Genomic DNA, 72,089 nt, shown 5'->3' on the forward strand with positions numbered 1-72,089 from the left:
TATAAAATGTAGTTCTGTAGCTTATATCAACTTCACCAATTAATAAAAATGAATTGTACTTGTAAATAACTATAAGCAAGGATAATACTTTGACTTAACAAATTGTTTTTATTTTTTTACAACTAAAGAAAGTATCAACACTTCAGACACTTCTTGATTTCTTGGTTGGTTATCAGGAGTTCCAATAGTGTAAACAATAGCATCCTATACTTTCCAACTTTAGTATCAGCTAATATCACTGTACAGGCTATTGGTATCTTACCCCAAAAGTAGACTTTGAAATGGATATAAACTTGCCATATTCAAATAAGTTGTTCTAATGAAATGTCACAAAGAAACCTCAGTTTACAGTAATTTAAAATTTTTAATTGTTAGCAAATTAGGTTATTACTAGGACATTGCATGACTTTGTCATATTGTGATAGAATTGAGGCAGAGCTGGAAAAAATTGATCCCTGCACTTGTTATGCACAGAAGAGGCAATGTTTGTACCTGACAGATGCAGATAGGTGAACTTTGCACTTCCGCCACAAAAGAGACTATTCTTATACCTGCCAGCCATGTGAAGACATGATCCTTGCACTGGCCAGGTACAGCGAGATGGTCCTTGCACTTGCTGACATGGAGAGGTGATCCAAGAACAAAGCAATTGCCATTGATTGCTTTGTTCTTTTGTTTTGTTCATTTTTTGCATCTATTTTCCATTAAATGCAGGCAATATTTTTATTTTTGTTTTATTTATTTTTGACTCCTAGGCCTAAACTTCATTAGGTATACTCAGTCACATCAGAGAGCACAGATATTGTCACTTTAATATCTTTTTATATCGAAAACAAAGTCATGAACTCCTATTTTTACTTTCTGGTTCTGTTATATATAACAGAGGGAAAGTATGGCAATCAGTCAAAAAATGACCACCCCAAGATTTTTACATTTTTCGACTGATGATTATTAAATTTATTAAGAGATGGCACCTAATGTCTCCCTCTAGTATCAAATTGTTTTATAATTTATTAGTATTATAGCCATTATCTAGTCCAATGACATATGGCATTGGTTGGCTTGTAGACATCTTCAAAAGTTGAAAAATGCAAAAACATATAGGGGATTTTTCTGTATGTATGGATGCTAATGTATGTGTGGGAACACAAATTTGTTCACCTTCTTTGAGGCTTAATAACTCCTACGCTTTTTGTCAAAAATTTCTGTAATTTTGCAAGGAAGTTTGTTTATTAGGAGGATTAATGCTATTAAATTTTGGTGGTTAAAGGTCAATGCAGTGGAAAGATAAAAAGAGGTCGTGTGTCTTATCTCCAGTAGGGTCAGACTTAATGACAATTTTACTTGTTATTTGCACTTACAATTTTTATAAAACCCATCCCTAGCTCAAAATTAAGCTTTTTGCCATTTTATAATAATTCATAACACATATATATTGTAACAGATGATGCCACACCTGCAGTTCTAAATGTTGTTGGGAAAGTTAAGCAACTTGTTGCTGGATTTTTTACATTTAAATGGACCCATATTATATTTCTGAATTCCTTGTCTCAATTAATGGAAAATGGCAAAGTTTTATCAAAATCGATCAAACAGATTTTGAGAACAAACACAATTCTGCAAGCCACATATAAGAAGTTTCAGTATTGCTCTGCTTCAAATATTTGAATAGAAAAATTATCAGTCTTAGAATTTATTGTAGAATGTAAACAAAATATGATGATAATCTAGCATTAGTATTCTTATTCATTTAAATATAATTTTAATAAATTCATTATTTGGCTTTTACAAGAAAAACATNGATCTATGTTCTGTGTATAATATTCTAATATATTACAGAAATTATATTAGAACAGACTACACACTTAAAATATAATGAGCTCTGTTAGATTTACAAGTATATAGTTACATAGAATAAAACTTAGAACTGAAAATTAAAGCAACACACAAAAAAATTTATTATTGGGCTGCAATTTGAAAAAATTGTAGACAAATTTCCATTATCATCTGTCTTTCCTTAATCTCGAGTACAGGGTTAGATAGATGAAAGTCAAGACCAGATAGGGAAAGCTTAGGGACAGGAGGCCCTGATTAACTATATATGAACTTCGAATTTGCATTGGAAGTGACGCAAACTCAATTCAAAACTTTACCTATGAAAACAGTTAATAGAAGATTGGCATGACTTTATTGTTAAAGGAAAAGTATGATGTACAGGGGCAAGATACTACTAATTTGGGGTGGAGAGCATATATTTTAAATTAAATAAATATGATTAAAAATTGCAGCAGTATTGTGACAATGTCACAGTAAATAATTGCCTATTATTATTATTATTATTATTATTATTATTATTATTATTGTTAACTTAAAAATAGCAATAATTTATATTCCCAGAATTTTAAAGAAATTATTTACATTTTAAGAACATTCAAATTAGAATTTTTCTGGATCATATTATCTAATCAATTTTTCTTTTGTTTATAGATTAAATGAAAATATAATCTTTGCTCTTTCAGCAATATTTTTATTCAAATTAAGTGATGAAAAACTAATGNCCTACCCTCCGCTAGGATTAGTTTGATCGAGATCCAGTTGATCCTAGATGGCGTTTGTATACGCAAATAGAGATCGATCGGATCACAGTAGTTCGTTTGTATACACGATTTGTACGATCGAAGTGATCTTGGATCAGTTTGATCCCAAAAGTATATGCACCCCTGTATTACTAAAATTCCATCAAGAAATACAAATGGGCGTTGTTAGCAGCTCGCTAGTACAAGTTTAGTAATATTGACTTGGTGGCGTAAAAAAGAATATACAGTATAAATTTTTTCTGAAAGATTTTTTTGAAAATCTAATAACAAAAAAGTTATTTTTATTGGGCTTCAATTTAAAAAAATTGTAAACCTATAAATTCCCACTGTCGTCCGCTCGTTGTCTTTTCTTAATCTCTAGAACGGAGTTAAATAGATAAAAGACAAGACCAAATATGAAAACCTTAGGAACAGGAAGCCCCGATTAACTATATACGAACGTCCGATGAAAAGCGGAAGTCACGTTATTTCTATTCAAATATTTTCCACTGAAAGGTGTTGGATAGATGACCGGCACGACTCCATTGTTAAAGGAAAAGTATGATGTACAGGGGTAAGCTACTACTAATTTCAGGTAGAGAGCATATATTTTAAGTCAAATAAATTAAAAACATGGTTAAAAATTGCAGCCCGGCATTGTGACTCTATCACAATTGCTCGTTTTGTTTAATAAATTCTGGTCACTTGCAATTTTATTATAAAACTTATCGTATAGTAAGAATAATTTTGATTTATAATTAGCATAATTGTAATGGCTTCAATAATTAATCTCGAATTCTCTTTTGACCATAGGAAATTCAGGAGTAAAAATATTCTTCCTACAGAAACAATAATTCCTTAATTAAAAGCAAAGAACTGCGGTGAAGCGTCCAAAATCCGAATTCGGCCATCGAAAAACGAACATTAATTTCAAATGATAACTTCATTGTTCATGTTCTTTGGACCTTTCGTTGCTGATGTTCTAACATTCATTCAGAATTTGAAATTTTTAAGATTTGAAAATATAACTACCTTGTATTTTTGTTGAAATATAGTAAATATGTAAATTATACAAATATTTGGAATATAGTAAATATTCCTATATTCCTTGTAAAATACTGGCTTGAAATTAGAAGACCTAAACTTGAATTACAGTGTGTTTAGAATTTATAGTACTTAAAATGTTAATTTAATATTTGTAAATTCGGATGTGGTCTGGCCCTAACTAGTCCGGATTTTCGACGCTACGCTATAATTCTATCAGATTATTAAAAACTTGTAATTCAAGATCCTTTTCATGCATTATATTATGTTTTGCCATTTCTAATTTACGTTGATATTTTTTCTTCATTCCACTTTTTCCATTTTCCATTATTGTCTTCATTGGCGCCATTGATCGAATAATTGAATTTCATGTTTCTGTTCGTGTAATATGTTTCTTAAATTCACGAAACTATTCTATATTTCATGCCATTCAGATATCTTCTTCGGAGATATCCATTCAAGATTATGAACTTTGTCAACGCAGAATGAGCATATTCTAATAACTCACAAGTTCAGAATATAGCATAATAAACAAATGCGTTGATTTTTGTGACTACTAGAGATACAAACTAGAGATGTTTTAATTTCAAAAAGCGAGAAAAAAAAGTAAAAATCTTACTGAATTTTCAATTTTGACCAGGACAGAACAAAATACCCGTACTGTCCCGTTCAAAATAATACGTATGGCCAGTCTGTAAAGAAAGCATTTTCGTAACAAATTAGTACCAAAACTCACCATTAAGGCACTTTTAGCGATGAGTAACATAAAAGCAATTTCTTTTGCATATACACACGTGTTACAGTTAAATTCTAAATATAAAAATGCTGTTTTATGTCATTAATGTTAGCAGCTGTTTAATGTCATTTTTTTCAGATAAGTAAAACTATCACTTCACAAGTTGTTGAAGATGTTACCACCGCTTCGCTGTGTAACATCTTCAACGACTTGTGAAGTAATAGATTTGCACCCTCGATCAGTTTGAACTGCCAGTCATCCAATTTCCTTGAATTGAGTGATCATTCTCCTGAGATCTTGTGGAGTCAATGGACTTCGGCACAGATTCTTACGACGACGAAATTCCCGAAGTTCAGTAATAGCATTATAGTTGTTTTCATACAACAGTTTACAAGAAATGTAAGTGATAGCCAAAAAACTTTCTAAACTTCGGAAATTTGTCGTCTTAAGAATCTATGCCGTTGAGATCACTCAATTCAAGGAAACTGGATGTTCTCTACTTCTGCTAGATGGACATCCAGCAGAGGTAGAGGACGCAAATCTATTAATTACTTCACAAGTCGTTGAAGACGTTATCACACCTATTGTTGAACAGTTAATGAATAATGTTGTATGCTCAAGTAATGCGCAGGAACAGTATCCCAGCAATTGTGTATATCTTACGGTACAGTGTGGAAAATACGGAGAACTTTGTGCATTGTTAACCATATAAGTTCGGTTATATCCAGCAGTTGCTTTCCAGTGACATAGAAACTCGACTGACCTTTACATTGACCTTTCTTGCCAGAATAGATGTGTGGTGGCAACGAGGCACATTTTTACCTTTCACATTTGTTACTACTAATCACTCTGAAAACAGAATGATTAGCTATGCGTTTCCTAGCATCTGATCCCTTCGTTTTCTGGATCTCAATCCGTGCGCTTTTTGGCTGTGAGGATACTTAAGAAGTATGGTTTATTATGTTGCACATGTAACGTACATGCTAATGTTTAACATGTTGCATATTTTGCAGCCTTGACAGACAGTGCCACACTGCATGTGAGAAGAATTATAAATGATCAATTACGGATTACGGTCGGTCGTTAAACAGGCTGTTCATCGCCTTTAAGCTTTACATCTTCCAAATGGGCCTACATTGAGCAATATTCTCTGCATCTTCTGAATATTGCTTCTCCGTGTTTTCGATTAATTTAAATAAATTTTTGTTGCTTTTCCTCTAACGGGGACAAAATTACAAACCGGCTGGGACGCTGAGACATCACCAACGACCTATAAGTAATCGAATGGCAAAGGTACTGATTACAGTACCATTTGAAGCCAACTTATTGCTGTGACAAGCAAAAAAAGTGCATTATTGTCATTAGTCCCGTGTTTTTCTTAAGCAAATTGTGTTTTTGTCAGCATTTTCCTTAGAAATTACAAGCATATTTTATAGGCGAGTTTCACTAGACATTAAACTGATGTTTAATTGACTGTAGCTGATAATACTATGTGAAAAATTAGTTCTTTTTTTTATTTTAATATTTTTAGCAATTTTTACTGACATATATCGTGTTGCACAGATTTTCACAAAACGGATTTTATTTAAAGGCCAATGAAAATTAAATTATATTATTTTCTTACATTGTACAGAAAGTGTTAGTGTATTTAATTATATTTATTTGTATTTCAATGTATTGTTGCTATTATGGCTTCTGTTACTAAAAGCTGTTTACGCCAAATTGTCAGAATGATTTGTTAATCCCTGTCCCAAGGTTTTTTAAGGATTATGAATTATCATCTTCAGAATAAACATATACAAGCTTGTATGTGAGTGAGTTTTAGATTCATCTTCTAACTCCATGTTACAATTAATATATTGTGTTGTTATTTTTATTATTTCTTAGTTGCAGCGTTTTCTTAATTATAAACAGCTTAAATACAATATTTATTTCTTTAAAATCTTTCATTTAAAAAAGAATCACCAATTATTTTATCTTAAAAACACTTAAAATCGTGTCTATTAATCTAATCTGTGAACTTGTGTTTAGTGGGAACATTTTAAAGAAATAAAAATTCTCCTCACAGTAATATTGTGTTGTTCTCACATTTTTTATTATTAAAATGGGGCTATTTAATCCAGCACTAACAGCTATTACTGTTGTAAGCGAATTCTTCAAAGCGAAAACGAGCAGAGACAGAGTGATGTCATTAAGAACAGTAAGTCTACTAAATATAGTCTGAGTAAATGAGTAAGAATTTTTACAGTAGGCGGAGTCAGAACTACTATATAACTAAGAATATCGTTAAATATCGGCACGAAGTCAGAATTCTGAGTTCTGAGTTACTGAACACGGCCCAGGATTGTCCCAGTCAAACCGCGAAATCTGGCAAAGAGGATTCAAACAAAATCCTTACAAGACGTTGTTGTTATTGTTTGTATAAGGTAATGTGGTTCGCAGATCAGTCGAGAGAGATGCCTTCGGGGAAAACTTTCTATGGGAAATTGGCTCCTGTTTAGGTGTTTGTTACAAACGTAAAGAAAACCGGAAAATTCGTGACCAGCCCGTTGGCGAGATGCGAGCCCACAACCAACTACTAATATTCTGAGATTTTATCCATTCGGCCAATCGTGGGTCCAGGACATTGTTCTTAAATATTTTTGACCCAATAAAAATTTTGAAAGGAAAATGTTTATAAATAAATTTTTGGAGATCTCAAGGGACTTTCTATTGCCAGTTTTGTATAATTTAAGCAAAAAAACATAAAAGAATGAAGTTTAAAATTAGTAAAAGTAAAAAAAAAATCGAACTGCTGTAGCTTAAAATAGAATAACTACTGATGCAAAACCTGTTCAGAAAAAGACAAAAAACAAAAAATAAAACATGGTCTTTACTTTGATTTTAATGTGTAGTAGTTGAATGTTTGTAAAAATAGTTAAAATACCTGAGTTTCCTTGATTACGTATGGAATTTGACTAGCATCAATTTCTACCAAAATATCCTTGCTTAGAAGATTTAGAACATAAAAATCTCACAGAATTTGAGTTTGAGCAACAGAAATTAATGTTTTTACTATTCTCTTTCCTTTAAATTCAACATTTGCGTCGTGTGAATAAGCTTATTCAATGGAATTATTCATACGAAGGACCCGTGATTTTTTCCACTTTTTCCCAGTATAGCCTATTTATAATAAAAATTTCGTGATAATTCTTCGATTGTCGGTATTGCCGTTTCTATTTTCTGTTTTCACAACGGAAAAAGTGTCATAACAGTTTTAAAGCTAAATATTTACGTAAAAGAGTAGATACATTTTTAACAATGTTAATTTCATATAGAAATCCTATCTTATCCATACAATTTTTTAAAATTTGCAGATTCACATAGAATATGTTTTATCGAGAATAAATTGCCATAAAATTTACAAGTTCAATAAATACTTTTTAATATACCAAAAGTTTAACAAATATAACGTTTTTTCAAAATCGCGAAAATGTGTAGTTTCTGTTTAAAAACAAAATAATTATAGGAATAAAACGATAACTGATTAAAGCTTAACCTTGATAGCTATCTTAGAATCAAACAAAAAGAAATGGGCAATAAAAATAAATCAGATGAAACAAGGAAGATTAATAATACAGCAGAACGTTTTTACGACCCGATTGATTGCTGGAAAATAGCTCTTCTAGTTTACGTTATTTATTTTCAGGAACGCAATTTTACGTTCCTGAAAATAAGTAACTACAAAATACTATAGGAAAATGATTACTGTACAAGAAACATGACATTTCGTACAGTCATAATAGAGAATTTATATCAGTCGTAAAAATAGGAATTTTAAAGCATCAGTTGTAAAGTGGGGTCTACTATAAGTTATTCGTTCTATGATCATCGTCTATAGCAGATTCAGTGATATTGTTATACTTTTTTGAAAGTAAAATTTGGTCAACATATTTTCAAGATATTTCGCCCTATACTTGTTATTTTATATTAGTTTCGACATTTAAGAACTTGTTTTATGACTTCCTTACAACATAAAATTAAGTTTTCGGCACAATATATTTTATTGCTTAGGTTTTAGATTAAAGTTACTTAATAAATAAAAACGTTTACAGTCTTTATTAAATATAGATTTCATGTAATAAAGGAAAATTGATAACCTAAAATGTCAAATGTATTATGTTCATAATGTAACATCTGATATGATTCATTTATGTTAACTTAATACATCAATGTATAGGTATTAACAGCAGCTCTTTTATCCATTTTCCTCTCGTTTTTCTGAATACTTTATTTCATATTTTTTTTTTCTTAAATAGACTAAAATCTTTATGATTTAGATAATTGACTACATTTTTAAATTCATTATATAGTCAGTTACGAAAATTGTATGTTTTGAGAATGTAAATACATCAATTAACTTATCTAGACACCGATGTCACGTAGATTTGTCTTAAACAGGGATAGAGTGTGAAGAGGGGACGGAAGTCTTCCATAAGGAGAAAATTTTAATTGTTTTATAAACTGTATAACATTGATTCCCTAATGGACCTAAACATTCTACTGCAGGTTCTATTGATATATAAAAGTTACACGAATGGGTTTATCAAGAATTTATAGACGGTTTTACTAATATTTTATTTTATTGTCGTATATGATATTTGTATGTTTTAATGTAGAGTAAACATTGAAAACAGAAACTGTAGTGTTTGTTTGTTAGACAAATAAAATTCTATATAAAATTTAGCTGTAGTACTTGCTTAGAATTATGTTTGTATTGGCATCCGAATTTTCCTTGGACGCATGTTGTAGGAATGCTTTTAGCCCCCTTGGCAATGCATTGGATTTTTAGTTCAAGGCGCATAAATGTTTGCGAGGCATGAGGACTTCCAAGTGTCTCTCACGCCTCGCGCCCTTGGCACTTGCTCGATTGCCAATGCATTGTTACAGCACTGGTTGTACCATACGTACTGTAAAGTACATAATTTCTAAAGTCTCGGCATCACTCAGCTTAGCAGAACCTTCTGTACTTGTGACTTCATTCACTTAATTTTACAGTTCATTTCATTTTTCAAGCATAGATTTTACGAGTGCTTGCTTGGACTGCTTTTGGTGGATTTCTAGCCTTTTGTGCTAAAAACTCTCCACAAGATGCCCTAGATAAAATGGTGAACGAATAGGTATTTCTGTGTATTTGATAGAATTATTCATATCGTATGCATTAATTTACATGAAAAATGTAATAATACTTTAAAAGTTTATCCACAAACAATTCCCACAAAATTAAACTTTTATATTTTTCGACGTTTTCATAAAAAATTCCGAGAATTTAAAAACCAATTATCAAGTTATTTTAATAAAAATCAAAGTTGAAAAATTATTTTCTCGGGAATTTGTTTAAAATATGTTAGCTTTATTAGTATTGGAAGAGAGAAAAAACATTGTTTTAGATTTCATTAATCTTATTATTTCAACGAATCAGTTTAAACAGAAAATTTCCAGTCAAAGAAATTTTGTAACAAATATTTTTCGTTTAAAAATATGTCTGCAAAAACAGTAGACTATATTTTTTGTTTTCTGAGTGTATTTCGACATTAAAGTTCAAAAATATTATAAATACCATGATATGAGACTGTAGAAATTGCAAAAATTATTTGATGAAATCAGAAAATTTTGATAAAAATAGACTTTTTCTAATAAACAGACATGTTTATTACTAATGTTAAGCTTTCGGCTATAAGTTCGGCTTAAGCAAGCGACACTGATACACACAAACAATATTTCTGTAAAAGTGTAGGTTACTCGAATACTATTTGCATTTATTATTATATCAATATATATTGAATCACTTACATATTTCAGAAGTGCTATTTTTGATTTTATTTGATATATCACTGATATATATTATAATTTTTTAGTACAAAAAATCAAAAAATTTGTAATAATTCTATCATATGGCATGGTTACATGTTTACGATATTTTTTTCAATAAAATAAAAATCAAATTTTTTTTTTATCAGTATTTAATATCATCATCCTTCTCAATTAACAGTGGTGAAATAGACTAAATAAAAATTTGGATACTATATCTTCATGCAATTTTAAAAATAAGATTTATTTATTTAATTATTTTTAAGTTGAAATATTAATAGTAAATTATATCATTTTTAATATTAAAACTTGTTTTTACTATATTTAATAATTTAATATTCTTGAATTATTATTTATTTATTTATTCACTCTTCTATTAAATTGTCGTTTTTCTTTAAGTTGCCCTACAAAAAACATTGATAACAATTTACAATAATTTTTGATAATGAAAAAAATTATTTAAAAGTAAAATATTAATAGGTTTTATATTATTATTAACTTCGAATATAATTTAAGTTAATAAAAATGACTTATAATCGAATACTGTAAACGATAATGTATTTTGTAAACCAGCTTTTAGGTTAATTTGACGTCATTCCTAAATTTCTGTAGTAAGAAAATGCAAAAAATGACGTCAAATTGACGTAAAACACCGTTCAAATAAAATGAACATGCCTAAAGCAAGTATCGTATAACATACATTTCTATCTCATAAAAAAAAACTATCAAATATACTAACAGTATGTTATGACGTTTTAGAACAATTTTGAGAACTGGATATTAAAAACTGTATTTTGTAATAAGTAGATCAATATTTAGAAATTAAATACAGAGAAATTAATCATTTAATTTGGTCAATTAATACAAACATTACCAGATGACATATTAACATGTTAAGCTGCAGTATCTTTCACTCGTCACAGATGGGTTGCTATGTGGAAGTTTTATTGTTGTTGATAAAACAAGCAATCTTCTATATTTATTCAAAGTTTATGAAAGTAAGTCTGGGTAGGCTGTTATAAAAACTTCTGTCTGGAAAATTATTTATAATACATTTAGAAGGAGTCACGAAATATCAGGACTGTGGCTGATATTTTAATAAGGAAAAAGGTAGTCGTGTATATGTGAAAAAAATGAGACGTTCCATATTAGATAGGACCAAGATATAGTACTGTCATTTACGGCACTATAGGTGTTCCTAATAAGTTCATAGCAATAATAGTGGAGGTTATTAGGAACAGTGTAAAATTTAAGAAGCTAATTTGTATTTCCGGAGTTAATTATGTCTGCTACAGGGGAAAAAAACAAAAAGAAAAGAAAGCTGGACTCCTGAGAATATGGCCAAGGCTCTGGATTCTGTGAAAAAAGGGTAATATCAGAGGAATGTAGCCAACAAGTTTAACATTCTTATAGAACTTTAGGGAACCATTTAAAAATAGGTAGAACGGATATGAAAATGAAGAAACAGTCATTGCTGTAGGAAGTACAGGAACAGGAGTTGGTACAACGAATTCTGCGTTTTTAAAAATTGTATTTTTTCTGATCTCCAAAAGACTTAGACATTGTGTTTCCGAAATCAACAATATACAAACTCCTTTTAATGAAAATCAAGAGTGGGTTCATGCTGAATGCATTGGCGCCAATACACTCAGCAATGATCATGAGAATGTGGATGTATTAATATTTATTTACTCAAAGTGCAACGAAAATTAATAAGCCATTGACTTTCAATAATGGGCCTTATTTGGAACAACGTTCCTAAAAAGCCCAATGTAAAGATTTTTTTAAAAGTAATACTTTCAGTCATTTGCTGAACAATACACTAATCACTGATTGATATATATTTATATGTTTACACATGATTCAATAAATAACTATTTCAATACCTGCTTTTATGCCACATTATTTTCCTTTATATCTTTAAACTTTCGAATGACTCTCTCAAATGAGCCTTATTTGGTCAACATATCAATACCTTATAAAAAGTATCTAAATATATCTAAAACCTGTAGAAAGATAACAAGAAACTTTTCAGAAAAATAGAATTAAACATTCTCGATTATTATCGCGCATTAGGCTAAACGTAAAATAAACAAATAAATTACAGTATAAAATTATCACAGATATAAATTTGATTAAATTTTACATCGTTGATTTGTAAACGAATTTTAAAAATGGAATTAATTTATAACTTATATTTTTATTAATAACTTATACTTTATCTTGTAAAATTGTCGTAATAACAGAATATTATTACAATGTTTTGTTCTTACCAAGGCCGTGCACACGGGTTTATGAGGATTTAACTTTTCCTGTTTGGCAATTCAAACAGAAAAATGTTACTATATTTTACTGTACGTGACTTATATTTTGTACCCGTTTAGTATACTGTATTGCTTTACTCTAAACTTGTACTGTAAAAATTTATAAACTACTTTATAAAAAATAATGTTTTTTTTTTTTTTTAAATCCCACCCTTTTAAAAATCTCGGTTCTTACAAAACTGGGTGTATTATAGGCTATCTCACTCAGTTCATAACGAATGTCATCATAAAAGTTAATTTACTTTCACTCCATAGGAAAAGTGGAAAACGAGAAACATAATCTACTTCCGCATTTCACCAATTATCATTCTTCAACTATTTCTACCAGTTAAATGGCATTTTGTTTTTTCATTATTTCTAAATCAACAAATATGTTGTTAGACATAACAAACATTATTTTCACCTTTATTTACGATTTCAGACACAATGACCACTTCAACTTTTTAACTGTATTATTTTACTTTACTGTTTTTATATTTATAAATAAAATTCAGCTATAGAATTTCAATTTTCTAAAATTTCACAATGGAATACAACCAGATGAGACTATTAAATATTTTAAAGAAATCCTTGAAAACTAAGTGTAATAAACTATAGATTTAAATTCTATTTAAACCAAATATGGCAAAATATAAATATCACTTTTCTCTTTCTAATTTATTAAAATATATTTANTCTTTTCTTCTGGTGTAGAATTTGCATATTGATAAGCCAAACCAAAGCAGGCGTGCGCTTAACTGTGTAAATTACAAATAAACTATTTAATTTTGACCTCTGAACAGTTATCCAGACAGAAAAATAACGATTTTAATGATCTTTGGGTTTTACTGTATGTTTACACTTATCACAATATAAACGATTATTTTGCATAATTTATCTTAGAAACAAGAAGTAAATACAAATAAAGATGTCTTTAGGTTTATAATATTTTAAATTTTATTACAAATTATATAATTTATAAAAAAAAAAAAAAACTAAAAATTTTTGGTATGAAAATGAATAAAAGAATTATAAATTTTTACTTGTTAGTAATCATTGTGTTATAATTAAATTACAAACGATTATAATAATTAGGTAAAATTCCAAAGAGGAGATAAAAGATTATTTTAAATTTCTACGTAAAAATTACACACTAAATTATTGGTAACAAAATTCACATTAAAATTTTATTTAGTGAAGTAAATTAAATATATTTCACTAAATAATTTGAAATAAATAAAATGAATAATATAAAATATAATCACAATATTTACTTGATTTTATTTAATAAATTTCTATCTGAAAAAACTACAAATTTTAGAAACTTTTATGTAAAATAAAACACCGTTCTTATTCATTTTAGATTTTAAAATAATTATGGCATAAGTTGAATAACTTATGCCATTATTATTTTAAATCGTAAAATAATAATTTAAGTTATTTTACTTTTTAAGGAAAACTATCTCTTCTTTAAAATAACAATTGAAAATAGACAAAATAAATAAAAGCCTATTAATTATTTATGTCATTTCTTATATAAATTTCATTGTATATAGGAATAATATACAATGAAATTTTTATTTTGAAACATTCTGAACGTAATTTTTGCATTTATGACAAGATATTTTCAAACTTAATTAAACTGCCAATTTAATACATTAAAAAAAAACAGTGTTATACTAATGTAATAAGATCAAGTAATCGATTTTGAGATCATTTAATATCAATAAGCTACTAATAATTATATAATTCAATAGCACGCAATGTTTCTAAAAGGTCTTATTGCTTTTGCTCAATTCTAAAGAAAATAACGCAATGACCAAGCTAAATTTTCTATTAAAATTTCAAATTTAATTTAAATTTAAAAATTAATGAATTTATTAAATAGAATAAAATTTTCAAGTGCTGTTTTATTCTATCCAAGAACAATGATAAATTACTCTGCAAGTAAATTAAGGATTTGCGGACACAGGATGTTTTAAATAGTAATAACCTATTAAATTCCATTTATAAAATAACAATAATCTTATCCGATTAACTCGAAATGAAAGTTAAAGCTCAAATTATTAATGCAATGCACGTACTATGAACTGATTCAGTGAATGGTCATATGAAAAGTTCGTATTGTCATTCACATAACTCGATCCAGCTGTATTAATTTGCCATTATCGAGAAAACAAGGTGCAATAATCATCTCACTTATGAGTATTTGATGCAATTCATGTTAAGTGCGCTCTACTTTAAACAGCTTTCACGCGTATTATGACTAACTCCATTAAATTTACCTAAATCTATTTAATGTTAATTTGTAGAAATATTATTGAACATAACATTTATTTAATCATAATTAATTTCATTAATCTTTATTGATCGTAAAGCAAATCGAGTTTTGAGAAAGTAGGAGTTTATGTTTAGAGTATTATGAAAGCCGCCAATAACTTCGATATGAAATTAAAGTAGATAATAAATGACTCCAGATTATTTTTTGAATCATAAAGGGTCAGAGACCACCTTCAGTATTTTTAAGTATTTTGAAAATATCGGAAAGATAAGATGTCTTTTTTGGTAGAGGACAAATTTTTTTACTTTGTTCGATAACTCGTTACCACGTGGAAACTAAATTTTTGTAAATATATTTATAAAAATAAGCTGTAAACATAAGTATAAATTATAGATACTTTATATTTAATTAGGAATTATAAACATCGTGGTTATTTAGGGAAAAAAAGCTAGGTCTACTTTAATTTTTACTTTTTTATGAATGTAAAAGTTATATAAAATCCGCATTCATTTATATTCTGTTTAATTATATAATTAAACAGTATATATATACTGTTTAATAAAACTATACATGATCGATATATAGGCCTATATATATATATATATATGTGTGTGTGTGTGTGTATAAAGTATTCAAAATTGAGTTTGTTAATATAATCTTTGTAGTTATGTGCATATATAATGATAATAATGTTTTAAAAATTTAGTTTGTGAATATGTGTGTGTATATATATATATATTAAAATTTTTTTATTTATTTGCCAATATATTTATATATTTTAACAATGAGTATATATGAAATATATTTATATATTGCAAATGAGTTAATTAAAAATACCGACGGAATCCTTATTTAATAAATTCATCTTTATTCATACTGATTTTCAATATATTATAAAACGATTTATTCAGAAACCTTGAATTTTATTTTATTTTATTTCATTTTTACTAGTTCTCTCCATCAGATTCAGAATTCAGAGTTACAAGATAATTGCTCTTATACAAAGAATTTAATAGAACAGAACTAAATTTAATAATACTGAAGCATCATATATGATTATTATATTTCATACATTAAACGTATCATTAGAGATCAAAATAATAATTATGTGGTTTATAAATAGAGACTACCCCTTTTCACATATTTTTTATTGACTCAGTGCATGTAAGAAGTTTCCTACCTATCAAAATATACAGATTTATACGATTAAACTATCAAATCTTTCATAATAACAATAAATATCGAACCTTAATTATGCTTGAAATAGTTTCGATAGAAAATGCTAACATTCTAAATGACATTAAATACTAGAATATATCTAAATTGGAAAATATGAAGCGCACTTTCAAGAAATACAAGTGAATCATTGAACACGTTACATTTAATTAAAAAAAATAATTAATAAGTCAATACAACGGTAAATTAAAACTGTAAATTATATATTACAATAATGCTTATAAACTATTTAAAAATTAATTTACTGTAGGAGCAGTTTTGATTACTTAAGAAATTTCTAACATTTTTTAAGATCCACGAAACAGACTCTTAGTTTTAATTCCGCATGTTTGAAAAGAAGATGCAAAACGAGCGAAATGAATTAAAAACAAGTATTGTTTAACTCATATTTTGCTGAAGTTGATTATTAAAAAGTTCTGAAACGGATATAAACACTAATTAAAATAATGGTCTTAATCCTTGTTTTCTGAAGATCAAGCAAATATTTTTAATTAGTTTAATGAACCCAAAGATTTGACGTCAAATATTGAAATCGAACCCACTTAAAATAGATACGTATTAGAGATTCACATGAAAAGTCTAAGTACGATAGCGATAATTATTTTTGAGCAGGTCAATATTCCAATAACTTTTTCCATGTATTTTTTCTTCTTTTATCTAGTAAGACGATCAAAGTTCACAACAGTCATTTCCCTAAATGATCATCGTCCATTCAAAATCTAATCAATGTCTTTAAATATCCCGTTAGAATTACGTATTAACTAACTAAATCATTTTAAAAATTTTAAATAAAAATCAGCTTTAAGACAAAATTATAGCATAACAAAAAGATCGATCTGACGTTACTCGTATTAAAATTTAAAAAACAAATTTTTTGTTATGTAATTTTTAAACTTAATTTTGAAGTATAAACCGAGATTATCATTCGGAGCAACAGCGAAAAATAGTAGAAAAAAATAAACAATTAAGATCGAGAGCTTGCATGGACACGAACAGTGGTGCATTATAGCTTTACGGATGGGTCCCAGGCGAATTTGAATTAGGGAGCCTCAGGTACAGTGTTGACTTCAGACATTTTTCTTCGGGAAATTTTTTAGGGAAATATTTTCTTAGGTTTCGAGCCCCCAGTTATTGGAGGTCCCAGGCAATTACCCTTTTCGCCCATAGGATGGACTCGGAGGTAGAGCGAGCTCCTTTCACCTTTTTTTTTTTTTTTTTTTGAACAAATGAAATACGTAGAATGTTTCCTTATTATTAAAAAGCAATCTTGAATATTTTATTTCCTGTTAATTATATAGGACTCTTAAGTTTTCGTCGGGCCGAGGAAAAATCCCCAGCTCCCCTCTCGCCCTGTTTTTCGATATGTAAATAGATACTAAGCATGTTTTTTAAAGACCTCCTGGACACATTTCAATTTTCTGCTAATACTATGTCAGTGGGACGAGAAATTCAAGGTGCTCTTTTTTTAATAGTTTCGCATTATCTAAAACAATTTGAAATTTTCATGTTTGTTTTTTCTATTTATTTATTAAATATTAATTTAATTTATATTTGTACTCGTTTAATTTTCAGTTACTATTATTAGAGAAATATCATAGTAAATTTTATACTTGAAATAGACCTAAATATAGCAATACATTATAAAAAGTCCACATCAAGGAGTGTATCCAGTATGCATATTAAAGAAATAAAATAATTTATTTTATAAATTTTTCACATTTAAAAATAATTATAAATAATCTTAGTAATGGCTACAAAAACTATTTGATAAAATATTAATTAAAAATTTCCATTAATAGATGCGATGAATGAAAATATTTACATATAGGCCTACCTCTTATCATTTGAAAAACAAACAAATAAATAAATGATAAGACTTATTTCTAAATTAGACCAAACCGTAACTCATGCAGAAGGTCCTAAACTTGTCAACATTTCTTATTAAATTAGGTCTAGAAGTATTAGTTACATAATATCGATCGTTATATCATACGATACAGTATCCTTATCTATAATTAGGCTAAAATTGAGGGTCAAGAGAACACACGTCGTTTGTAGAACTTTTATTTCAAACATCTTGTCTTTCTATCTGTAAAGTTGCGTTCTCATTTCCATGATTATAAAACCAGGTTGTCCTATATTACATCATATCTATAAGGTTTCAACAACACTTATAAAAACGGGGCAAGATTAACTTTTTAAATGTAATTTATTTACAAATATAAATAAAGATATTATTTATAAACATAAATGAAACGAGTTATGCAAAATATGAAGTCTAAATTCTGAAAACTCTTATTGAGAACGAACACGTTCAAGATATTTTCATTTAGCCTATTAGAAGTTGATTTTAAAATCCTGTTACCGCTAATATTTATTCAATGTCATAATTTGTTAATGAAAATGTAAATATTATTGAGTCTATAAAGCAAAATATCGCTTAGATTTTCCAGATTTTAATGAACTTAAATGACATATTACTGATTAATTGGCTGTCTGGCACGAAATACCGATCAATCTTTTACATTTTTTAACAATTAAATTGCACGATTTATTTTGTTACAAATTATTTAGAAATCAATAAAAGTATTTAAAAACAAATAAAATTGGTTTACATCTGCTCCTGTTGCAATGGTGTCAGGTCAATATCGCATTATTATTCATTTTGTTGGTACGCTATGTCAAAAGTGTTTCTAAATATTATGTAACAGTATTTGACAATCGAACAAATCCTTTTGCACAAAGTGGGTCAAGTTATGTAAATAACTTTCATTAATACTACGTTTAATGCGAATATTATCATTATAATTACTCTTCCTGCTTTCTTCATAGATATCGAGACAAACCACAGAAATTTCCAAAAAGGAGATTTTACTCAAAATATTACTCAATAACGGCACTTACTCAATGACATTTGTTGTATGACCCGAACAAGTTTGATATGATTTGTTCATAAGTGTTCATGAATTAAATACATTTCCATTTTACTATTTTTGGTATAGCCTATGAAGTTCTCTAAAATATTTTTTAATTCAATAAATTTAGTTATTCTTACCCTTTAAAATAATAATAATTTTGAAAATTACGTTTACAGATTTTGTTATTTTAATACATTTAAATTATGATTATGGTAACACCTTTGATAATTACGTTTATGTTTTGTCGTGCAATAATACTTAAATTCCGGATGTGTATAATGTAACTTCGATAATTTCATCTATTTCCTTTCTTATCCCGAATTTATAACAATAATTAAATAAAATTTGTACTATTTTAATATCATCATTAATTATCAAAATATTTAATTAATTAAGTAAAAAATTAATTAAAATTTCAATATGAAATTAATTAAATTGTATTTAATAATGATATAAAAATTGATTAAATGTTTAAAAATTTATTAAAATATTTTATTGAACATCTTCACAAATGACAATGAGATAAATGACAATGATTGAACAGAAAGAATGATAATGCTTATCATTCGTATTTGAGAGGGAAAAAATGATAACTGATTAGATATAATGAGTAACATAAAAGACAGAAATTCACTTGGACGTATGAAGCTTTGCAGTTTGTTTCATCGAACCAGGTGACTAGAAATTATTGGCAGGTTCCGTCACACCATTAAGAAGAGAAAACGGGATGCATGCATTGAGGACGGAATGTGAGATTCTTTTGCGAAGACAATTCCCTGAGATAGTTACACCCTTGAAGATGTTTGGCACTTGGTTCCGATTCGTCATCGAAAAGACGTAAAACAATGAATTCGTATAAATTTAAATAAAAATCCTTCCTCACTAATGTCTCCTCTTACATTTCCAATTGAAGTCGCTATTCTGTAATCAAACTTAAGTGCAATAACTTACTTCTAAAGTATCGTTTTCTGAGTTATGCTAAGCAATTCACTCTTTCTGTAAAACTGTACAGAATTCCAACCAATGGAAAGTTTTCTTTTTCTTATTTATATGTTCGATTTTCATAATTTTCTGTAGGGTTCTTCACTTTTGGAATTACTGCAAGCCGAACGAACTATAAACGCTACAATAACTATTAAAAATATGATTACGCCTACAAGAACGAATATTAAACATTCGACTGTCCTTGTGTTCAGTTTTAAGTCTAAAAAGTAAACTCTTCCATCCTCTACAGGTGTCAAAGTATTTTTGCAATGTTCTAAAGCTTGCACGACATTCTCCCAAAAAGAAATGATTGGATCGTTACATCCGGAAACTGTAGAATTCTCATTCATATTAACGTTGAAATGAAGAATTGTTTTGTTGACGTAAGTGTATCTGGGCCACGTTAAATGTGGGTAATTTTCAAATTCAGGATGCCTACAGAAAACAAATAAAACATTTATAAATGTCAAAATATATGAAAGCTTCATTAATTTTAAAATTTTAAATTAGAATATATACGAGTATATTTATATAATAAAAACTTCAACCTACCCATTTTTTGCAAAATTACTAAAAGCAGCGACTGTTTTCAGACTGAGTTTCTTTTCTTCTGGTGTAGAATTTGCATATTGATAAGCCAAACCAAAAGTAAACAGAACATCATCGCCATGAGCAGCAGAAATAAATGGAGGCTGAATTGAAAACGACGGTCTGTGATCGAACTGATAGACGTAAACACGATTTCTGACCGAAGCCAATCTTGCTAACTTCTCCATGTTGTTTTTAATATATAAATCTCCACAAAATTGAATATATTTGTCTCTCAAGTTTTTCCTAGAATCATCCATATATCTGTATTTATCATATGCTACTTCTTCTAAAATAGAATTTTCAGTCTTGTAATAGTCGAGAAGATTGTCTTTTAAGAGTTCTTTAAATCTGTAACTTTGTAAGGTGTTTCCAATGATATCTTGATAAGCGGGAGAATTCAAAAAATACAAAGTCAGCAAACAAATAGAACCTTCGTCCTTATTGGTGCCAAGGAGGAGATCCGTACTTGTTTGGATGCCTCGTTCGAACGTTGTCATCGGATCTTCAGTCAAGAAATGTCCGTCTATAACGGGTCGCCATCTGTCAGAAAGAGGTAATGCGGCCTTCAGTAATTCATCTGCTGGCATTAGTTGTAAACATTCGATTGAATTTATCGCTTTATCACATCCAGTTAATTTGGTTAATTGTTCCAAGGCTTCTTTCGGTTTATCTTCGAAAATATAATTGCCAGTAGCTATACCACTTTGGATAATAGCTCTTTTAAAAAGTCTTTCGTTATAATGGAGAGGTGATGCCAAATGCATAGAAACTGCCATAGCTCCTGTAAATCTGCCAAACAGCGTTACTCTGTCGGGATCTCCCCCAAATTTTCTGATATTGTCGTGAACCCACTGTAGTGCCATTCTCTGATCGAGAAGACCAATATTTCCAGGAGCATTTGCAGTTAAAGAGGATAAGAAACCAAATACAGAAACTCTATAACTCACGGTAACGACGATAACTTTACCAAGAGCAGCCAGTTGGGTTCCATCGAATTGTGTCGGATCTGCGTAACTAAATCCTTCTCCAGCTAACCAAACCATTATCGGCATAACTTCTCTGCTTTCTGGGACATAAATGTTTAAATGCAGACAATCTTCGCTCCAGTTTGACATATTTCCATAGAATAAGAGAGGACTCATAACTTCTTTCAGATGAGGAGGCTGAGGACATTGCAGTCCCGATCGTGTGGCATCACCTTCTTGGAGTGCGGAATTCAATGCAATAGGAGGACGAAATCTGAGGTTCCCTAAAGGAGGTTGTGCATACGGAATGCCAAGATACTTGGTCACAGAACCTCGTTCGGTTTNTTTTTTTTTTTTTTTAACAGTTACCAAGATTTTTCAAACAGGAAATGTAGAAAACATTTACCAAAGAATAGGGCTTATTTATAGGGCAAACAATAGGGCAAAACAAAAAATATTTATTATTATTTATCACCGTTATGCATTTTAATTAATTAATAGAAAACTTTAATATAGTAATACTTACTAACAGTTAGATGCAAGTTACGAACTTCTCATCAAGAAATCTTTAAAATTCAACTACTTAAACTTAACTACGTTACAAGGAGTTACAAATGACGCGAATGTAAGCAGATTTAATGTAATAGTAAAGCGTAAACAAAAGTGTTTACGTTCTAATGCATATTCAATTTTGAAATTCAGCAAATATTTTAATTATAGTTTATTTTATATTTAATTATTAAAAAGTCAAAATGTGTAGCTTTATTTACTTAAATTCATTGAATTCTTGTATGTATATATTTTTTTATCTATTTAAAATTGAAAACTTTTTTTATCGCTGGTTACGGAATGTATGAACTTGACCTAAATCGCTATCATCATCTTAACTTCGCATTAATTCTGTTAAATTTGTTTAAAAACAATGGAAATATAACACTGGATTCCACGCGAAAGCGGCTAATTAATAAGCCAATAATTATGAACATCTTCAAATTAAACAGTTTTATCGTCAAAAGTTTATGAAGAAATATTTAACATCATAACTGTAGAGAAAAAAAATTGATGAATTAACTATATACGTCTAATAATAGGAAGTTAGCAAGGTCAATATGACGGATGGATTTCTCTTCCTATCGTTTCTTATTCAGCTAAACGCCCACAATCTTTTTTCACTTCTATAAAACACTTTTTATATTTATTTCAATTTATTTTCAATTAAAGAATCTTTGTTGCAGATATTATTCAAGAATGGGCGATTATTTTGGAAAAGAGAATTTTAAATTAAAGAAAAATTTTTTCATTGTAAATTTATTTAGTATTCTATTAATGAAGATGTAGCCAAGTCCGTCGAAAGCTTGAATAGAGGCCCGGGGATAAAGCGGGTCTTTTTTATCCCGTAGCGGGCCCCTTTTGCCTTGTTTTGAACAAATGAAATACATAGAATTAAGCTTTATTTACAAAAAGCAGACTTAAAGTATTTAAGTTTTTTAGTAAAAATAACACTAATTCATAGAAGTAGGAATAACTTCAGGCCCCAATTTTCCTGGGCTCGGAGAAGAATTGGGGCCTGTAGTGATTTTACTCGGGAAAAATCCCCCAATATCCCTCTCGAAAGCTCTGTATCAGATAGACTACTAGAATAATTCCTATTGTAATAATTAATTACGTCCAATAGAAGAAAATAATAATATAGTAAATCGAATTAAGTATTAAAGTTTTTAAAAATCATTTTAAAGAGCAATTTTTTCCTGATACTTTCGAAATAGCCTATTTTATGATATAGGCTACCTTTCGAAACAACTATGTAAAAGATTGACATCTAATATAAAACTATTTTAGAAATAGAAGAAAAGTTTCAAAATTGGAAAAAAAACTTATTTCAAAACAAATAGGTTAAAAGTAAAAATCATGCTCATATATTTACTTTGATTTTATAGTAACGATGCAGAAAATTTAACTTTAATTAACGTAAGTCTATTATAAAAATATTAATATTGCAACAAATAATATTTAAATTAATATAATATAAACACGAATTTCGGTCGATCCTGTTCCGTAATNATTAATTAAAAATTTCCATTAATAGATGCGATGAATGAAAATATTTACATATAGGCCTACCTCTTATCATTTGAAAAACAAACAAATAAATAAATGATAAGACTTATTTCTAAATTAGACCAAACCGTAACTCATGCAGAAGGTCCTAAACTTGTCAACATTTCTTATTAAATTAGGTCTAGAAGTATTAGTTACATAATATCGATCGTTATATCATACGATACAGTATCCTTATCTATAATTAGGCTAAAATTGAGGGTCAAGAGAACACACGTCGTTTGTAGAACTTTTATTTCAAACATCTTGTCTTTCTATCTGTAAAGTTGCGTTCTCATTTCCATGATTATAAAACCAGGTTGTCCTATATTACATCATATCTATAAGGTTTCAACAACACTTATAAAAACGGGGCAAGATTAACTTTTTAAATGTAATTTATTTACAAATATAAATAAAGATATTATTTATAAACATAAATGAAACGAGTTATGCAAAATATGAAGTCTAAATTCTGAAAACTCTTATTGAGAACGAACACGTTCAAGATATTTTCATTTAGCCTATTAGAAGTTGATTTTAAAATCCTGTTACCGCTAATATTTATTCAATGTCATAATTTGTTAATGAAAATGTAAATATTATTGAGTCTATAAAGCAAAATATCGCTTAGATTTTCCAGATTTTAATGAACTTAAATGACATATTACTGATTAATTGGCTGTCTGGCACGAAATACCGATCAATCTTTTACATTTTTTAACAATTAAATTGCACGATTTATTTTGTTACAAATTATTTAGAAATCAATAAAAGTATTTAAAAACAAATAAAATTGGTTTACATCTGCTCCTGTTGCAATGGTGTCAGGTCAATATCGCATTATTATTCATTTTGTTGGTACGCTATGTCAAAAGTGTTTCTAAATATTATGTAACAGTATTTGACAATCGAACAAATCCTTTTGCACAAAGTGGGTCAAGTTATGTAAATAACTTTCATTAATACTACGTTTAATGCGAATATTATCATTATAATTACTCTTCCTGCTTTCTTCATAGATATCGAGACAAACCACAGAAATTTCCAAAAAGGAGATTTTACTCAAAATATTACTCAATAACGGCACTTACTCAATGACATTTGTTGTATGACCCGAACAAGTTTGATATGATTTGTTCATAAGTGTTCATGAATTAAATACATTTCCATTTTACTATTTTTGGTATAGCCTATGAAGTTCTCTAAAATATTTTTTAATTCAATAAATTTAGTTATTCTTACCCTTTAAAATAATAATAATTTTGAAAATTACGTTTACAGATTTTGTTATTTTAATACATTTAAATTATGATTATGGTAACACCTTTGATAATTACGTTTATGTTTTGTCGTGCAATAATACTTAAATTCCGGATGTGTATAATGTAACTTCGATAATTTCATCTATTTCCTTTCTTATCCCGAATTTATAACAATAATTAAATAAAATTTGTACTATTTTAATATCATCATTAATTATCAAAATATTTAATTAATTAAGTAAAAAATTAATTAAAATTTCAATATGAAATTAATTAAATTGTATTTAATAATGATATAAAAATTGATTAAATGTTTAAAAATTTATTAAAATATTTTATTGAACATCTTCACAAATGACAATGAGATAAATGACAATGATTGAACAGAAAGAATGATAATGCTTATCATTCGTATTTGAGAGGGAAAAAATGATAACTGATTAGATATAATGAGTAACATAAAAGACAGAAATTCACTTGGACGTATGAAGCTTTGCAGTTTGTTTCATCGAACCAGGTGACTAGAAATTATTGGCAGGTTCCGTCACACCATTAAGAAGAGAAAACGGGATGCATGCATTGAGGACGGAATGTGAGATTCTTTTGCGAAGACAATTCCCTGAGATAGTTACACCCTTGAAGATGTTTGGCACTTGGTTCCGATTCGTCATCGAAAAGACGTAAAACAATGAATTCGTATAAATTTAAATAAAAATCCTTCCTCACTAATGTCTCCTCTTACATTTCCAATTGAAGTCGCTATTCTGTAATCAAACTTAAGTGCAATAACTTACTTCTAAAGTATCGTTTTCTGAGTTATGCTAAGCAATTCACTCTTTCTGTAAAACTGTACAGAATTCCAACCAATGGAAAGTTTTCTTTTTCTTATTTATATGTTCGATTTTCATAATTTTCTGTAGGGTTCTTCACTTTTGGAATTACTGCAAGCCGAACGAACTATAAACGCTACAATAACTATTAAAAATATGATTACGCCTACAAGAACGAATATTAAACATTCGACTGTCCTTGTGTTCAGTTTTAAGTCTAAAAAGTAAACTCTTCCATCCTCTACAGGTGTCAAAGTATTTTTGCAATGTTCTAAAGCTTGCACGACATTCTCCCAAAAAGAAATGATTGGATCGTTACATCCGGAAACTGTAGAATTCTCATTCATATTAACGTTGAAATGAAGAATTGTTTTGTTGACGTAAGTGTATCTGGGCCACGTTAAATGTGGGTAATTTTCAAATTCAGGATGCCTACAGAAAACAAATAAAACATTTATAAATGTCAAAATATATGAAAGCTTCATTAATTTTAAAATTTTAAATTAGAATATATACGAGTATATTTATATAATAAAAACTTCAACCTACCCATTTTTTGCAAAATTACTAAAAGCAGCGACTGTTTTCAGACTGAGTTTCTTTTCTTCTGGTGTAGAATTTGCATATTGATAAGCCAAACCAAAAGTAAACAGAACATCATCGCCATGAGCAGCAGAAATAAATGGAGGCTGAATTGAAAACGACGGTCTGTGATCGAACTGATAGACGTAAACACGATTTCTGACCGAAGCCAATCTTGCTAACTTCTCCATGTTGTTTTTAATATATAAATCTCCACAAAATTGAATATATTTGTCTCTCAAGTTTTTCCTAGAATCATCCATATATCTGTATTTATCATATGCTACTTCTTCTAAAATAGAATTTTCAGTCTTGTAATAGTCGAGAAGATTGTCTTTTAAGAGTTCTTTAAATCTGTAACTTTGTAAGGTGTTTCCAATGATATCTTGATAAGCGGGAGAATTCAAAAAATACAAAGTCAGCAAACAAATAGAACCTTCGTCCTTATTGGTGCCAAGGAGGAGATCCGTACTTGTTTGGATGCCTCGTTCGAACGTTGTCATCGGATCTTCAGTCAAGAAATGTCCGTCTATAACGGGTCGCCATCTGTCAGAAAGAGGTAATGCGGCCTTCAGTAATTCATCTGCTGGCATTAGTTGTAAACATTCGATTGAATTTATCGCTTTATCACATCCAGTTAATTTGGTTAATTGTTCCAAGGCTTCTTTCGGTTTATCTTCGAAAATATAATTGCCAGTAGCTATACCACTTTGGATAATAGCTCTTTTAAAAAGTCTTTCGTTATAATGGAGAGGTGATGCCAAATGCATAGAAACTGCCATAGCTCCTGTAAATCTGCCAAACAGCGTTACTCTGTCGGGATCTCCCCCAAATTTTCTGATATTGTCGTGAACCCACTGTAGTGCCATTCTCTGATCGAGAAGACCAATATTTCCAGGAGCATTTGCAGTTAAAGAGGATAAGAAACCAAATACAGAAACTCTATAACTCACGGTAACGACGATAACTTTACCAAGAGCAGCCAGTTGGGTTCCATCGAATTGTGTCGGATCTGCGTAACTAAATCCTTCTCCAGCTAACCAAACCATTATCGGCATAACTTCTCTGCTTTCTGGGACATAAATGTTTAAATGCAGACAATCTTCGCTCCAGTTTGACATATTTCCATAGAATAAGAGAGGACTCATAACTTCTTTCAGATGAGGAGGCTGAGGACATTGCAGTCCCGATCGTGTGGCATCACCTTCTTGGAGTGCGGAATTCAATGCAATAGGAGGACGAAATCTGAGGTTCCCTAAAGGAGGTTGTGCATACGGAATGCCAAGATACTTGGTCACAGAACCTCGTTCGGTTTCTACTCTAAGTCCTCTCAACATTCCATTAGTAGCGCTAACGTCGGCCCGTACCACAGCGCCAAACGCAAAAGCTAGCAGGTAGAGAAACATCTTTTGAGTTTGGCTATTTGTGAGCTTGTGTGTGAAGCGCATGTGTCTACCTCTCTATATAGTCGGTAGTCACGTGAATGGAGGATGTCATCGACCTTACAGTCACGTGTTCTATCTGGGGGCGATCGAAGGTCGAGTGTGGAGTTCCCGCAATAGTTTTCAACTGGCTGGCATCTACAGCCACTTGGATTTGTCAAGAGCTCTCTCTGCCAGCGGTTGATTCGACGCATTATTGTCCTTTCGCTTTGTGCGTATAACTTATCGCTGTATTTGTTAAAAAACTGTATGTTACACATATATATATGCATGTATTTCTTTTTTTTATTTCGCTCTATTTCGTATCTTATTGCAACATTGTATTTTTACTAATGACGATGATGTCACTTTATTTCAAATGTTTTTAAATTTTAAAAATTATTTTATATGTAACTATTTTCGTTATTTCTTCCACATTAACTTTAACGCTGTTTAAAATTATTTCTAATAGTTAAATAGAGGTCAAAGATAAATTTTAACCAAATTAAGTGGCGTAGATATAAAATTTTACAATTATTGTCGTTCTATTAGATATAAGACTCCATCCACTACTAAATATTTTCTATCTCGCATCGTTATTTTTATCAAAGTATAAATTTAAACCGCTTGAACTTTAATCTTTTAAAAGGCATAGACCTGTAAAAAAATCATTTCCAGAAATTCTAGAATCATAACTAAAAAAAATCCTATTAATCAAAATATTTATTTAACCGATTTTAACATCTTAACCTCCATTAAATTTACAGACCGCAAGTTAAAATGACAAACTTTCGATAATCCGACTAACCGGAAATATTTGCGACAATATCAGACATCTGCTAGCTTCTATTATTGATGTTATTAAAAATAAATATTAAATAATTCTTTTTGTAGTAGACAATAATTTGCTTAATAGAAGTCGTTTACCTTTGAATTCATCTCATACTTTGTACCCTTGGGGATATAAATTATCTTTTCGAGGGAAAAGATGAGAATAAATTTAAAAAAAAGCACAGTAATATAAACGACACGGGTTTATCATTTTGGTTTGCTATAATTATGGAAGTTTAATGAACTTGGGAATTCTATGAAGTCAACGGAATTTGACATGACTAAAAACTGTTGATAAAAGAAAATTAGGAAATGTTCCTCTAAAGTCAGCAGTTATGATATATCATTTTTAAAATCGGGTTTTTAACCCTACGCTTCTTAGAAGTAGTCAAATTATTATTATATTTTTGAGTAAAAAATTTATTTTTGTAGACTATAAACTATTCCTCAATAAATTCTATACGTTAATTAACGCAAACAATCGCGAGTTATTTATATTTAAACAAGTAACAATTAATTAATATACGAAAAACATACAAACACATTAAGTTTTTTTAAAAAAAGAAAGTTAACATAAAATTAAATGAATGAATGTAGACCCTATAAATAAATAAATCCAATTTAAATTACTGCGTGTTTTATTATTAATGCCATATAGATTAAGGTACTGGATATAAATCTATAAATTTGTTAGACATAAGAATAAGAATATATGTTTAATATACATAAACATAAATTACATATCCAAGACTGTTAAAAAAATAAAACTAATCAGTTTTCCCGGTAGTAGAAAGAAAGAGTGTCTACTTGTATGATGCTATTCCGCCTTGACGTCACTAACCAGTCGCTTTTTTTTTTTAAAATAGTGGTAAGAGAAAAAAGAAAAAAATATTTTATGACATCATCTCAGGATGCAAGACTTGTGAAGGGGAATGACCAGATGTTAGCGAGAATATTTTTCGTCTTTTCTTAAAAATTTCTATAAAGACCGCAATCAAATTTCCCAATATTTTTACTTAATAAGCTTATTGAATCACAAATACTAATTCGAGAGTTGGCTCGAATTACTATTAGTTCGACAACTTCAATAAAAATTTCAGTGTCAGTAGAAAAATTCAATATTATTTTTTAATTTGCTTGTTATGCATTATTTAGGGCGTTTAACTCGTATTTTTGTTTTAATATGTTATTTGTTATCGTCAATTTACCATAATTTTTATAGTATATTTTACAACTTTGCAAAATAATTTAAGAAGTAATAATTAATTGTCTGTAAGTAGGCGGTTTTTTTAGAGAGAATATGATAATAATCCTCCAACTATTATCATATTATAATTGGATTACCGGAGGATTATTATCATATTCTCTAATAAAATATTTTATGAAAATAAGTTTCTAATAAAAGATTTTTTTATAAAAATAGAAAATGAAGAATGATATTTTTAATCGGTTCTGATAAGATTTTTTTGACTTAAGCTTACAGAATCTAGAAAACTTTTTTTTTTTCCTGTTTATAAAACTTTGATGCAATTCTTGAAATAAAAATAAAATTTAATAAAAAGACGTCTTCTGAAAGTCCTAAACTAATAGCTTTTTCTTGAATTTATTTATCGAATATTTAAGAGGCAAAAACAAAGTTAATCGCTACTGATTCAACAGAAATATAAGCGTCAAATTATAAAACAATTCTTAAAATGAGTTATTATGAGTTAAAAAGATTATTAAAGCACTATCAATTTTCAGATATTTTAAAGAGAATTTTAACTACTTTATATTCATCCGTAATTCAAATTACAATACTTATTATTGGTACAGTACTGTACAGTACATGTACTATGCGTTGCTCTATTAAATATTCCTTAAGACGGCCGAAAACTTGCATAACGTCATTAATATTAATATAACGTAAAAATTGAATTAACATTCTCAACGTTTAATTTTGTAATTTTATTAATAATTAGTTAATTGGTTTATAAATTTCGCCAGTTTTTACAAAAGCAAAAAAACGTTAAAACAACATTCAAATAATCCAATCGCGATCGGCAATTTGGAAATTTAATTCTATAAATATTTTAATTAAAAAAGACGGTAGAAATCAAATAAAAATTAACTATCAGGCTCTTTTATTTAATTATTTGTAAAATTAAGACTTATTTATTTATTTATATATTTATAAATGGGAAGATTCGAATCAACAGTAGGCTATACTGTACTTACCAAGAAAAAATCCAGACACAATTTTAAAATAAAAAAAAAATAGATTTCTATATCGAAAGTAAACAGAGATAAGTAATTTAAAAAAAAATTAGATTTAATTTTATTATGTAAAAACTTTAATCAAGAAGACTGTGATGTAATAAATCAAATTTTTCAGAAAAGTAGAAATATTTGGACATAGTTATTTCTAAATAAAAAGGGAAACTGTGTTGAAATATACAGATATAAATTTCTTACAAATTTAGAAAAGACTACGTGCTTTTCCGATTCCAAAAGTTCAAGGTTATAATAAAGAAACTCGGGCAAATTAGAAAAACAATCTTTATTTTACTAATAGGTGATTGATCTTAAATAATACGAATAGCGATTGGCTACGCTCCCGGTACCAGTTTGACTTCGTTTATATTGGATTTAAATCGAAATAAACTGCTAATTGATGAAAATAAATAGCGTAGAAGAGTCAAGGATGGAGTGACGTAGATGCTCGAGTTGTTTCAGCAATTATTCATTATCGCATCTGTTTATTATATTAGTATTAAAAAAAAAAAAGCTCTTTACCTATCATCTTTGATCTATTATCTATAACACGCGAAACGTTGAACGAATTTTATTGGATACAACAAATCCAGCACAGAGAAAAATAACCAAACTTTCAAAAATATTATTTCAACATTTTTAAGATTGACTTAAAAACATTATTTATAGCGATATTGATCGAAGAGATTTTATTAACTTGTAAATATTATCATCTAAATATATATTAAAAAATCTATAAATTTGTTATTTTTCAAATTACCTTTATTTTTTCTCACTTTAAACCTCTAATGATGGAAAAGTTTTAGGCCTATATTGTAGATAGGAAATAAACACGAGATAAATATCAATCAATGGAAGATTTCACCTTAACTCTAAGACTTTAATTGTGTATATTTGTGTCAAATTTTATAAACATCGTTAATGAAAAATTAATCAGATATAATAGAGATTTCATAATCAAATAAATATACTTTACATGTTAGTAACACATTTATTTTTCTTGTCTTTTAATATTTCAATTCATTTTGTTTACAAATAAAATAATAGTTAATTTTTTATATTATTATCGATTATATAAATATTACTTGTTATGTAAATCTGTTTATATTTTAATAATTTAAACAGACAGCTTCAACTTAGAATTATTCATAGTCAACTTTTGTCTCTTCTCCATTAGTATTTATTAGAAATAATATTGCTTTATTACATTGTACTTTAGTATAAAAAACAAAATTTTTAACTAGAATAATTGTATTGACATTATAAGAACGGACTTTATCCTCAATTTATTTAAAAGCTGTTTCATGATAATTTAATGGAAATTTAACAATTGCCATTATGAAAACACCACGTCTTCCCTTTTTTATTAAATAAAATTTAAAGAATAAAATTTTTAAAATTCCATTAGATTTAACTTATATACATTAGAATATTATAAATCTAGAAGTGTTAAGTGTATTCTTTTATATTTTTCGCTGTTACTCGTTTCATATTATATCTGTTTAAATTTTACTATAATAACTGATTTATGAATTATGCTAAAATATTTATAATTTACTTAAATTTTTAATAATTTAATGCGATTAAAATTTAAAAAAGTTTACATTATAGCAGTGTAGAATATCATAAATAATTCGCATCATAACTGTAGAGAAAAAAAATTGATGAATTAACTATATACGTCTAATAATAGGAAGTTAGCAAGGTCAATATGACGGATGGATTTCTCTTCCTATCGTTTCTTATTCAGCTAAACGCCCACAATCTTTTTTCACTTCTATAAAACACTTTTTATATTTATTTCAATTTATTTTCAATTAAAGAATCTTTGTTGCAGATATTATTCAAGAATGGGCGATTATTTTGGAAAAGAGAATTTTAAATTAAAGAAAAATTTTTTCATTGTAAATTTATTTAGTATTCTATTAATGAAGATGTAGCCAAGTCCGTCGAAAGCTTGAATAGAGGCCCGGGGATAAAGCGGGTCTTTTTTATCCCGTAGCGGGCCCCTTTTGCCTTGTTTTGAACAAATGAAATACATAGAATTAAGCTTTATTTACAAAAAGCAGACTTAAAGTATTTAAGTTTTTTAGTAAAAATAACACTAATTCATAGAAGTAGGAATAACTTCAGGCCCCAATTTTCCTGGGCTCGGAGAAGAATTGGGGCCTGTAGTGATTTTACTCGGGAAAAATCCCCCAATATCCCTCTCGAAAGCTCTGTATCAGATAGACTACTAGAATAATTCCTATTGTAATAATTAATTACGTCCAATAGAAGAAAATAATAATATAGTAAATCGAATTAAGTATTAAAGTTTTTAAAAATCATTTTAAAGAGCAATTTTTTCCTGATACTTTCGAAATAGCCTATTTTATGATATAGGCTACCTTTCGAAACAACTATGTAAAAGATTGACATCTAATATAAAACTATTTTAGAAATAGAAGAAAAGTTTCAAAATTGGAAAAAAAACTTATTTCAAAACAAATAGGTTAAAAGTAAAAATCATGCTCATATATTTACTTTGATTTTATAGTAACGATGCAGAAAATTTAACTTTAATTAACGTAAGTCTATTATAAAAATATTAATATTGCAACAAATAATATTTAAATTAATATAATATAAACACGAATTTCGGTCGATCCTGTTCCGTAATTTAAAACGAAAGTAGAATATATCAAATATAATTTACAAAGTAGTAACTATTTAAAAATAATAACAGAGTTTAACTGATTAAAACAGTGAGAGTAAATATCTCTTATGAAATCTATCATAAAATAAAACAATATATAAATTATAAGAAAATTACGATTTTATAATTATTATATTGATATTTATCAGAGAAAATGAGTAAAGATAAAAATTACAAGCATCATCCCATATCATCCGACACCATCCCATTTTAAAGAGATATCATCCGATTCAAAATCAATATTTTATTGGCGTTTAAGTTGAAGATAATAACAAGATTACTACACTTACATAATTTATATCTAGAATTATAATACCATTATAATATAAGATTAATTAATCCATAAATATATAGGATGTACGATTTGACAAATCATATTATAATAACCTAAAAAATAAATCAAATGAATTTACTTTTAGGATTTTGGGGGAGTGATTTAAAGCTCGATAAAATCTATAAATTACAATTATCTGATGGCACGTATATTCTTCCAACAATAGAATTTTATGCTGTAGAATATTATTTTAATTTATAGTCTTTATCAAACCATGAAATCAAAATATTTTAAAATTACGAAAGTAAGATTGGCATCGTATTATTTTTATCCCTTCAAGTAATAAATAATAGATTAGGTAACTATTAGCTTCTGAAATTACATTTTATTCAAAATTTTAACTTATTTAGCATTTTTTTTTTTTTTTAACAGTTACCAAGATTTTTCAAACAGGAAATGTAGAAAACATTTACCAAAGAATAGGGCTTATTTATAGGGCAAACAATAGGGCAAAACAAAAAATATTTATTATTATTTATCACCGTTATGCATTTTAATTAATTAATAGAAAACTTTAATATAGTAATACTTACTAACAGTTAGATGCAAGTTACGAACTTCTCATCAAGAAATCTTTAAAATTCAACTACTTAAACTTAACTACGTTACAAGGAGTTACAAATGACGCGAATGTAAGCAGATTTAATGTAATAGTAAAGCGTAAACAAAAGTGTTTACGTTCTAATGCATATTCAATTTTGAAATTCAGCAAATATTTTAATTATAGTTTATTTTATATTTAATTATTAAAAAGTCAAAATGTGTAGCTTTATTTACTTAAATTCATTGAATTCTTGTATGTATATATTTTTTTATCTATTTAAAATTGAAAACTTTTTTTATCGCTGGTTACGGAATGTATGAACTTGACCTAAATCGCTATCATCATCTTAACTTCGCATTAATTCTGTTAAATTTGTTTAAAAACAATGGAAATATAACACTGGATTCCACGCGAAAGCGGCTAATTAATAAGCCAATAATTATGAACATCTTCAAATTAAACAGTTTTATCGTCAAAAGTTTATGAAGAAATATTTAAAAATTATAAATTTTAATCGAAATAGAAAGTTTCTCGATGGACTTTTACTTATTTATTAGGTTTAACCGGCTTACTTAAAAGCATTTTCACAGCTTTTTTAGTGAATATTCTTTAACTGTTTTTAATGTGACATGCGCTTAAATCAGATAAATTTGAAAACGTAATTAACAGTAAGAATTGATAAAGGAAAATTAACAAAACAGTAGATCAAGGTCGGTCACGAAACTTGGCCAAGGTCTGGTGTGTTCATGCAACTCTGAACTGATGACAGATGGAAAATGTGCTTTCTAATTTTACTAAAAGATACGTGGGAATACATCTTTTCATTCACTTTACTCATGTTAACTCCCTTTAAATTTTATAAACATTACATCATAATATAGTAAAATAGAATTTTTCTAAAGCTTTATCTAAAAAAAAAACAAACCTTTCTTCAATTAAAAAGTTTTAATTAATACACCTCATACATTACACGTTTAGTCTTTTAATTAATGTTAAAATATTAAATATTTGGATTATTACACAATATTAATACTACAATCAAAGCCCAACAACGTACACAAAAGAAGATAGAAAACAAATACTGTAGTTATAAATGGAGAAGGTAGAAATCAAAGATAAATGTGTATTTTTAAGATTATCGTAATTTTCAAAAGGGTGAATAAACTGATTATAAATTTTATCTAATTAAAATTTTCCAGAAAATTGTTTAAAAATGACTTTATCTAATAAAATGTTTAAAATATTTTGATTTGGAGGTTTACTTCGCTGACAGGTAGCCAATGTTTTCAAAAATATTTGAGAACATTCCAACTTTAAACTCGTTTGAAAATTGGAATGTCCTCAAATATTTTTGACTATTGTTTAAATTCTGTTGTTGACTGTTAGAGACAATAGTTTAGTATCATTAACGTCATTTTAGTTTTCATCAAATTAGTTATACCCTCATCGCTGCTACTTTCTATTTTCTTCACACTTTAACCGATGGTTTTAGACATTTTTATTTTTAGCAATAAATATTTATTTGGTCACATAATTATTTTAAGACCTTTAAAATATTTTCATGGATATCTTTGTAATGTAATAGTAAAATTATTCACATCACAAAAGTGACGTTTGGTTTTAAAAAATGAATTTGATTTTTAAATTACTCTTCTAATTCTTTAACGTATTAAAATATTAAATTTTTATATAATTAAGGCTGTTATTTTCTTATATTTTCACCGTAATGTTTTCAGATATCTGCTGAACGATAGTATTGTTGAATAGTCAACATGGAATAGAATAGTAAAACTGGAACAATTTTTGATGACGTTGACTTTGACTGTGATTCAGCGTTAAAAATTGAATGGGTGTGCTCCTTACTTAATTCACAATTCTGTATTTCAAATGTAAAAATGTATGTAGAGACTGGACGTAATGAACAAAATTTTATTTTAAAAGGTTCTTATGAAATAAACATAAATTTTCTCTAGTGAAATATTCCAAAAATAAATTTTGATAATTTTTAATAAGAATTTCCTTTAGATGACTCGCATGTCGCAATTTAATTATATTTAAAGTACGCTTGAGCAATCTACTTTATGATAGGGCTAAATGATTTCTTACGAGTGAGTAATTTTATTCTGTGTTCACCACAGATTTTACACAGAACATAAAAACTGGTAATCTTTTTTTCTTTTTTAAGAAACGCAACTTCTCATTACATTAAAATCACGACTTTTTCGTCACGCATGTGCCAAATAAGGCATATTAAGTACAGAATTTCCTAAAATCGATACACGTGTATATAAATGTATAGCAATATTCTTCTTTTAATTTTATTGTGACCCCCATTTCTCATTCACGATCATCCAATGTCCGTTATCGACGTTATTACAGAAATCACAACCGTCCTTGGATCAAGTCATTCACTCGCCTAACTGGCGAAGTTCCAAAACCTTGACATTCTCTATGATCCGAACTATAAGCGAGTATCATAAATACTATCCTGTGTGATCGAAATCTATTTTATGATTAACCTATATTAAACAATCACCTCTTTTATTCAAAATTCAAACTCTGCATCTGTAACAAATGTTGCCACGCCAGTCTTCATTGATCTATGACCTACCTTTTATCGTCACCGAAAAACCTTGAAATTTCAATTTTATTTTTATTTTTATTTCATTATAAAAACTGCACTGTTCGACTCTCGAACATTGATTTCTTTCAATGTAAATTTACACACCAAAGCGAAATATTATATGCTAAAGAATTTCCTACATATCAATTTTAATTATTGATATTTTTTTTATAAAATTTGAAATTGTTCATAGAACGCAATAAGTTATTATCTGTTTGACGTCACTTCAGATATTAAGTTTCGAATCTAATTGAGTCATTTCCTTTAAGTTTGCAAATCGGAAATTAAATAAATAAATAAATAAATGCAAAAACATTAAACTCTTTCAGAGTAATGAGTCCTTGAATTCTAACCTGGCATTATCGAAAAATCTAAAGTTGATAGAATTATACAGGATGTAGACACAAACATTGCACCAAAATGTATTTCGTCTCTTCTACGAAATAACTAAATGCGATTGCACTGGGGTATAGGTAATCAATAATGGGCTACCGTTGGTTTGGACGCCATCTCCAACTCCTTCCCATGGGCAAATCCTATCGTAGATCCTACGAAAGATAATGGCATAGTTTAAATTACAAATCCTAGAGCATGATCAATACGAAAAATTTCTGTTAAAATATTCAAAGGGGAAATGGTTGAACACAGTAAAAAAATGAGTTGCGAAAACGTGTGTGGCTTTTCTGAATGGTATCGAAATCAGAATAAGAATTTATTTTTTTTCCAGTAAAAAAGCTTTTAAATAATAGTCTAAAGTTCGTTACACATTAACTAGATAATGGTTCACAACTGGATATCGGTTGATAAATCGAATTAGAACATATCAGTACGGTTGCACCAAGTATTTTGGATTATATATTTCAATATTTTCTTTATGTAATTATAAATAATTTAATGTAATTAATTTATTAATTATTTATTCAAATTTTAATATGTTTTATTCAACAATATAAATACTAGTAAGGTTAAGTTAAGTGATAGAAAATGTTAAAATAGGCTAATAGTAAGAAGCTGATGACGTGATTCACAAATCTCTGCCATTAATTAATATTATTTGGAGTATTTAAACCAAAAATGTTATCAAAAATTATAAAAATATCACCAAATACATTTAGAAAATGCCACTCTTTATGATATTGATATCGTTCTGTTCACTGATATTTACCAATCAGATGATAATATACAAAAAATATTTTTTAAACTAAACTGTTTCGGGTTTCAGAACATTTAAACATTTCACTTCTAAGAATATTTCGGTTTACTTTAATTTTTAATTCGTTTTTGACGACGGTTAAAAGAAGCGAATCTTATTTGGAAGCAATTCAATGAATTTTGGGAAAGGATGGAATCAAAAAATTTGCAAAGAATATTAATAGAATTAATGAAACTCAACCCAACTTTTACGAATAAAACTTATTGAAATTTAAAATAACATTTACAGGAAAATTAATTTTTAAACTTCAGTCGAATTATATTAATTAATAAACAAAAATTCCGTCATAAAGAAATTTAAACATTTACTTGGTACGAGTTTTTATAAAAGTTTTCTTTGTGGCTATGAATAAATGAATAATTTACAAGCGGGATTTTATATTTATACAATGAAAAAAGTCTTTAAAGAATGTTGGCAAATTTCCTTTATTTCGAATGACGGTCATTCATTGGAACATTTCCAACATTGCCGAGATGCGTGTCTGACTCCGCCCAATTATTTGAATGCTCGAATGGCAGATAAAGGCGTAGCGTAGCTCCACCTAATCCAGTCTTACCAGCCTTCCTAGTCTCTAATGAGATGAAGTAGAAATCCACACTTGGGATTCGGAAAGAACACCCATCGATCGAATCCCGACACACCTTCCAATCGCATCTATTTCATACCCAGAAACGAAAGACCCTTTTAAATATGATATTACAAATACATTAAAATTTTTTAATATATTTGTTCCATAACAAAATATAGTCTATAAAACAGTATTAATAGAAATTCTTTCTTTTTCCTNATGTAAAAACTTTAATCAAGAAGACTGTGATGTAATAAATCAAATTTTTCAGAAAAGTAGAAATATTTGGACATAGTTATTTCTAAATAAAAAGGGAAACTGTGTTGAAATATACAGATATAAATTTCTTACAAATTTAGAAAAAACTACGTGCTTTTCCGATTCCAAAAGTTCAAGGTTATAATAAAGAAACTCGGGCAAATTAGAAAAACAATCTTTATTTTACTAATAGGTGATTGATCTTAAATAATACGAATAGCGATTGGCTACGCTCCCGGTACCAGTTTGACTTCGTTTATATTGGATTTAAATCGAAATAAACTGCTAATTGATGAAAATAAATAGCGTAGAAGAGTCAAGGATGGAGTGACGTAGATGCTCGAGTTGTTTCAGCAATTATTCATTATCGCATCTGTTTATTATATTAGTATTAAAAAAAAAAAAGCTCTTTACCTATCATCTTTGATCTATTATCTATAACACGCGAAACGTTGAACGAATTTTATTGGATACAACAAATCCAGCACAGAGAAAAATAACCAAACTTTCAAAAATATTATTTCAACATTTTTAAGATTGACTTAAAAACATTATTTATAGCGATATTGATCGAAGAGATTTTATTAACTTGTAAATATTATCATCTAAATATATATTAAAAAATCTATAAATTTGTTATTTTTCAAATTACCTTTATTTTTTCTCACTTTAAACCTCTAATGATGGAAAAGTTTTAGGCCTATATTGTAGATAGGAAATAAACACGAGATAAATATCAATCAATGGAAGATTTCACCTTAACTCTAAGACTTTAATTGTGTATATTTGTGTCAAATTTTATAAACATCGTTAATGAAAAATTAATCAGATATAATAGAGATTTCATAATCAAATAAATATACTTTACATGTTAGTAACACATTTATTTTTCTTGTCTTTTAATATTTCAATTCATTTTGTTTACAAATAAAATAATAGTTAATTTTTTATATTATTATCGATTATATAAATATTACTTGTTATGTAAATCTGTTTATATTTTAATAATTTAAACAGACAGCTTCAACTTAGAATTATTCATAGTCAACTTTTGTCTCTTCTCCATTAGTATTTATTAGAAATAATATTGCTTTATTACATTGTACTTTAGTATAAAAAACAAAATTTTTAACTAGAATAATTGTATTGACATTATAAGAACGGACTTTATCCTCAATTTATTTAAAAGCTGTTTCATGATAATTTAATGGAAATTTAACAATTGCCATTATGAAAACACCACGTCTTCCCTTTTTTATTAAATAAAATTTAAAGAATAAAATTTTTAAAATTCCATTAGATTTAACTTATATACATTAGAATATTATAAATCTAGAAGTGTTAAGTGTATTCTTTTATATTTTTCGCTGTTACTCGTTTCATATTATATCTGTTTAAATTTTACTATAATAACTGATTTATGAATTATGCTAAAATATTTATAATTTACTTAAATTTTTAATAATTTAATGCGATTAAAATTTAAAAAAGTTTACATTATAGCAGTGTAGAATATCATAAATAATTCGCATCATAACTGTAGAGAAAAAAAATTGATGAATTAACTATATACGTCTAATAATAGGAAGTTAGCAAGGTCAATATGACGGATGGATTTCTCTTCCTATCGTTTCTTATTCAGCTAAACGCCCACAATCTTTTTTCACTTCTATAAAACACTTTTTATATTTATTTCAATTTATTTTCAATTAAAGAATCTTTGTTGCAGATATTATTCAAGAATGGGCGATTATTTTGGAAAAGAGAATTTTAAATTAAAGAAAAATTTTTTCATTGTAAATTTATTTAGTATTCTATTAATGAAGATGTAGCCAAGTCCGTCGAAAGCTTGAATAGAGGCCCGGGGATAAAGCGGGTCTTTTTTATCCCGTAGCGGGCCCCTTTTGCCTTGTTTTGAACAAATGAAATACATAGAATTAAGCTTTATTTACAAAAAGCAGACTTAAAGTATTTAAGTTTTTTAGTAAAAATAACACTAATTCATAGAAGTAGGAATAACTTCAGGCCCCAATTTTCCTGGGCTCGGAGAAGAATTGGGGCCTGTAGTGATTTTACTCGGGAAAAATCCCCCAATATCCCTCTCGAAAGCTCTGTATCAGATAGACTACTAGAATAATTCCTATTGTAATAATTAATTACGTCCAATAGAAGAAAATAATAATATAGTAAATCGAATTAAGTATTAAAGTTTTTAAAAATCATTTTAAAGAGCAATTTTTTCCTGATACTTTCGAAATAGCCTATTTTATGATATAGGCTACCTTTCGAAACAACTATGTAAAAGATTGACATCTAATATAAAACTATTTTAGAAATAGAAGAAAAGTTTCAAAATTGGAAAAAAAACTTATTTCAAAACAAATAGGTTAAAAGTAAAAATCATGCTCATATATTTACTTTGATTTTATAGTAACGATGCAGAAAATTTAACTTTAATTAACGTAAGTCTATTATAAAAATATTAATATTGCAACAAATAATATTTAAATTAATATAATATAAACACGAATTTCGGTCGATCCTGTTCCGTAATTTAAAACGAAAGTAGAATATATCAAATATAATTTACAAAGTAGTAACTATTTAAAAATAATAACAGAGTTTAACTGATTAAAACAGTGAGAGTAAATATCTCTTATGAAATCTATCATAAAATAAAACAATATATAAATTATAAGAAAATTACGATTTTATAATTATTATATTGATATTTATCAGAGAAAATGAGTAAAGATAAAAATTACAAGCATCATCCCATATCATCCGACACCATCCCATTTTAAAGAGATATCATCCGATTCAAAATCAATATTTTATTGGCGTTTAAGTTGAAGATAATAACAAGATTACTACACTTACATAATTTATATCTAGAATTATAATACCATTATAATATAAGATTAATTAATCCATAAATATATAGGATGTACGATTTGACAAATCATATTATAATAACCTAAAAAATAAATCAAATGAATTTACTTTTAGGATTTTGGGGGAGTGATTTAAAGCTCGATAAAATCTATAAATTACAATTATCTGATGGCACGTATATTCTTCCAACAATAGAATTTTATGCTGTAGAATATTATTTTAATTTATAGTCTTTATCAAACCATGAAATCAAAATATTTTAAAATTACGAAAGTAAGATTGGCATCGTATTATTTTTATCCCTTCAAGTAATAAATAATAGATTAGGTAACTATTAGCTTCTGAAATTACATTTTATTCAAAATTTTAACTTATTTAGCATTTTTTTTTTTTTTTAACAGTTACCAAGATTTTTCAAACAGGAAATGTAGAAAACATTTACCAAAGAATAGGGCTTATTTATAGGGCAAACAATAGGGCAAAACAAAAAATATTTATTATTATTTATCACCGTTATGCATTTTAATTAATTAATAGAAAACTTTAATATAGTAATACTTACTAACAGTTAGATGCAAGTTACGAACTTCTCATCAAGAAATCTTTAAAATTCAACTACTTAAACTTAACTACGTTACAAGGAGTTACAAATGACGCGAATGTAAGCAGATTTAATGTAATAGTAAAGCGTAAACAAAAGTGTTTACGTTCTAATGCATATTCAATTTTGAAATTCAGCAAATATTTTAATTATAGTTTATTTTATATTTAATTATTAAAAAGTCAAAATGTGTAGCTTTATTTACTTAAATTCATTGAATTCTTGTATGTATATATTTTTTTATCTATTTAAAATTGAAAACTTTTTTTATCGCTGGTTACGGAATGTATGAACTTGACCTAAATCGCTATCATCATCTTAACTTCGCATTAATTCTGTTAAATTTGTTTAAAAACAATGGAAATATAACACTGGATTCCACGCGAAAGCGGCTAATTAATAAGCCAATAATTATGAACATCTTCAAATTAAACAGTTTTATCGTCAAAAGTTTATGAAGAAATATTTAAAAATTATAAATTTTAATCGAAATAGAAAGTTTCTCGATGGACTTTTACTTATTTATTAGGTTTAACCGGCTTACTTAAAAGCATTTTCACAGCTTTTTTAGTGAATATTCTTTAACTGTTTTTAATGTGACATGCGCTTAAATCAGATAAATTTGAAAACGTAATTAACAGTAAGAATTGATAAAGGAAAATTAACAAAACAGTAGATCAAGGTCGGTCACGAAACTTGGCCAAGGTCTGGTGTGTTCATGCAACTCTGAACTGATGACAGATGGAAAATGTGCTTTCTAATTTTACTAAAAGATACGTGGGAATACATCTTTTCATTCACTTTACTCATGTTAACTCCCTTTAAATTTTATAAACATTACATCATAATATAGTAAAATAGAATTTTTCTAAAGCTTTATCTAAAAAAAAAACAAACCTTTCTTCAATTAAAAAGTTTTAATTAATACACCTCATACATTACACGTTTAGTCTTTTAATTAATGTTAAAATATTAAATATTTGGATTATTACACAATATTAATACTACAATCAAAGCCCAACAACGTACACAAAAGAAGATAGAAAACAAATACTGTAGTTATAAATGGAGAAGGTAGAAATCAAAGATAAATGTGTATTTTTAAGATTATCGTAATTTTCAAAAGGGTGAATAAACTGATTATAAATTTTATCTAATTAAAATTTTCCAGAAAATTGTTTAAAAATGACTTTATCTAATAAAATGTTTAAAATATTTTGATTTGGAGGTTTACTTCGCTGACAGGTAGCCAATGTTTTCAAAAATATTTGAGAACATTCCAACTTTAAACTCGTTTGAAAATTGGAATGTCCTCAAATATTTTTGACTATTGTTTAAATTCTGTTGTTGACTGTTAGAGACAATAGTTTAGTATCATTAACGTCATTTTAGTTTTCATCAAATTAGTTATACCCTCATCGCTGCTACTTTCTATTTTCTTCACACTTTAACCGATGGTTTTAGACATTTTTATTTTTAGCAATAAATATTTATTTGGTCACATAATTATTTTAAGACCTTTAAAATATTTTCATGGATATCTTTGTAATGTAATAGTAAAATTATTCACATCACAAAAGTGACGTTTGGTTTTAAAAAATGAATTTGATTTTTAAATTACTCTTCTAATTCTTTAACGTATTAAAATATTAAATTTTTATATAATTAAGGCTGTTATTTTCTTATATTTTCACCGTAATGTTTTCAGATATCTGCTGAACGATAGTATTGTTGAATAGTCAACATGGAATAGAATAGTAAAACTGGAACAATTTTTGATGACGTTGACTTTGACTGTGATTCAGCGTTAAAAATTGAATGGGTGTGCTCCTTACTTAATTCACAATTCTGTATTTCAAATGTAAAAATGTATGTAGAGACTGGACGTAATGAACAAAATTTTATTTTAAAAGGTTCTTATGAAATAAACATAAATTTTCTCTAGTGAAATATTCCAAAAATAAATTTTGATAATTTTTAATAAGAATTTCCTTTAGATGACTCGCATGTCGCAATTTAATTATATTTAAAGTACGCTTGAGCAATCTACTTTATGATAGGGCTAAATGATTTCTTACGAGTGAGTAATTTTATTCTGTGTTCACCACAGATTTTACACAGAACATAAAAACTGGTAATCTTTTTTTCTTTTTTAAGAAACGCAACTTCTCATTACATTAAAATCACGACTTTTTCGTCACGCATGTGCCAAATAAGGCATATTAAGTACAGAATTTCCTAAAATCGATACACGTGTATATAAATGTATAGCAATATTCTTCTTTTAATTTTATTGTGACCCCCATTTCTCATTCACGATCATCCAATGTCCGTTATCGACGTTATTACAGAAATCACAACCGTCCTTGGATCAAGTCATTCACTCGCCTAACTGGCGAAGTTCCAAAACCTTGACATTCTCTATGATCCGAACTATAAGCGAGTATCATAAATACTATCCTGTGTGATCGAAATCTATTTTATGATTAACCTATATTAAACAATCACCTCTTTTATTCAAAATTCAAACTCTGCATCTGTAACAAATGTTGCCACGCCAGTCTTCATTGATCTATGACCTACCTTTTATCGTCACCGAAAAACCTTGAAATTTCAATTTTATTTTTATTTTTATTTCATTATAAAAACTGCACTGTTCGACTCTCGAACATTGATTTCTTTCAATGTAAATTTACACACCAAAGCGAAATATTATATGCTAAAGAATTTCCTACATATCAATTTTAATTATTGATATTTTTTTTATAAAATTTGAAATTGTTCATAGAACGCAATAAGTTATTATCTGTTTGACGTCACTTCAGATATTAAGTTTCGAATCTAATTGAGTCATTTCCTTTAAGTTTGCAAATCGGAAATTAAATAAATAAATAAATAAATGCAAAAACATTAAACTCTTTCAGAGTAATGAGTCCTTGAATTCTAACCTGGCATTATCGAAAAATCTAAAGTTGATAGAATTATACAGGATGTAGACACAAACATTGCACCAAAATGTATTTCGTCTCTTCTACGAAATAACTAAATGCGATTGCACTGGGGTATAGGTAATCAATAATGGGCTACCGTTGGTTTGGACGCCATCTCCAACTCCTTCCCATGGGCAAATCCTATCGTAGATCCTACGAAAGATAATGGCATAGTTTAAATTACAAATCCTAGAGCATGATCAATACGAAAAATTTCTGTTAAAATATTCAAAGGGGAAATGGTTGAACACAGTAAAAAAATGAGTTGCGAAAACGTGTGTGGCTTTTCTGAATGGTATCGAAATCAGAATAAGAATTTATTTTTTTTCCAGTAAAAAAGCTTTTAAATAATAGTCTAAAGTTCGTTACACATTAACTAGATAATGGTTCACAACTGGATATCGGTTGATAAATCGAATTAGAACATATCAGTACGGTTGCACCAAGTATTTTGGATTATATATTTCAATATTTTCTTTATGTAATTATAAATAATTTAATGTAATTAATTTATTAATTATTTATTCAAATTTTAATATGTTTTATTCAACAATATAAATACTAGTAAGGTTAAGTTAAGTGATAGAAAATGTTAAAATAGGCTAATAGTAAGAAGCTGCTGACGTGATTCACAAATCTCTGCCATTAATTAATATTATTTGGAGTATTTAAACCAAAAATGTTATTAAAAATTATAAAAATATCACCAAATACATTTAGAAAATGCCACTCTTTATGATATTGATATCGTTCTGTTCACTGATATTTACCAATCAGATGATAATATACAAAAAATATTTTTTAAACTAAACTGTTTCGGGTTTCAGAACATTTAAACATTTCACTTCTAAGAATATTTCGGTTTACTTTAATTTTTAATTCGTTTTTGACGACGGTTAAAAGAAGCGAATCTTATTTGGAAGCAATTCAATGAATTTTGGGAAAGGATGGAATCAAAAAATTTGCAAAGAATATTAATAGAATTAATGAAACTCAACCCAACTTTTACGAATAAAACTTATTGAAATTTAAAATAACATTTACAGGAAAATTAATTTTTAAACTTCAGTCGAATTATATTAATTAATAAACAAAAATTCCGTCATAAAGAAATTTAAACATTTACTTGGTACGAGTTTTTATAAAAGTTTTCTTTGTGGCTATGAATAAATGAATAATTTACAAGCGGGATTTTATATTTATACAATGAAAAAAGTCTTTAAAGAATGTTGGCAAATTTCCTTTATTTCGAATGACGGTCATTCATTGGAACATTTCCAACATTGCCGAGATGCGTGTCTGACTCCGCCCAATTATTTGAATGCTCGAATGGCAGATAAAGGCGTAGCGTAGCTCCACCTAATCCAGTCTTACCAGCCTTCCTAGTCTCTAATGAGATGAAGTAGAAATCCACACTTGGGATTCGGAAAGAACACCCATCGATCGAATCCCGACACACCTTCCAATCGCATCTATTTCATACCCAGAAACGAAAGACCCTTTTAAATATGATATTACAAATACATTAAAATTTTTTAATATATTTGTTCCATAACAAAATATAGTCTATAAAACAGTATTAATAGAAATTCTTTCTTTTTCCTATCGAAAAACCGTTAATTTCGTGTTGGAATTGTCGGAAAATTCAATATTAACGTTATATTTTATTATAATCTTTAAGAGAAAATATATTGAAATTATTTTATATTTAGTAATAGTTTTTAAAACTAATTTTAAAAAATAAAAATCAATAAATTTTAGGGATTTATTTATATGTAAATCCCTAAAGATTATCAATTTTACAAACATTGTGGGCTTTGAATAATAACATTAATTACATCCAGTTCAATTTTAATTAAATAATCCAATTAATTATTTAAATATAGACATAAATAGAATACCATTTTATTGGATAATTAAAAAATGCTTAATTCTAAAATATTTTCTACGTTTTACATTAATGAAGTAGCCTGAAATGTTGTTTAAAAAAGCAAGAATACATTCATTAAGTATCAATTGGATTCAAACTTTGGCTTAAAAAAGTGTATTCTACGTAGTTAATTAGATTAATCTAACTTTACAAAGACTTTAGTTATAAAGTGCATTTAAACTGAACTTACGATGTAATTAAATACATTAATTTCAGTAATTTAATTTTTACTATTTAATTTCTATTACCGGTATATTAATCCTAATTACGTTTCTTGATAACTTTGGAAACTAATTATCTGTTTAACGAGCTATTTCCTCTATCGTATTCATAAAAACTACTTGGAAAGCCATTTTACGGGCCCACGTCTTCCTATGTACGTTAGAGTGGTCCAACCCTTGCCTGAAGGCCAAGTAGAAAGAAGTTCCTCCACTTTACATGACTATAATTTGAATGTTCTATATCTTTGTGGATGAAATTTATTGTGACGTATTAATACGATCACACCGCCATTAAAAAAGAAATCAGATAAATAATTAACGCCTCATTTACTATTCCAAAGTGTGGAATAAAGGTTCGTTGTCCTCGCAAAATCGAGCTAACTAATAAAGAAACATTAGTTATGATTTCTTTAGCCATTTTCTTTTATTTTATTGGACTTGTCTACTGAATTATGTAATAAATTATAATACAATTCCACTCTTCTGACAGCCATACAGTATAGTAAAAATAATATATACTCATTGTTTTTAACTCCCATAGAAAGTTAAATCATTAGGAGATCACATTTTATGCTAAATGAAAGTTTTCATACAGCATAAGATGAATATTATATTAAACTAACTTAAAGTTGCGTTACAAAACGATTTTAAACAAAGTATAATTATATTCATTTGTAACAATTCAAAAGACAAATAGATCTAGTCCCAGCAGAGCCTACCAAACATAAATTAAAAATATATTTTAACATAATTAACAGTAAAAAGTAAGAATATATACAATACAATACTTAATAAATGGCTCTCCCATGGAGAAAATGCTTTGGATATCATGATAATATACAATAACGCTTCATCATACACGATCATAAATTATAATAGAGAACAATAAAATTTAGATATTTGTTATCTTGTAACAATCGTTGCGTGATTAGAAAGTACGGGAACAAATCTCGAATTTTAGTCATGCCAATTAATTATGCTGAAGATTTTATATTATTTTTTAAGTAGAGAAACTTTTTCTGCTAGTAAATAAATTATTTTCTTAATACAAAATATCTGATACAAATCTACTTATATTAATATAACTAAATTTTTAAAAAATATCTTATAACAAATACACAGCAATTTAACAATATCTGTTCATCAAACAGTAATGATAAATATAATTAATAAAAGCTTTATGGTTTATTTGCAGGTCTCGAAAAAAAATGCTTATTTGTATAAAATTTGCATTAGACGTTTGAACAATTCAAAGGTCTAAATGATAATTTGTAAAGGAAAAAAATTACTTAATTATAATTTGATTTTTATAATTTTTTCAATTTATGCTAAATACATTTTTAAATATAAAAAAATTAAATAATCCAAACACAAAATATTTATCGTATTTATACAGACACTTGGCAAATCACAGAATTAAATTTTATTCAGTTGAAGTGTCTGTATAAATACGATAGATATTTTGTGTTTGGATTAAAAATTACTGGCACGGTTTCAAAAATACCATAAAAAAAATTAAATAGTTACTTTTATATGTAGACAATTTCCACTATTAATCTGTTGTACGGTTTGTTGTATTTGATTGGTGTACGAATTGTATGATAGTTACATAATTACTAATTATATATTAATTATGTTTGAGAATGGCACGATTTTAAAATTGAAAAATTAAGAGCGTGTCATTTAACTATATCATTACGAGAGAATTTAATCATAGAAGGAATATTTTGGTAAAAATGAACAAAAAATAATTCAGATTTTATTTAGAATTTCAGTTGAAACATATTTCTAATCTTAATGAATAAGAAATAAAATCTGTAACGCCTGATGGACTGGCGAGAAGAAAAGAAGCGAATAACATGATAATTTTTTAAGAAATACCGTTTAATGATATACTGTTGATGTATTTTTCAGACGCAATTAAATAAAAATGATACTACGATAGAGATAAGAATGGAATATTGAAAACTTTCTATTTCCTTAATAAAAATTTTCATTTAGTCGAAAGTGTAGTGGACGTTCTCTAGAATAAACTTTTACGCGCGAGATATTTGATTATGCATAGTTCAGTCCAATGCCCTCCACACCTGTATTTCTCAGACGTCGGTAGGAGAAACCGCAGTTTTACGTCAAGGTGGATTATAAGGCCTACATTCAAGGTCATCCACTTTCCCGAGAGTAGTTTTTTGACCTTTTTTACACCATTGAACTTTCTCTACTAGAAGATGGAATGACCTTTTTTTATCCTTTCCCTGAATCAAAGTAAGCTCGATTTTTCAAAACCGTCTTATTAATTGATGTATGACATTTGCATTAGATAAGCTAAAAGGCGCTTAGAAGTTTGGCATTTAACGTGAATAATGTTCTTCAGTTTTTAATTCCCAAAACGATTATGCTAATATTAAAGTACTCGTTTTCAATAGCAATGCGTTTATTTTACGAATTTATTTCAATGGAATAAGGAGGAAATTATGTAAGAAGGCGTTGACCTCGGACGAAATACGTTAGAAAAAATTTTCCATTTCATCCACAAGGACAGCCATCGTGTGAACGACTGATCAAGGCCGTCCAGGTGGTGTCTGGACTTTCTTTGAACGCGAGATGGGCCCCCTTCGGATCAATGACCGCCTTTTCTTATAATTCTATTTTTATATGTAATGACCTTGGATTCTTCAAAAAATGTCGAAAATATTTTAAATGGTAACAAATTAAGGGAGATTTATTTACCAAGCTATCATTACTCAAATAATTAAAGACCGAAAAGAATGGGTTTCAATAAAACGCTATTCCGGAAGGACCTCGTTAAAGCTCTTTTATCAGATCTGAATGAAAATGATTAAAACTTACCCAAGTACATCTGTACTTTCCCATTTTTTTGCTTCTCAAAAATCAGAAGTTTAAAGCTAACGAATTTAACTAATAAAAGAGAACGGTACATCATTTATAAATAGTAATATTATATAAATTAAAGTATATCTTATAAACTATATTTGTAAAGTATATCTACGTATAAAAAATATTTAGATTTTTATTGAAAGATTGTGTTATGTGTCATCCTTAAGGCGTATCTGACTTACAGTAAGAACCTGAAGAAATCTCAATTCTAACTCCTTTTATGGCAAATATATAACTCCAAATATAACTTTTATGGCAAATATTCTAATTCCTTTTTTGGAAAGTATAGCTTATAGCTTCCAATACATAAAAGGTTGAATTATTTAAATAAAATGCTAAACACGTCTTTAGTATTTCAAAATTACTGAAAACTTTACGAAATAAATATATTTAAAGTTAGTTTTAAGAATCGTACGCATTTACAGTTCAATAATCGCAACGAAACGTCATTAAATAATACGAATTTGACTTGTATATACGAATAGTAAAAACGATACTAACATTATTCGACCTTAAAACGTTCATTAAAATGTTTCTACCTTTCTATTTAATCGAAGATGTTCATAATTAAGAAGAAAAAAGCAACTATAAAAAAAAGAAAACATAAAATAAATGATATAAACTTCATCGTGTAACTTCAAATAAAATTATAATTAAACTAAAATCGTTGTGCTGTTTGTATAGATGACAAATTTTGAATAACAAAGATTTTTTTCAAATTCTGATTTAGAAAATCTTTATCTTACATGAACATAACGAACGAAATGCAAATAAATGACAGGTCATTAATTTTTCGAATAAATTCCTCAGAGAAATATTCGTTGGAAAGGGTAGGTCTATTGCAAGAAGGTCATGGTCCTTATCTAAAGTTGACTGCACCCAATGTTCCTAGTTTGAGACTTCACCGCAATACCTTTCTCTAGTTAATTCCTTTTCTGGTTTAAATTCGAAATTTAGGATGAAGTTTGTTTTGTTAAATAATGCGTATAATAATAAATGTTTAGTGAAGTAACTTGAAAAAATAAATTATATATAAAATGTACTGTACAGTACATATATAGAATATAGCCTATATATAGAAATAAAAAGGTAAGATAAAACAGTATCGAAAGTATAATTGTTATTTCTAAAAAAAATGATTTATAAAATTATATTTATTAAAACAATTTTTAATACATTATTTTAAATATATTCCTGTTTTAGATAAATAAAATAGTTTTTTAAAATTATTTTTAATTATTTTGATTAATTATTCTTTAGTTAAAATGTTTAATATAATCAATTAAATATTGTTTAACTGCGATCATATCTTAAATAATACGGTCCATAAGGAATATCGATCAGATAAACTTACCAATATTTTATGTTAAAAAATTTAATAAAGGAAACGTCTAAAAATCTTTCCATAAAATAACTATATAAACGAAAATTAAGTATATGTTATTCAATTAAAAAAGTAGACATCAGACAAGTGAAACTTTTTCTTTCCTGAAATTTAAACATTAAAGCATGTTATATTTTACAACTAAAGTTATACTTACTGAAATTATACTTATTGTAATGTTAAAAAATAGTTTGAATATTAAGAAGAGAACTGTATACTAAAAATGAATAAATATAAACTAATCCAGAGGAAAGCAATAATCTAAAGATTATATTAACAATAAAAAATGAAAATAATCATAAATTATTTTGAAATAAATTTATTATTAGCCTAAAGTCATGACTTTCAAAGCTATAATAAGATAAGAAGTGTCTTACGATAGATTTATTGTATATTTTTATCTTCATATAACATTTTTATTTTTCTATAAAATATGATACATTATCATTGTAATTTTACAAGATTTTTAAAACCCGTATTGAGAATAAATACAAAGTTGGCAAAGGAAAAAAAAACAAATCTATTTAACTAACATCTCTTCCAGCTACTTTCAGGATAATAGACCTATTCAAATACACTTTCTCTGTCCTAATGGCATAGCTTCAATTTTTAGATTTAAATTGTTAAAATTTTTACATTTATTTAAAATAAAATTATATTTAAATCGATCGAAATAAGTTATATATTACGAAACATAATTAAAGATCAACGATAGAAGTTATCGTTGAGCTTTATGTCTACTGACTGCGATCATATTTTAAATAATAAGTTATGGTTCGTAAAGAATATAGGAATATTTTCTAGAATTATTACATTTAGATGTAAAAATTTACTTAACAAATTATTATTAAAATATACACTTTATGTTACATATAACATATATTTGAAGAGTTTCAAAATGTATTAAATTAACAAAATTACATTGTCTTAATATGTAGTTTTTCTTTTATATTTCACATATTTCAAATTTATATTAGATTGTAGACATGTTCAAAAATAAATTTATTCATAGGAATATTTATTTTTTTGGAAGCATTTTATGGAGTATTTATATTCTGTAGAAACTTTACCACACATAGTAAGGTTTAGCCCATTTACAAATGCCCCTTTAGTAGAGTAGAAAAGAGCCTAAAACCTTAAAAAAAAGCTCATTTACATACAAATCTTCCTGTAAAATTATAATATATTTTAAAATGTTTTTTGTATATTTAGAAGAATATTCAATCAATGTTATCATTCACTATAAAACACTATTCAAATTCGAAAATTGAATTTAGTAATTTAATGTATAAATCTTAAACATTTCTATTATCATTTCAGTAATATTTTCAATATTTATTACAGTACATAAATGAAGAGAAAAAGCATTTTCTTTTGAAAGAAACGAATGATTAAACACAGGATTACAGATCTAGCAACTTAATTAAATTGACTATAATTATAGAAACCATTTATTTTCTATAAATTAAAACTCTTAAAAATTTGTTTAGTATGTTTAGAACAAGCATTTTGTTCTAAACATACTAAAGAATTTTTTTCTTAATTAGAAATTATATACTTTTTAATTCATCTAATGATTTCGGATTACCATAGAATATTTATAATCGTAACTCAATGATTTATTATGTAAACTCACTTTAAATACCAAATTAATCATAAACTCAATTAAGCTTACCTTTATCGTCAAGTAACGCCAAGTAATTTTCAACATAAAAAATTATTTACAGCTTCAAAACACGAATCAATTATTATATAACACATCTCCATGGACGTTTCACTCCAATTTTTTCAAGTTTGAATGGCATTTTTGTTCAAAGATTTAAAATGGCGTTTCTATAATTCAAACACATAATTTTTGCAAAGGGATTTTCTGCACAACTGAGTATTTATGACGTCAGAAATCCACATTTGATAAGTAATAAAGATTTTGTTGCAAAGAGTAAAAGATCACCGATTGAGCAAGTATTATGCAACATGTTTTGATTCTAAGAAACAATTTTATATTAAAGATTATTTTGAATTCCAACCAATTAAAAGTCGCTTTACAATGGTGACATTTCAAAACTTTATCGTTTTATGAGCAAATATTATGAACAAATTTTATTAAAATATAATATAATTTTCTTTTCTGATGAAAATTACGTCAATATTTATTATAATTAATATTCTAAATATGCGTGACGTCGTCGTCAAAACAAATTGATCGATCGTTTAATTTTAATCTAAATTTAAATATATATATATATTTTATATTATATTATATTATATATATATATATTATATATATATTTCGTTTTATTTTAATTAATTTTGTTAGGCACGAATTTCATTACAGAAAAGTTGTTTGATTNATATAATATATTACCGTATTATATATATATATATATATAATACGGTATTATTATATTTTTAAGTTTTTTGTATTGAGAATAATTAATTTCAATACATAATAAGTTATTCTTAAATTTCATATTAATATTCTTTTCGTTAGTTTGATCAATAATGAAGGATTGGAGTATTGCTAATTCTTGTAATATATATAAATTGGTAGATAAACTCTCGTACTTCATCATCACTCATCTTCTGTTCCAACTTGGATCAGCAATTTCTTCATTCTTCATAATTCTTCCACCCTTTCTTCGAAATAATTGATTTTTAATTTCAAATTAAATAAAACATATAATTTCAATAATGCTTTGCCATTTTCACAATTCTTTGAAAATAATATTTCCTTTTTTATCCTTCAATCCCTACTCTTAGACTACTTATTGAAACATTGAATATGATACAGTATCTCACATTTATTTCTTTGAACCAAGTAAAGGAATATAGATCCTCGCCTTACTTTATAATAAGAAATTGAAACTATCTCATATTTAACAAATTACGAAGAATTTTACGATTTTATATTAATAATTAACATTCGATTATTCTAAAAAAATAAGAGAATTTGCAAAGAATAAAGAAACATTTTGTTGATCCCAATTGAAACAGAAGATAAATGGCGACGAATTGCAGTTTATATTTCTTGATTTAACAAGTCGCGAAAGCATTACATCAAAAGTTCTTCTTTGTTTCCTTCTTTCATGTGTCCTCAGTTCTGTAGCCATGAATAAATCATTGAGGGGAGATAGAGATAAGCTGAAAAAATTGTGACGCTCTTTACTAGCCAGCACTGAGCCCATTAGCTACAGTCCAAGTGTAAAAGTAACCAGTAATCTAAGTTTACGTGATGGGAGCGAAAACAAAGATTATATATATTGTATTTGACACTGCTATCTAAGCTAAGAGGCTTATCCACCCGGTGCGTCCTTTTGTACGGCAGAAATAGGAAAAGAATAGATAATTATTTTCTGGTTGTGTGGACATTAACAAGGCATTATTGAAACTATTACAAGTCTAGCAAATCACTGAAAAATTTTCTACAGAATGTTTAATTATGAAATTTAGAATTACAATAAATTATTATTTAATAAATTGGCATGCAATATTTTGATAATTAAAAATCTTTAAGTCAATTTATATATGTTTATATATAAACTGATTTAAATAAAGATTAAACATATTCAAAGATTTATTAAACATTATAAGCCTGTTTTATAAGTGCTCTATATCGAAAGATGTATTGGAATTCTATAATTTGAAATCTTAATTTATCATCTTTATAGTTTAACCAAATATACAATTACTTATATTACAAAATTAAACGAATTGACTTTCCAAAATTCGTCAATATTAATTTCTATAGGAGAGAGCGGGGTTAACTGACTCGTTGCTTTCCATGTTCTCATATTTAAATTTTCCTCACCTGTTCTGGGTCATTGATTCCCTCTAGAAGACAAGTCACACATGTAATATGGCCGCCTCAGACACGCTGAGTAGATATTGTTGGTGAATAATGGAAATCTGCAGATAATTGTAAAATTTTAGCTCATCTTGGCATGCTTTTTCGAACATTACCTCTCGAGAAAATATTGACGCTGTTAGTGTTAAATTTACTTTTGGTGTTTGTGTTTAAGCTCCGATAATTGAATGTGTGTTTAAACGCGCCAATGTTTTGAGGGACACGTTTCTTTGAGGAAAATTGTAGTGGGGTTAACTGGGCCAGTAATAGTTAAGTATAAATGGATAGGTTCAGTTAACCCCACCTTTGTTCCTCCTCCATAGCACAAACGGAAAGTCCTTCAACAAGAAATCGGTCTAGTACATCAGGAACCACAGTAAAACGTAAAGAAATTTGCCCGTTGCCAAAATAAAAAAAAAAAAGACCAAAGAAACAGAAAGAACGTTTGTGAATGTAGCATACTATAATATATAACATTTATTAACACAATAGGTCTTTCGCTAATCTGTAGGCACTATGCTTTTAAGTCCAGAGTTTTCATGGACACTCTGGTGAAGAGAAAACTCCAAGAAAAAGCTCAAGCTCGTTCCAAGAAGAAATCTAAATCAAGATGAAAGCTAAATGCAAGTGAAAACAAAGGAGAGGAACACTAGACATTAGGCTTGCTCTAAAATGAAAGTCAAATAGAGCCAATGAATGAAACATATCCCCTATAAAGATGAGTCTCTTTGAATCTCATCGATATGATAATCATAATTATGCTGAAGGTGCAGCAAGCCTCACGAGGGTTTTGATTCCTCTTCAATCATTTGACAATGATTGAAGAGGAATCAAACCCTCGTGAGGCTTGCTGCACCTTCAGCATGATTATGATTGATTATGAATTTACTCTATTGATTACTCTATCTGATTACTCTATTGATTATGAGGAACAAACTTCAATTTTCAGATGAAAAATAGAAAATGTAAAAAATCTTGACGTTTGTCCACTTTACCAAGGTGAACGTGATCGTTTTACTAAAAGTTATGCATTTACTTTTGATTTTTCCGCTTTGGAGTCACTTAACACAGCATTTCATATGTATCCAGTTAACTTCACCGGATGTTCCAGTTAACCCCCATCTTGGGATTAACTGGGTCATTTGACGTTAATATTTTTTTACACACTATGTATATGCAGACAAAACTGTTTTCCCCTCATTTACGACATATTTTCTTTGCGATATGTTATAGGCTTATAAGAGTTTCCATATCATGCAATTTATTAAAAAGCATTGAAAAAAATTGTACTTAGTGTACCCCTCTCTCGCCTATTAAATTATTTAAAACTTATCAAAATTCGCTTATTTACTCGGAGTACAAAACAGTTCGGCTCTTTATATTTCAATATTAACGCTCGAATAAATTAAAGTTGGTGAATTAGGTCAAAATTTCGAAAAACACTCATAACTGTTACCATGTAAATTTTCAAAACTAAGGAAATAGTCTTACGCAAAATAATTTATTTATTCTGAAATTCTAGTTAATCAGTAAGTCTTTTTGATTCTGAACATTTATGTGATATTCTAGAGTTTTTTCTTTAATCTAATTTCCCGCCAAAATCAACAAATATAAATGGAAAATATTTTCTGTAAAAATGAAGGAAGAAAATAAACTTGATTTTAAAAATTATATGTAGTTATTTTATAATAGTTTGCTAGAAATGAAAGATCATTTTTCCAATTATAATTCTAATGTAACTTCAGATGTGGCCATATTCTTCTCTACCAAAAATGACAATTATAACAGAGTGATAATTCTATCAATCTTTGACAAATAAGTTTAACTAATGGAAATCAGTAAATTGAATCAGTTTGCTTTTCAAAATAAAATTAAATCTTAATCTATTTCATTTTTTTGTGCCAAAGTGATATTGCTAATGGTTTCATGACAATACTAATACTGTTTATTAGAAATATTAGTTATTATTATTTGGATTCATTATATCAATAATCTCTATTGTAAATAATAAAAATAAATTGATAAATTCATACTTAGTTATAACTTCTTCCATTATAGAATATGTGAATTTGAAACCCATAATCTAATTACATACTTAATTTTTTATATTTTTCTGAATCATCGCTGCTGACCATCAATAGTGTTATGATTTAATCTAATTTCGTAAGAGCAATTAAGCATTCAAAAAAAAGAATGCTTATCTTTTTTTTATCTTTCTACTGTCAAACATCTTTTATATGTATATATATTTTAAGTAAAGGTTAAAATTTAAAAACCAAGTCTATTGTAATACCTTTGCAATTTTAGAATAAGTTTTAGATTTAGAATAATTTTAACATTAAATTTTTATTATTATATAAACAAGATAATTAAGAAGAACAGTTTCGTATGCTTCATTATATAAACTTTATTGTTCTATATGTAATTGATAAAGAACACTCTCTATAATATGGAAGAACTTTTTAATAAAATAACTGATCAAGAGGAAAACATCCTTTTCTTTAGAATTGGATAATATTTAATACAAATTTACATATTATAGTTTTTTCAAGACATTCTATAAAGTCTGAATAAAGAGCAAGGAATATTGGGGACTTTTTGATTTATGCAGTAAAAACATTTAATGATAAATTATTATAGTTTATTTGATGTTTATCTGATAAGTCATTGAGTAGTGAAATCTCTAAACAGTTATTTCAATCCAAATATTCAAATAATTTTGTTCTTTATAAAATATTAGCAAGCCACATCATGAATAAAATATAATGTAGCAAGAAACAAGTCTTGTCCTGTGTGCTTAGCATGAATTCTTTCTTTATTTATATATTAAATCATTTATTTATTTTTAAATAAATAACTCAAGTAATTCCATATGGTATTTATTCATATTGTAATGTCAGATTTTCAAATTGCTTAACATTTTAGCTTTCTTTTTATTTCATTTCTTGTTACTTTTCTGAAACATTAATATTTATTTCTAATTTATTATGAATGCAAATTGAACAAAGGGATGCTATCTGAAATTGTCTATACTAATATTATAAAGAGGTAATGTTTGTATGTAAGTTTGTATGTAGCAGGTAATCTCCGANCAATGATGCAAGTGTGCTTTTAGAGTTACCTTAAAAAATTGTGCTGACATATTTTTCCCTGCTTACTGTGCTACAAGTACCATAACAATAAGTTACAGAACTAAATTTTTTTCCTGTGAAAATCTCTTCATGACCAGAAACATCAGCATACACAATTTAATTGTTTGACTATTGCATATCTCTCCTAGACAGCATTGAGTAATACTTTACAGGCTAATTTAATTAAGATTATCTTATGCTTTATTTCATACACTACTTATAAGGAATTTATATTTTCATTTCTTTTCTTCTTCACTTCCTCAGTCTTAGGGTTGATGGCATCATGGTTGCCTCTCAGCAGTTTTATCTCCAAGGACAGTTTTATGTGGTAAGGTCTTCCATTCCTTATATTGCCTAAGTATTCTAATTTTAACATTCTCTTTCTTGGTTTTCTCTTCCATCTGACTCTCTCCTAATAACATATTTGTATTTATATCACTCTATGAAGTGGGTAAGAGTGAATAGTTTAGAGCAATATTTCTTAAAATTCTGATTTATAGACATCAGCATCTATGAATTTATGGTGAAGGAATCTGTAATTACATTTTAGCATTAATAGAAAATCCTCAAAAAACAAAATTACATAGAGAAATACATACATAATAGTTAAAAATACAATGACTATTTTGTGTTAAATAATGTTTTAACATAAACTAAAAATAGTTTTAAAAAGAAAATCTACTGATTTTCTTTTTGAAACTGTGTCCTGTTTTATATTTGTGGCGTAATAAACACTAGTATTGTGTTTTATTCTAAAGACACATGGCAAATTTTCCATCAAATTTGATGGAAAATTTGCCATGTGTCTTTAGAATAAAACACAATACTAGTGTTTATTACGCCACAAATATAAAACAGGACACAGTTTCAAAAAGAAAATCAGTAGATTTTCTTTTTAAAACTATTTTTAGTTTATGTTAAAACATTATTTAACACAAAATAGTCATTGTATTTTTAACTATTATGTATGTATTTCTCTATGTAATTTTGTTTTTTGAGGATTTTCTATTAATGCTAAAATGTAATTACAGATTCCTTCACCATAAATTCATAGATGCTGATGTCTATAAATCAGAATTTTAAGAAATATTGCTCTAAACTATTCACTCTTACCCACTTCATAGAGTGATATAAATACAAATATGTTATTAGGAGAGAGTCAGATGGAAGAGAAAACCAAGAAAGAGAATGTTAAAATTAGAATACTTAGGCAATATAAGGAATGGAAGACCTTACCACATAAAACTGTCCTTGGAGATAAAACTGCTGAGAGGCAACCATGATGCCATCAACCCTAAGACTGAGGAAGTGAAGAAGAAAAGAAATGAAAATATAAATTCCTTATAAGTAGTGTATGAAATAAAGCATAAGATAATCTTAATTAAATTAGCCTGTAAAGTATTACTCAATGCTGTCTAGGAGAGATATGCAGTAGTCAAACAATTAAATTGTGTATGCTGATGTTTCTGGTCATGAAGAGATTTTCACAGGAAAAAAATTTAGTTCTGTAACTTATTGTTATGGTACTTGTAGCACAGTAAGCAGGGAAAAATATGTCAGCACAATTTTTTAAGGTAACTCTAAAAGCACACTTGCATCATTGACATTATTTTCATTAATTACAGCTTCACAAGAAAGGAATGGTTGTGATCATCACTATTGACCTGCAATAAGAAAAATTGTGTTTCACATACTTTAGGAGGTTTTACATTCAGAAATTGACTATAGTATTTGTGCATTATTCATATGCTACATATATTTTTGCTGCCTGCAGCACAAGTTTTGTAGTGGTAAATATTCGGACTAAATTTTTCCTATGGAAATCTCATGTTCAAAACATTAACATACAAAATTTATGAGTTTGGATTGATATCCCTCCAGACAGTGTTGAATAAGACCACTTTAATTACGATCACCCAGTACATATAACATTCATCATACATTAATCTGGAGCAATCATGGATTAATCTGGAGAATAACAATGCTCAGATTAATAATATATTATCTTAAAATATATTTAACCAAAAAAATGTATTCTTTCTTGATTTTTCATAATAATGATTGTAAAAAATCATATAATTGCAAGCCTTTAATAATTGATCATTTGTAATTTTTTCTAAGCAGGATGGGAAATAATGGTGGCATTATGAATAAAGGGAGGGAGGAAGTGGACCAGTCCTACTGGTGCTCCAAAAATTCCTGATAGCTCCAACTGCCCCTGCTCTTTTTAATAACTATGAAAAAAACTACAAATTATCAATTTAACTACTGTATTAAATTATGATTTTGAAAAAATATATTTAATCAGTTTGCTCTTTAGTTTAAGAAACTGAAAAAATTATCTCTGTAAATAAATAAATATAAAAATTGATGAAGTAATTATAAATTAAAATATTGATTATTAAACAACTATCAAAAAAGATTTGTGAGACAGAATGACCAAGGATAAATTACAATTTAATAATGATGTGAAACTAAGGTATTGATGATAATATTCATAAATTTATTTTATTTCCTAGGAAACTTATTGACAATATAATACAAGATTAACAAATAAAAGCCTCTCAAAACTCAACTCCAGAGAATAAAATGAAATTAATTTATCATATAATTTTAAATTATTTATCAATTGCTTTTTATTTTTTGAAGCATTTTTGGAGAGGCTTTTATTTATTACATAAATAATTTTAAAATAAATTTGTAACATTTTAAAACAATTATTTTCTTCTTATAACTGATAACACAAATGAAACAATACCAAAGTTTTAATTTAGTTTTAACTTATTTTGAAACTTTCAAATAATAGAATGTGCATATTCCAAAAATTTGTAAGATTCAAGTGAGAACACTAATGAAACAAATTTTATTTCATATAAATTTACATAAGTCTAAATATATTGATATTAACAAGTCATATTTTTGATTTATTGAAATTATCACAGTAATTTTGACTAGAAAAACTATACAGATGTTTATTATTAATTAAAAAGAGGAAATTTCTATTCTGGCCGAGTCTGGAAAAATTTTATTAATGATTCTAAATCATAACTATCCAATAATTGTAAGAGAGTTGGTACTTTGCTTTTCACGTTAACTCCTCTAAATTTATAGACATCAATATAAAGATCAGTAATCATACCTAGAAAAAAATTGATATATTATAAAAATTAAATCAATATTTTTATTAGTAATTACGTATCTTATTTACTAACCATNACCAGAGTAAAATACATGTTTGTTAAAGAAATTTAAATATTATATAAGTATTATACGATGTCAATATCAATATTATAATATTATTATAATATTCATTTATGTTTTAAGAATATTCTATGCTATTACAATTTACTGAGTAGCCTATATAATAGACATGATTTAAAAACGATAATTATTATTCTTATTTTCGAATTTCATTTTGAAGTTATTGTCTGTATATGTATACAAATAGAATATCTATCTATCTATCCGTCTGTCTGTCTGTCTATTCCATATACACTTCTAAACCCTTTGATCAATCCAAACAAAATTACTCAAGAGTTACTCTATAGAACTTTGCGGAAAATATAGGATGGTCCATTTTAATCAATCCATTTGAATAACTCAAAAAATACACATTCTACAAAAAAAATTGCTGCAATGAAAATGTTAGACTTCAAGGGGACACAAATTGGGGCTATCAATTCCATTACAGATGGCACTTCAATCAGTGAAAACAGCCAGCTTTATTTTTTAAATGGAAACCCCCACTTTTTATTGCATATTATGATTCTCATGACACAGAATGTTAAAGCCATCAAACTTGTGATAAAGAGAAGGCATTGTTCTTATTTCCACCAAATAAAACTTTCCTAATAAATTTTTTAGCATTTTTATTCCATTTTTCAAAGAATTCACAATCAACAGATTGAGATATGCAGTGTGGTAGCCACATAAAATTTTAGATGCTTATAATGTCTTGTAAGTGCATCTTTTAATAAAGATATTTTAGATAATAGTTTGTTTTTGATGTAGAATGTATTTTTTTAAATCAGAATCCCACTTTTTATGCATATTATATGCATAAAAAGTGTGTTTCTGATTTAAAAAAAAATCAGAAACACACTTTTAAATCCATTGTCAACAATTTAAAAAAAAATCCATTGTCAACAATTTTAGCACCATCTATGATGAAACCAAAACACCATCTTGCAGCCTCCTTGAACACTAACATTTTTTGGTTCAATGATTCTTTTGTAGAATGCATATTTTTCACGTTATTCAAGTGGATTGATTAATTAAAATGAACTGTCCTGTATACATCTAGTTCTTGCTTTAATCATTCTCCATTTATGTTTTCTGATATACTTCTGATGAAAACATCCCACCTCTCAAAGAGAGAACACTTGAAAAAATATTAAAAACTATCATGCTCAATATTTTCCAGTTAACATGTTCTGATGTTATGTTGTTATCCAAACTTTAAAACAGGCACTGCAATTTTATTTCATATGCTTAAGAATCAAAATATACTATGTGGTCCTCAACATTTTTAATGATATTTTCATATATTTTTCAATTTCAATAACTTTTCAATAATTCAATAACTTTAATTATTAGAGTTCCAGGTAGTTAGTTTTTTAAAGTAAAATACTAAACACAAGTCATTACAAATTTATTACTAAATTCTTGTTAAAATTTAGTGGAAAGTCTTAAAGTCTTATTTTTGTCAACCTCTAATTCTTTGTTTATTTTCTCCTCTCCCTCTCTCTCCCATTCCATTCTAGATTCAACATCAATTCTACAATGTATTATATACAATGTAGAATTGATGTTATTAATTGTACAATGCATTTTTGGAGAAAACTATTGTATAAATCAGCCCAATTATTCTTTATCTTATTCTATAATTTTATAGAATAAGATAGAGAATAAATAAAAAATTAGATAGACTAAATAAAATTAAATAGATAATTTTTGAATGCAATTCAAATGATTTTATATTCAGATCAACATAGCATATGCTATAATTCAATAAATATGATGAACAAATCATTTATTATCCTAATATGTTATGTAATGCTTATTCTTACATGTTTCAAACTATTTCTTATAAATATTTTTCAGTGCTTAAATGAGTACAGTAATTTTCTGCAATTCTCTATTTTAAAATGTGTTAAATAAATCTGTTATTCACTTCCAGGAATCTTCCATCACATAATTACTAGAACTAAATGTACATGAATAATATATATATATTTACTATAGAATATACAGTATATAAAATTATTTATTTCTTACTTTTAAGGCATCAATCACTTGAACTTTCTTTGCTAACAATAACTGATATTCTAATTTTGGATGAATCAAATTTAAAGTATGTGCAATACTTTCTTCATTAATATCTAAAATAAAAAATTATTCTTCTGTTACATTAGTCAAAAAAAGATAATTTACAACACATATACAGAGCATTGAAATATTATTAAAAAATGATTTTTTGGTAAGTTTAATTTTAAGTTATTAAAAAATAAACCATTTTATAATTTGTAGAATTATAAAAATGCTTTCTTCTATTATATAAGTTATTTAAGTTAAAATATGTAAAAAGATATTAATCAATCCACTTAAAAGACATTTAAACTATTAAATATATTATCAAAAAATTGGTAATTTATTAATATTACATTTTCTTAAAATTATTCAAAGAAATCAAAATTTGAATGAGTATCTTTGCTATTATTATTCAAAATATATTCAGATTAGACTACAGATGAAATTTGCAACTAGAATAAAGCATTCCAAAACATTTATATTATATTATATTTCAAATTTATATATTTAAACAAACAATTACAAAAGATTTAGATTGTGTATTCCTGTATTAAAATAATTTTTCAATTTTGATTTCATAACATGTTATGTCATTTCTTTAGTAGCTTAAATTATCACATAATATAGGTTCATTTACCAATGGATAGATTTTTAATGAAATCTGACAAGAAAATTGCTAATGAAAACATGCTGATTACGTTTTAAATTCATTTATACTAGATAATTAAAATTAATTTATTCCAGTTAAATTTGCAAATTTCTTTTACTAACGTATTAATATTAAATAAACTTTCTAAAATTTAAAAGTCAATACTTTATTAACAAACAAATTAACATGAAAAATATAAACACTGTTATATAAACAATTTAGGACATGATCTGTATCTTACATTGCATAACATTTAACTTTGTAAAGTGTTTATTTTTAATGATTTTTACTTCCTAAATCATTTTAATATGTATAATTTAAACATAAAATGTGAGAATATCTGATGATAAATTTATAAATTTTTAATGTATTATGAATATCCTATTTATTTATATATCAAATAGAAAACTATTATACTTTATCTTTTTATCTAAATTTATAAAATTTGTATATTGTTGGTTTTTATTCTTCTTTGCATTTCATTTTAAATACACAAACTTCTATAATTTTTTAAAATGTTATGATAATACTTTCAAAAAGTATATAAGCAATAAATCATTTGTGTGATATATTTTATTAAAAGTAATTATTTCCAAATTTAAACCTATCTTAAAGATTAAATCATGCAATTTCTTAGGTGAGTAAAAATTTGGATCTCATATTACAAGAAAAGAATCAATTTTTAGATTAAATTTGCCACATTTTTTAAATTTTAATCACAATTTCAGCTAATGAAACTAGCAGAAAGTGCAGGTAAAACTGATAAAAATGGCAATTACAATTATTTCTCGACAAAGTTTACATTCAGTACTTTAAACTGTTAACTTTAGGATTTTATATAATTATTAACAACATTTGCTATTATTCTTATTCTAAACTATGGTGCAAACTTTAACCATATGTAATATATAGAGTATGTACAATAAATGTATTTGTTATTACAGTAAACCCTTTCTAACTTGGACTGATAGGGATGGAGATTGTCCAAGTTAGTGGCGTGTTTTCTGCAATGACACAGAAAAGAAGATACAATAGAGTAATTTATTTCAATCAGCATTATACAGAAGTTTATCAAAGTTTAGTTTATTATTTAGTAATACTAAAAAATTAATAAATACTACTGAAATTATTATTAAAAGGAAAAAAGCTCAAAAAATTTAATCACCATCTTGCAGCCTCCTTGAACACTAACATTTTTTGGTTCAATGATTCTTTTGTAGAATGCATATTTTTCACGTTATTCAAGTGGATTGATTAATTAAAATGAACTGTCCTGTATACATCTAGTTCTTGCTTTAATCANTTATAATTTCTATTATACAGTTTTATCATGGAAATTCATTTTCTGAAAATCTTGTAGATAAATCAAGGATACAAAAGAATGTTTTTCATTCTTAAACAAAATATGAGAAATCTAGAATATGATTTGACATATTAATAATTATCAATAATCAAATTACAGATATTTTATAATATCTGTTGCTTATTTATTTGTTAGTTTTATAACTAACAAATAAGTAAGCAAGTAAAGGAATGATAACAAAAAGAAAATAGTTAATGAAATGAATAACTGAAAAAATTGTATGATTCAAATAGTTCAATCAATCAATAACAAAAAGTGGTTTAACAAACCAATATCATTAATGTTGCTTATGTCATACTTATTATGAATAATGATGGGAATATGAAATCCTAAAGAAAACACTTTGAAAGCTGTAATAAGTGGCTATATAAAAGTGACCACAATTCATAATATCATGTTAATATTATGGTCATTAACATTAGCAGTAACACTAGTTTTAGGTTTTACCATGCTAAGCTTTCTAGCTTAGAATAATATAATACTAAAAATAGAACAATAACTTATTTTTATTTACCATAATATAACCATATATTATCTCTTATTGGTATTTGTTACTTTTTGTGTCATTAATATTAAAAATATAGATCAAAATAACTCAGACAGTTTGGTATCTATCTACTGTATAGTGTAATGCAAACTCATATTTCATTGTTTGCTGGATACTTCTTCAGTGTATCTGTCTCTCTCATTTTCAGTCAAATGAATGCTTGGATGTAATCCAGAAAGATTAACGACAACATATATCTCATGTTGTTAACACTGTGACTTGCCATATTATCATGTTGCTAATGTGATGAGTTTTTAGCTGAGAAAGACAATTTACACATCCCACATCCACTGTACAGCCCAGAATTGACATCCTGTAACTTTTTACTATTTCCTGCACTAAAGTTAAAGATATAGGAAAACATTTTCTGTTTCCAACGGTAGTGGCATTGGAGAAAATTTTGAAGAACATCTCTAAGAATGAGCTACCATATATCTTTTAGGACTACAGAAGTGCAGAAACAATGGCAGAAATACTCTAAATTTTGAGAAATACTTTAAAAAAAAAAACAATGGTCACTTTGCTTGAAGTGGTTATCATGTAAGAAAAAAAGTCATTCTCAATTTGTTTTGACTTACCCTCATGTATAAATATTTGAAGGATTTTATACCTTTCAATATCACGAAAATATTTTTATTTTTAAACATTTATTGGGAAAATAATTTCTATAATGAAAATTTCTTTGATATAATAAAAAAAATGTTTTAAAGATTACTAAATTATAATAAATGCTAATGCCATAATTCACAATAGTTGATTAAAATTAAAAATTGGCTGATGGTATTTACATTAAAATATATTTTTATTTTCAATTTTTAATTTTAATAACTTCCATTTATGTAAGGTAGTCCCTGACTTTCAGATGCAATGTTTTTCTAAAAACATATACAAAAGCTGAATGTATAAAAGTTGAGCAATAAACTTGTATGTTATAAAGGGAATTATTTTCCTGAAAAGCTAAAAAGCAAAATTATAGAATATTTTATTAAGGAAGGAAAATTTTGCTTTTTTACAGAAAATATGTTACAATGCATAAAGCATTATTTTAAATGTTAAAATAGTATGTCAAACAGAATACTGACAATAAAAATTAATTTTCTCAAATGACTTTGATGTTACCAAAACTAGCAGAAAGTGCCACTGCAAGATAGCTCAATATTTTTGTCATCTGAAAACGTATGAAAGTCTAAATTTGGCGCACAAAAAAAATTTAGGGATATCAAAGTATTACACATAAAAGTAAGGCTTCATACATGCTAAACCACTTCTGTTATGTTCTCTATGTAAATTGATTAAGTTCCTTCAATCTTTGACTCATTTAATGACTCTCATATTCTATATTTGCATTGAATTATTTTTATTATAAATTAGTATTGCAAAGATTATGTCACTAAAAGTTAAATCAACATTTATATCTTAACATTACTATTTCATATCATTCTATAAAATGTCTCGTTTTTCCAAGTGACACCTTCCTTGTTAGCCGTTCCAGTGATCTTCCTCAAAAAAGTTTCAGCAAACAGAAATGATATATATAAACTTGATTCTTTTAGATAAGTTTTTGATATTTTATCTTCTATCTATGAAATTTAAAATTATGTTCTAAAAATTATGCTTAGAAAGCATTTCCTGCTATGTAATGAACTGCAGTTTGAGATTGTTTCTTAATTTCAGCTAATTTTTAGCATTAACATTAGCAGTAACACTGGTTTTAGGTTTTACTATTCTAATCTTTCTAGCTTAGAACAATATAATACTAAAAATGGAACGATAACTTATTTTTATTTACTACAGACTAATAAAAATGTTTTATAAACAACCTACACAGATAAGCATTACAAGTCTTTATTATTTCAATTTTATCAAATTACTAAACAACAAATCACATTTTAAAATTAATTATTGAATTATTCAAATTTTATTTTATATAAAAATATTTAAGTTATTAAAGTAAATTAATAAAAATTTTACTTCACTAACCACAAGAAATATCCAAAGAAATTTTTTTTCTAGTTGCTTCTTTTGATAAAACATCTTTCAAAATGGAAATAGTTGATATGCTATCTGATTTAAATGTTGCTTCACCTTTCCTATAAAATATAATAAAATATATTAAATCACATAAATTACTTTCAATTATATTCTTTAATTAAAATCAATAAAAAAATAATTTCAATTAACAAATTANTTGATTTTACATGTAATCGTATGGGAAAAAAATGATTCACCTTACGGCATTTCATGATATGATCTCAGTTTCGGAACGAATTAATTTCGTATCATGAGATACCACTGTATATATAATTTATATATATCGTAAAAAGCTATTAATTACATAACAATTTTAGCATTAATTACAATTGAGATAACTATATTGATACTAATTTAAATATGATAAAGCTATGTTTTGTCAAAAAACCTTCAATAATGCTTAGAATAACAAAAAAAAGTCAAAATAATCAGATGATAAAAATAGGGCAAAATATCATATGATATTATTTATATATGAAATAGAGAATCATGGATTTAAATTTATTTCCCAATCATTCTGAATTATTTGACAATTAAATTTATCAATACATAACTTGATATTACAATAAGAATAACACTATTGTTAAACAAATGGGCTATATTGAAAACTTTCTCAGGCATATTACTAAATAAAAACTGAATCAGGATTTAACTAATTCTTAATTTCAAACTCAGAGAATAGATGTAAAACTTGTTAAACGTATCTTACTTGTAAGAACAACTAAGAACAGTATCTAAAAATGTAGAAACAAAGTATAACGAAGCATAATCGCCTGCTGGAGTTCTCTCTGGTACTTCTGGTAGGCAGAATACAATCCAGGCATGCATTTCTCCTAATGTAAACATTCCTCGTAATGTAAGTGTGTTTAATGGCCTGAAAAAATTGTAGTGTTTATAAATAGTATGCTAAAACAAAAATAATTTAAAATATAAAACATAATTCAATTTTTTAATTATAAATTTATTCAAAAATTATTTTAAGACAAGGCTGTTTTAAAATTAATTAAAAGAACTAAATTTTACTTAAAATATAAAAATTATGTTTTAGTGATAAGTAGCAAATGAGAATAATTAGATTTTAATTTGTTAATTATATGACAGTTTACAATTATATAAAGATAAATATTGATTCATAGAAGTAAACTTAATCAGTAAATTAAAATATTGGATATATTAAAGAAATTTCAAAATGGTGAATAAATTATCAGATAAATTATGATTAATACAGAAACAAATTATTAACATAACAGTAAATTATTAGTTGTATTTAATACTTTAAATATAACTGCACTCTTAGAATATTATTACTATTTGATGTAAAATTCAAATGAAAAAATATCTGCAGTGTTAAAAAATTTTAAATAGATTTTAATTGTGCAGTAAAATTTGTTTATTCAAAACATCCTGGTTGTAGTAAATGATAATAAGCATGACATTATACTAAACATAAAAAGATATTTCTTAAGAAATTTAACTTTAAATAATTATCTGATCTGTATCACTATGATTTGAACCGAATTAAATTAAGAAAACAAATAAACCAGCATATGTGGTATTTATTGAAGTTTTTAAGATAAAGAAACACTCTCCAAAATTAGGAGGTGACTTACAAGGCAAGTGTAAAATTCAAAGCTTTACTAGAGTGGTAAACAATTGTTTTGTACCACTGACTGTTACTCCAGCAAATTGTCAAACAATTTTAATTAAAACTCAAGTTTGATAAACTTATTTATCACAGGGATTAATATAATAATCAAAATTTGGTATAAATGAATACTTCACCACATACAGTACAACTAGTAACTGATATGCCAATCGTACATCATTGATGCAAATGGTAGAGCTTAAGTAAAAATATATTATAGTATTCTATTATCAGTGCCAGCACGAGACAAGTTTTAAGATGAAGCGAGATCCTATTATGGTGCCCCCTTTGGTTGCCCCTAATTTATAGTCTTTAATTTTCTTTACCACTGAGGCACCCCCCTAGGACTTAGCGCCTGGAGCGGCTGCTCCGTTTGCCCTGTGGTAGGGCCGGCTCTGTCTATTATCATATACAGTGGTCACCACTTACTGTGATCCCTGGTTAATGTTATCAGCAACTTAATGTAATCCAAACTAGTTTTTCCAAACCAGTTCTATATTCCCTGTGTAAAATCTTGCTGGTTGTGATCAGCTTACCATTTATTATCATCAGATTAAAGTAGGATATTTATAATATTTATAACTGACAAATTAGGATCACATCAGTGCATAACTGGGTGCAGTTGAGAACCGCTGTTCTGTGACTGTTACTCCCAAATAAGATTTTTAGAACATTACAAACTTTAAATAAACAAATAAACATTAGCGTTACCATTGTAATACTATACCTATTTTTATTTATTAAAAACATCATAAATTTATTTATTTTAGCTTTAATTGTAGTTTTATGATTATAGCTTAATTAATGTGTTATTCTATTGATACTGTAGGTCAGGGAATGGCAAACTTTTTGTTAATATGATCAACTTTCATTATATTGAAACTAATAGTGAACTATTGTGAGACAAAAGTGATGTCACTACATATTGTAAGTTTAAGGTAACATCTGTAACAACTGAAAACTTACCAAGATATATACAGTATAAGCAAGTATTCAATTCATGTTTTCTCTCATTCATGATTTAATACTGAAAGCAATTTAATAAAACTTTTTAAAATTTGATAAAAATATAAGCTTTATTTGTTATTTCGAAACAGTATTGTACTAAATTTTTGAGAGTATTAAACACAAGATTATGTTATTAATCAATCACATGGCTTCTTTTCCAATCTTTATTTAATTGATATGGTATTTCTACACGTTTCGGGCTTTTGGCCCTCATCAGTCAACTAAAACAAACAAGTAATATATACAGTATTTAAAATATTATATTTTACAAGTAAATTGCACAAACAATATAAAATACATGTATATAATTCACACGTACCATTAACCACGAAATGGCACTTGTACACCATAAGTTTGCATTTACAAACTAGAAGGATGAGGTGGTTACACGAACATTTTAATTTTCAGTACATCTAGTTAAAATTATAAAGCGATATATAAAAAATACATGAAACTACAGGTATTTAATAAATATTAAGTCTTACTGGGTTATAGTCTTACTGTTAATTATATTCATTCCTCTTATCAAAGGCAACAAATATGTGTTGTTAAGTCCTTTCAGATGTATTTGTTGGCTCATTTACAAATTTAAGAACTTTCTCAGAATTTGTACAGATTTCCTTGGTATAACTTGTTCCACTTTT

General features: G+C 27.1%; 2 protein-coding genes and 2 long non-coding RNA genes across 5 annotated transcripts in view; all 4 read right to left on the reverse strand.

Moving 5' to 3' along the window:
* Positions 1 to 10,571: 10,571 nt before the first annotated feature.
* LOC111620295 lies at positions 10,572 to 37,829 on the reverse strand. Its single transcript, XR_002755897.1, has 3 exons — positions 37,316 to 37,829; positions 12,093 to 12,212; positions 10,572 to 10,610 (listed from the first exon to the last, which is right to left on the reverse strand). It is a non-coding gene; the product is annotated as an uncharacterized LOC111620295 (long non-coding RNA).
* LOC111620294 (carboxylesterase 5A-like) lies at positions 20,001 to 28,923 on the reverse strand. 2 transcript variants are annotated; one of them, XM_023362198.1, is made up of 3 exons: positions 27,562 to 28,923; positions 20,481 to 21,816; positions 20,001 to 20,363 (listed from the first exon to the last, which is right to left on the reverse strand). In XM_023362198.1, exons 1-3 carry the CDS (start codon positions 27,704 to 27,706, stop codon positions 20,006 to 20,008), a joined length of 1,839 nt encoding a protein of 612 aa, XP_023217966.1. In that variant the 5' UTR covers positions 27,707 to 28,923; the 3' UTR covers positions 20,001 to 20,005. The 2 variants fall into 2 exon arrangements, with proteins under 2 accessions (XP_023217966.1, XP_023217965.1); XM_023362197.1 differs by lacking the exons at positions 20,001 to 20,363; positions 20,481 to 21,816 and adding an exon at positions 25,746 to 26,108 and having other exon boundaries at positions 26,226 to 28,922.
* Positions 37,830 to 44,637: 6,808 nt separating the features above from the next.
* LOC111620274 lies at positions 44,638 to 53,855 on the reverse strand. Its single transcript, XR_002755892.1, has 2 exons — positions 53,593 to 53,855; positions 44,638 to 45,640 (listed from the first exon to the last, which is right to left on the reverse strand). It is a non-coding gene; the product is annotated as an uncharacterized LOC111620274 (long non-coding RNA).
* Positions 53,856 to 64,086: 10,231 nt separating this feature from the next.
* The window catches only part of LOC111620296 (Bardet-Biedl syndrome 7 protein homolog), a 25,675-nt gene continuing 17,672 nt past the window's right edge, over positions 64,087 to 72,089 (reverse strand). The window contains exons 7-10 of the mRNA XM_023362200.1: positions 69,502 to 69,666; positions 68,742 to 68,851; positions 64,170 to 64,273; positions 64,087 to 64,098 (exon numbers count right to left, since the gene is read on the reverse strand). Coding sequence (XP_023217968.1) covers positions 64,093 to 64,098; positions 64,170 to 64,273; positions 68,742 to 68,851; positions 69,502 to 69,666 — 385 coding nt within the window. The 3' untranslated portion in view covers positions 64,087 to 64,092. The remainder of the gene's footprint in view (positions 64,099 to 64,169; positions 64,274 to 68,741; positions 68,852 to 69,501; positions 69,667 to 72,089) is intronic.

Source organism: Centruroides sculpturatus, unplaced genomic scaffold (genome assembly GCF_000671375.1).
Source record: "Centruroides sculpturatus isolate CEXI.00-Female unplaced genomic scaffold, Cexi_2.0 scaffold4, whole genome shotgun sequence".
NCBI classification, from domain to species: domain Eukaryota; kingdom Metazoa; phylum Arthropoda; class Arachnida; order Scorpiones; family Buthidae; genus Centruroides; species Centruroides sculpturatus.

Coding starts and splice junctions, on each gene's coding strand:
- LOC111620294 (XM_023362198.1), bottom strand. CDS start 27,706: ATGCGCTTCACACACAAGCTCACAAATAGCCAAACTCAAAAGATGTTT. Junction 21,817..27,561: donor TAGAGTAGAAACCGAACGAG/GTTCTGTGACCA, acceptor AAACCGAACGAG/GTTCTGTGACCAAGTATCTT. Junction 20,364..20,480: donor AGTAATTTTGCAAAAAATGG/GTAGGTTGAAGT, acceptor TGTTTTCTGTAG/GCATCCTGAATTTGAAAATT.